The 67,141-nt window shown below is 36.7% G+C and overlaps 2 protein-coding genes across 3 annotated transcripts; one reads left to right on the top strand and one right to left on the bottom strand.

Annotated features, from left to right (window-relative positions):
- Positions 1-16,319: 16,319 nt before the first annotated feature.
- On the top strand, positions 16,320-47,513 carry LOC127438694 (RNA-binding protein FXR1-like). 2 transcript variants are annotated; one of them, XM_051694470.1, is made up of 17 exons: positions 16,320-16,399; positions 18,501-18,553; positions 18,642-18,735; positions 18,840-18,911; positions 18,999-19,147; positions 29,950-30,043; positions 30,135-30,251; positions 30,511-30,681; positions 34,786-34,864; positions 35,258-35,367; positions 35,451-35,537; positions 35,614-35,821; positions 37,010-37,225; positions 37,549-37,749; positions 39,608-39,685; positions 41,837-41,922; positions 47,316-47,513. In XM_051694470.1, exons 1-17 carry the CDS (start codon positions 16,349-16,351, stop codon positions 47,463-47,465), a joined length of 2,016 nt encoding a protein of 671 aa, XP_051550430.1. In that variant the 5' UTR covers positions 16,320-16,348; the 3' UTR covers positions 47,466-47,513. The 2 variants fall into 2 exon arrangements, with proteins under 2 accessions (XP_051550430.1, XP_051550431.1); XM_051694471.1 differs by lacking the exon at positions 39,608-39,685.
- Positions 47,514-49,612: 2,099 nt separating this feature from the next.
- LOC127438746 (mitochondrial import inner membrane translocase subunit TIM14-like) lies at positions 49,613-51,287 on the bottom strand. Its single transcript, XM_051694570.1, has 6 exons — positions 50,974-51,287; positions 50,346-50,397; positions 50,161-50,231; positions 50,003-50,082; positions 49,857-49,927; positions 49,613-49,772 (listed from the first exon to the last, which is right to left on the bottom strand). Exons 1-6 carry the CDS (start codon positions 50,974-50,976, stop codon positions 49,702-49,704), a joined length of 348 nt encoding a protein of 115 aa, XP_051550530.1. The 5' UTR covers positions 50,977-51,287; the 3' UTR covers positions 49,613-49,701.
- Between the last annotated feature and the right edge of the window lie 15,854 nt (positions 51,288-67,141).

Below are 67,141 nucleotides of genomic sequence, written 5' to 3'. Positions count from 1 at the left end.
TGTAATGGATTTGACCAAACTGAAAAATAGATTTTCCTAATTAACTTAGTTTGATTAGGATTACCTAAAATGAAATAACTTTTCTTTTTTTTTATGTTAGAACACATTTTGTAAGATTTAACTTTAATTAGAAGTACTGAATAATTGTGTTGAGCAAGAAATACAACCAGTAAGAAAAACTCATTTTTAATAATTTGGCTTTGCAAATGCACAGATTACTTTTAACATGCTACAACTGGGCTAGATTTCATATTTGTGGCCATGAATTCTTAAACCTTTACATGTATTGTGGCAAAATACTATTTCATCCAAGTACCCTCAAGAGCTTATGTTTGTGTCTTTATACAGTGGCCACATAAGAATTTGATAAAACAATGGGCATCTTCAAATAAACAGAGTACAATGGGGCTAAAAGCACCCCTAAGGAAATTTTGCTTTTCTTTATGGTCACAAAATGTATCAAGGTCAAAAAAATAATTTATATATATATATATATATATATATAGAATATATATTGAATATTTTTTTGCAACATAATTTGTGTGAAAAGAAATTAACAACAGAAGTTTGTTTTGATTAAAATTCAGTTTTAAAAAGGTGTTCTAGGGTGTTTAAAGTGATATCATGTAGATATAGGGGCAATAGTTTTAGGGCACAATTTGTCAACTAATGCGAATAATTTCAAGACAGCAAGATGCTTTTTTGAGTGATAAATTAAGTTCATACTTATTTAAAATAACTACTTCAGAAAACGTCAACCATTTCCTGCTAATTTCAAACACATTTGGCATTTTATTACATCTCAAGTATTCTATAAACAAACTAATCTCTATTATGATTGGATGAGTCAATGTGAGCCCACTTTGAACATTTTTCATATCAAATCTGTTCCTCCCACTTAAGAAAAACAATGTGTTTATAGGGGCCTTTAGCCCCTGCAACAGGGGGGCTTTTTACCCCAAATACTATCCTTTCACTTATTGAACAGTTTGTGGCGGTGGGGGCGTGGTTGAGTGTTCGTCCTGAGAGAAAGCAGTAAGGGTGCACACACCTGAGCGCTATAATATCTAACACATGTTTCTGATTTCAGTAAACACTGGGGAGAGCAATATAAGGAGGAACCATGCCAGCAAGAGGCAGAGAGAGAGACACACGAAGACGGTGTGTGAAAAGTGACTGCTGAAACGCAAATCGTTATAAGTTGGCTGAAAAGCTATTTTTGAGTTTTGTCTAAATAAAAAGACCCACCTTTTGAGTTAAAGACCCAAATTTCCCGTTTCCTCCATTTCCACCCAATGAACTCCTTCACACTGGTGCCGAAACCCAGGAAATTGGAGGAAAAACGCCGGCATGGAGTGCTCGCAGTTGGCAAAAGTCATCAATTCCCTCGCTAGTAAGCACCATGCACAACACTAGCATTGTTGCTAGTGGGAGAAAATAAAATCAATGGAGCCTTTTACCCTACGGAGCCTATAGCCCTGTTGTACCCTACTGTACTTTTTGTTAAATGTTTTGCTTGAAAAGTGTGCTTGTGCTATTTTTGTTTGGAAGCACTTGTGCTATTTATCAAATGAAATGCCACTTTATTTTATATCTTGTTATCTAATGCAGTGACATCTAATGCAGCTAAGACATACAGTGGGGTTCAAATGCCTGAGACCACTATTGACAGTGTTTCTATTTTGCATTCCTCTAATTTATTCAATTTCTTTCTTCACAAATTATACTATCAGTGTAACGATTTGTGAAAAGTTGCATTGCAAAATTAACATTCACTTTCTTAATAATTTCGTACTTAGTATTTGTTATGTCCTCCTTTTGCTTTAATGGCAACATGCACTTGAAGTGGCATGAACAAGACCTGGTGATCTTGTTATCCAGAGTGATTTGAGAACTCTTGTGTGAATTAATTGAAGCAAAGAAACCTGACTTTTTTCTTTTTGTTTTTTACAGCCCCAGAGTTAACAAGGTCAGTGGCACAAATTTTATAAGTGACCAAGAATTAGTGCAGAATCTTAAGTATTTCTATTTCATTCTACGTCAGAAGGTTTCTTTGCTTTGACTTTTAAAATTCTAATGGTTTCTGTATTTCCAAGTTTAAATCAGATTTTAAATCCCATGTTTTCAATGTGGACTCAGACTTTTGGACCCTGTAAAAACATTGTTGGTCCTGGAACAACATCCCTGGGAGACAAACATAGTCTCATGAAAACTCGTAATAAATTTGTATGAAATGGTGAGATCCCAAGATATTGTATGACTTGGCTCGTATTGGTTACACCAACCAATTACCAAACAATATTTCAAATCAGTACAATACAGGCATCAATTTATATCTAGCCTCCTATCCAACACTATTTTAAGAAAATAAATTTCAGTAAACTAATTTGGTTATTCATTCCATATTTATTTCTGCATACAAATGACTGATGTATGTCAATAACCTAATTCACTTCCATCATCTCTTTCCAAACCCCGATGTTTTCTTTCATCTGTGATAAACAAAAGTAATTTTCCTGGTTTGGTAAGGGGTTGCACTTTATGGCAAGGTTTACGTTTGGGTTAGGGGTTAAACTTAGGAAAAATTGTAATAACATTGTCCATTGTTTCATTTACCTTTCTCTATGGGAGGAAAAGTTGTACTTGTTCTATTATTACAACTTATCATGAGAACAGAAGTCTCAGCCCTGCCACTAACCATTAACCTACCCCTAAAATCAAAGAAATGTTAGGTTGCTAGGAATGTGCAGCCCTAACCCTAAACCTTTCTCCTATCCCTAAACTCAGATTGGTTGATGATTCTAGAGGCTCACCACCATTTCAGTGCTTTAGATCCAAGGGGCCCAGAGAAATATACAGTCATGGGGCACAGAATTCCTGGCTATGGCCCTGATGTTGAAGGATTCTGATATTTACTTATTTATTTATTGATGTACTGTACATAGAATGTAAGTATATAAAGGTGCATATACCAATACACCAGAATATGTGTGGCTCTAAAGGTCCTCTAGTCCTTGAGTAAGATGTAATAATGACTCTGGGCTTTAGGACAGACATGACTGCGTTTGATGAAATGGCAGATTTTCTGTTCAGGAATTACCCATCATCCCATTCTCCCACTCAGTGATGGGAAACTGGATGGCCCTTTCAGAAGAGAAATGTGGTTTGTATGAAGCTATTCTCTGGAGGGATAATCACACAGAGGAACATGCTGACTATGAAGAGATGTTCAATTCAAGCTGAAACAGGAGAAAAAGGCATCTTCTGCTTAAACTAAATGAAACACCCATTGAATTCATAGACCATGACTTCATGTTCACAGAGAAAATGAAAGTAAAGTCTTACCAGTGCGTTTCAGAATAATTACATTTGACATATTACATTTTTTTCTTCTTACTGGTCTGTTCATTTGTCCAGGAGGTTTATAAGATCTAAATAAGTTCTTACGTGGCTCGTGCATATCACGGCGGTTTCCTAGTGAAATGAACACTAGAGTCGCTTCAACAATGACTTTTATTCACTTTTACACAAATCACAAGTAAAATGTCAGATAATCAACACTTGCTATTTGCCGTGTTCCTCACACAATGCTATCTTATGATATCAAAACACTCTTTCTATAGTTTATGACTTGTAAGATACATTTTAATGTTTGCTTTATATAGCCAACTATATTTACAAGCTTGTTCTAATGTGATAAAACTGTGCGGTCGCTCAACTGATGGAGCATTGCACTTGTGATGCCAAGGATCAGGGTACGAGTCCCGAAGAGCATGCAAGTCTAAACGTGAGCTGAAAGTGTCAAAGAAGCACCACAAAATTATGTAGTTGCTTCAGCAGTTAGGTTTAGATTTAAGGTTTAGGGTAGGATGGTCGGTTTTGTTGATTTAAAATTCCATAGAGCATTAACCTTAAAAACCTCATCTGTTTTCATCTAACATTTGCTTTTGGGACACTATCGGTTAGGTTTATCGATAACCGATAGTGTTTTAAATAAACAAAACCAAGCTTCCAATCGTAAACCTTAAACCATTAACCTTAAAAACCTCATCTGTTTGGGAGAACATTTAACTCAACCATTTACTCAACATTTAACACAGTGGACATCTTACCTTGGAACTGCCGTAGTACATGTAACGAACAATGTAATGTCATTTTGCAAAAAAAATTTGCCTCGGTAAAGTAATTTTCATGAGTTCAGGCTGAATTAAAATAATTATAATAATAAAAAAAGGTTGATAGATTTGCGCTGCTAAATTACGGCAGAAATGCGTCATCACAGCCTTCTAAAAAGGGTCCATTCTATTTGCTAACACTAGTGCAGAAATTACATTTGTTTTGAACCTGGAACATTCCTTTTACTGTGTCAGGTACATCCAAGAGGTGACTCAATAATTATTTTAAATCAGATAATAAGGAAAAGTATGTGAAATCGCATACTCGCATGTCCTTGCCCTCCAGAATTTTTCTTGTTCAAATTTTCCACTAACTAGTTTTTCTTATCAGCAGAACACTATTTTGCACATTTCGAAAATAAATTCAGACGTTTTAGTTTAAACTTCTTTCCAATATAGTGTCCAGTCAAACTAAAGAAATATTACAGTAAGCAAATCCACTTTGGAAAAATCACAATGCAAATGGGCAGATATTGCGTTATTTGTGCGTGCAACATCTCCAAGCTTGTTGTTGGGCAATAATGGATGATGCAACACGATTGGAGTTTTTCCATTGCGCCATCCAACGCATTCAGAAGCATTTGAATATACAGATTTTGAAAAGTCTGTCAATTCCATTACACGTGCATGCAACCTAGAAAAGATTTAGGTTAATTTGGCAAACACAGAAGTCTCTGCTCCTACAACAGCGCTATAGAAATACACAGAAACGAGGAGAACTGGGAGGGGGGAGGACTGCTGACTCCAGTTGCCGGGATCCTGCCTCGGCTAAATCCAGTCGAAGAGATATGAAGACTTTCTAATTTGCTTCCCTCCTATTTCAATAATAGCTGTGCATAAGTAATTTATGAAAGACCAGCCAGCACGGGGCATGGGAAAATTAAACTCATTTTATCGTAAAGCAGGTGGATTTCTATTTATCATTAGCATGCATACAATTTTCACAATGTTATTTCTCATACTGATGGAATGTAACCAAATAATGTATGAAGGCTTTTTTTGGATTGTGCACAAGTGAATTTCAAAGATAAAAGTACCAGCCGCTTGCAATTTTCTGCCACTCCAACCTAATTCTGGAAGCTTCTTATTACAGCAGAGATTAATTTGCTCTACCTTAAAGTGACATTAGAATTGCAATCTGATGAAATGCAGGCCACCCTTTATATCATTAGTCGCACACACCCCTTTTACCATCTCAAAGATGGCTCGAATTTGAACCCTGCCATAGAATATCAGCCAGAAACATTCTCATTATGTTAAAACTGTACCATCTAGAAACTTGTTTTTATATCCAATGTGCATGTTGCAGTCTGTTATGATTGTGCAGAACATGTGTGGAATGGGGAAAATCATTAATTCGGAATATGAACTCTGGACATAAGCAGATTATAAGCATTTAGAATGGTTTGTTATCATAATATTCTGCGCAGCATATTGCAAACTTGTGTTGGCAAGTTTTAAACATGCCGTTGAAGATCATAGTTAATTCTGCTGGTTTATGGTAATTCTGTGCCTCTATCACACACAGCATCAGAAACACTAACAAGCTTAGCGTAAGCTTCTGCTGAAACCTTATGAGGTTTGAATTCCTGGAACGACGGCGGACTCTGGCGCAAAATCTCACTTCAGCAGAAACGGGACGATTTTGGCTCGAAAAAATTAGTGCTGCTGCATATATTTTTGCAAGAGAAGGTAGTCTGCACCCAGCCTGAAAAATGCTGTGTTTGTACATTTAGGGAAAGTCAACTATTTTCCACAGTAATCATTACTGAGCTGAGTTTTTGCATGAGTTATGGAACTATATTTGTTTATTCCAGCAAAAACTAGCAGATTGGTTTATTAAATCAATGTTGAAATAAAAAAAATGCAAATTAATGATGTGCATCAACTATATGAAAAAAACTAAACAATGACAAACTAGCATCACTATTACTGTTTTTTTTTTTAAACCCCTAACCCTATATTTTGGCTCATTTTTCCCATCGTTGTATGCACATTAAATATACCTTAAATCATGAAGCTTTTAAATGATCAGACGTACACCTGCTGATGATAAAACTTCCACAGACCTACACTGAAGGAGAGACTCAAAGTCATATCTAGAGATCAGAATATAATTGAGACAACCACCCAGAATTCCTTTGCAACTGCAAAGTAAGCCCTGGCAACCACTCAGAACACCTTAGACATCTCATAGTAACCCCTTAGCAACCACTCAGAACACCTTAGACATCACATAGCAACACCCTGGCAACCTCTCAGAATGCCTTATACATTGTATAGTAACCCCTACAAACCACCCAGAACACCGTAGACATCACATGGCAACACCCTAGCAACCCTCAAAACACTATAACATTGCTTAGTAACTCCCTAGAAACCACCCAGAACACCATAGATATCACATAGCAATGCCCTAGCAACTCGTTGAACATCTCAGCATTGCATAGTAACTCCCTAGCAACCAGCAGAACACCTTAGGCATCACCTAGCAACATCCTAGCAACCACTCAAAACACCTTAGACACCACATAGCAATGCCCTAGCAGTCACTCAAAACACAGTAGACACTGCACAGCAACACCCTAGAAACCATTTAGGACATTTTAGATGTCCCATAGCAACGCTCTAGCGACCCAACAGAACACTATAGTCCAGTGGCTCCCAACCCTGTTCCTGGAGGCCCCCCAATACTACACGTTTTGGATATCTCCCTAATCAAACACACCTGGTTCAACTCATCCACTCATTAGTGGAGAATCCAAGACCTGAATTGGGTGTGTCAGAAAGGAAGATATACAAAATATGCAGTGTTGGGGGGCCTCCAGGAACAGGGTTGGGAACCACTGCCATAGACATTGCATATTAACCCCCTAAAAACCACCCAGAACACCTTAGCAACGGCATGCACCTTAGTCTGTTTGTTTGAGTGGCCAATGGCATGAGTTGGGGTGGGACTAGCTGTTTTTTGACCAATGGTATACGGTGGTAAAACGGCGGTACTGACTGATGAAACTCCAAAAATTCCAAACTTCAAAATCATCTAAAAAACTGATAAAATATGCTGCAAACATAATTTCACAAACATTTCCTCCTCATTTCCCATGTGCAATAATTAAATACCAGAGAGAATAGTCTCTTGAAGCAGGTTACTTGGAAATTTCATTATTATTAACTCTCAGCATTTTCAAAATTATACATTTGGAGCTGTTACAGTGTATCCGCACAGAATGGGGGAAATATGGGGACAGTCACATCTCATTAAAAGAGATGAAATAGTGGAATTAGCATCAATCTAATTACAAGCCACACTATCTAATGTAAAAACATGCCTGTTTTTTTCCCTCTCATTCGTTTGGACTAGTAATTAGTTTTGGCCTCTAAAATGCCACCCTTTAATCATCCAAAGGCAGATGTGATTTGCAGTGCAATTTAATCTTGCTTTAATGAAGAACTAATGGATGCATTGCAAATTACTTTTTTGCCTGTACAGGAGGGAAAAAATTGATTTCCTGCTTTTGAAAAGATCAAGAGTATCTTTGATAATAGCCGGAGAGGGCCCGGCCGCTCCACTACATCGAGCCAACAAGCTCTTTTACTCCATGCACAATTCAATAGAAAGGAGGCCACAATTAGCAACTAAGCAGTGAAAATGCATCCTACACCAGAATTGCTCTCCCTGGCTCAAGCCCTCGGCTCCTGGAGCCTTGTTAGTGGCAGGGCTAAAGTGTCAGCTAGGAACAATGGCCCATGATAAATTACCCTTCCAAAAAAAAGATGTACAGCTAATTTTCAATTATAGCTAAAAATGCATTGCAGATTGAAGAGAAATTGAACATGTGCAGGGCACAAACTAATAGATATACTCACTCCTGTGTCATCCTCTCTGGATTTGTCTTATTATGAGAAAATTATAATTTTTCATTGAGAACGACTTTCTACAGGTGTTCTATTTGGGGCGCATTAAAAATATGAAAGAGACCGGGGCTAGTTGTCACACTTTTCACTCCAGTGAATATTTCTCATGGTAGGTTTATTTCTGAAAGTCAATCTCTGTACAGGCACATACATTAAAGTTTTGGCTACTAAAAAAGCTATTGAATATTTCCACCATTATTGCCCAAGAAAAAAAAAAGATACAGTCCATTGTACACATAACAGACTTTTCAGCTAATATTAACTGTAAAACAATCATGAAATCATAAAAAAACACAAATGTAAGAGGTAACATACAAAAATATCAAACCATTGTTTTAGCCAACGAAATTTGGGAAACATTTTACATTTACATTCCCTTATGCGGTACAAACTACATGAATAAAAAGGGTGACTTTCATGCAATATTTGCCATTTTATCTCACATGTTATAAATGCTTCATAACATTGTTCTGCATTACTGTAAAGTGGACACATATTTAGAAGTTATTAAGGAGCTGCCAACATTAGAAACCTGTGTATATGAAGTTCAGTTTGGTTTAATTGTCGTAAGGCTTTATTATGTGATATATGCTGTAAATGAACACGACGTGTGAATAAGTATATTTATTAAGCATTTATAACATGGAAGTATTGCATGAACGTTGCCCCTTTTTATTCATGTTGTTATAACTGCATATCACTGATTTTTATTGCTTTTGTAAATGACTACTTAGTCAAGAGGTAGCACTAACAAATATCAAACCATTGTTTGCAGAGCGTAAATTGTGTAACAATTCACATTACAGTTCCCTTTGTTAAGGGTTTATAAAGGAGTTAATTAATGACCAACAGTTAATTTACAAATGCATTGTAAATAATTAATAGGTTGTAATAACAACATGAATAAAAGGGTGACATATATGTAAAACTTTCCAATTAGTAAGTCATTTTACCTCACTTGTTATAAATGCTTAGTTACACCTATTAAACACCTATTAACCTATGATAATGTACCTTAGCGTAAAGTGGACACATACAAAGAATTTATTAAGGAGCTTCCAACATTAGAAACCTATGTACATAAAGTTCAGTATGGTTTATTTGTCATCAGGCATTATTATGTGATGTATGCTGTGAATGAGCATGAAGTGTGAATAAGTGTATTTATTAAGCATTTATAACATGGAAGTTAAAATGCTCACTATTTAGCAAGTATTGCATGAAAGTTGCCCTTTTTATTCATATTGTAATAACTGCATTTCAGTGATTTGTAATGCATTTGTAAATTACTTCTTAGCCATTAATGAACCCCTTTATAAATCCTTAACATCATAAATTCACGGCCTTATAAACATTTCCTACTCATTTCAATGTGTAATAATTCAGTACCAGGCAGAATAGTCACTTGTAGCAGGTTACCTGAAACATTCGCCATTATATCCAAAACAGTTGAGACAAATAATAATAATAATAATGTTTTGCCCAATGAAAATTGGGTAACACTTTACAGTAATGTTCCCTTCATTAAGGGTTTATAAAGGGGTTCATTAATGACTTATGACTACAATAATACATTTTAAGCAGTTATAACAACATGTATAAAAAAGGGTGATTTTTATGCAATACTTGCCAAATAGTGAGCCATTTTCACTCACATGTTATAAATTCTTTATAACACTTAGTAATCTATGATAATGTACCTTGGTGTAAAGTGGACATATTTGAAGAATTTAGTAAGTGGTTGCCGACATTAGAAGCTTGTACATAAATGTTCAGTATATATATATTAAAGGTTGTCAGGCTTATTTGACCTGCTATGAATAAACAAGAAGCATGAATATGTGCATTCAGTAAGCATTTATAACATGAATGTCACTGTTTAGCGAGTATTGCATTAAAAAATGCCCTATTTATTCATGTTGTTATAACTGCATATCATATATCATTATGGTGCATTTGTATATCACTTACTAATCATTAATGAACCCAATTATAAAGCCATAACAAAGGGAACATTCATGTGAATTGTTCCCAAAAAATAATAATTAAGAAATAGTTTAAATTTGTAACATTTAAAACATGTGTAACAGCTTGCCCCAAACTCGTACTTCATACTGAGATATAATCCTTGTGTCATCTTCCCTGTGTGACAACTAGCCCATGTCTCCCCTACCTATGTTTTAGAGTGTTATGGAGTGGAAAAATAAGATAAATCTAAATTGAGTTTATAAATTAATGATATGACATGGATCATTTTTGCACAACAGAGGATTTTCATTCAAAGAGAACATCTATAACAGTCTCCAGCAACCATTTAGGAGGAAACCATGTTGTATTTCAGCAGATAGGTAAATGCAATAAAAAATTTAAACTATGGAAGGGACTTCACAAATGAGCCCCTGAGTATCTCGGTGTGTACGTGTGCTTCCCTAAAAAATGAGCGAGGATGAAATCCTAATAGAAGTTGGGCTTAACTCCAGAAACAGCCAGTCTGTATATCTGATTACTCGGGGCGAGTAATTTCTTTTTTAAATAAGGGAAAAATTGGATAGGATGAATGAAATTTCCCTGTCATAGTGCAGTGATGGTACCACGGGAGATTATGTATTTTTATAATCATTTATCGGGGGTGGGGAGTGCTCGGGCTTAGCATAATGGAATTCGTAAACTGCTTTAAGTCTGAACATGGGCCTATACTATCAGTCAGACCATAAATGCTTATACGGCGGTGCGCTGGCAAACCCGGTCAAACATTTGCACCGGCACATGCTGGAGGTTATTTGCCAGCAGATTTTACACATGTGGGGTGAGGGTGATTGCGGGGGACCTTGCCCCAAATGTTTATTCCCAGAAACATGAGTTTTGCAGGTTTTAACTTCATACATTTTTTGTTAAATTACATTTGCTGAAGAAATTTTTCATCACAGTGCAGGCTGCCAAAACCAAGACACCCAGACATGAAGAGCATGTTAATGCATGTTAATGCTTAACGCAAGTCAAATCTGAACATGAGTCCATATTAGATGAGTGAATTTTAATAAATAGAACATGTAAAGTCTACTTGGATGTTATGTGACAGTGACTTTGCCTGTTTAAGTGGTGTTTATGTGAACAGACTACAAGTTATTCAAAATTATCGTTAATAATTAATGTTAACAAATTATGAATGAGCCATCATATATCTTGATATAGCCATCTTGGATTGCTGACACAAACACACACAAAAAACTAATTTAAAAGTGTGTAACAACAATTTTATAACTTGGAACACAACAAAATACATGTAAAAGGTACACATTAATACCAAAAATTATATTTATTGTCATATAATGGTATTAAAAGGCCACTATCTTGCTTTTAAATTGTTTGCTAATGAAAGGGAACAAAAACTGAAAGCAAACAAAGTTTTTGCACAACGTAACTGAAAACTGAAAACAGTTAATAATGATGTTTGTTATCAAAGTTCATATCCATATTTGTTTCATTCCTATAGGAATGAAACAAATATCATTATTAACTGAAACATTATGTTTAACTTAAAAATAATGTTTTCACTCTGGAACAATTGAAAGGAACTTACTGTAGTCATTGTTTTCAGTTACACTGTGCAAAAAAAAAACAAAAAAAAAGTGAAATAAAGAAGAAAAACCAAAAAACAAAACCAAAAAAACAAACAAAAGGCTTCTGACCATCATGTGCAATAGAGAAACATTTATTTTAAATGTTTATTTATTTTTATTTTTTTTATTATTATTTGTTTTTACAGTATGTTATTTTTGATGGCCAGTTGTTTATTTGAAATATTTTAATTATTTTTGAGGATACATTTTAAACATTATCATATGTTATTCCCATAAATCATCAATACTAAAATATTATCATCATCGTTATTTCATAAATATAATAATAAACAATTGTATAGCTCTGAACAAAAAAAATTGTGTATATATAAATATATACTGTAAAAAGTATATATTAACACATATAATACATAATACTATTAAAAGTATTGCTTTAAACCTTTTTGTTTTCATTTTGCTATTGAAAATAAGAACATGTTCTCTATTTAAAAGCAAAATATTAGTGTCTGATACCAGTGTATGATGAGAACATCCAAATGAAAATATTTGCATTTCAACACTAGATGTCAGTAGCAGAATTCCCCCATTTTTCCAAACATCTAGCTCTTGATTTGTGATTTCAATATATAAGTGAAAAAAAAGCATGCCTATCATCAACTCATCAAATCATTTGCTTTACTTAAAGTATTTTCTATTTTAGGAAGGTTTAATGGCAAAAACATTCCCATCTAGATGCACACAAGTTTGTTGGTTCCTTCTGTAAATTGAATCAGAGCCCATTACTTAAATTTCAGTATGATAAATTATTTTGGATATAAACTTTCATTGTCTTTCACAATGAGCTATAAAAACAACCTATATAACTCTGTGATGAGGAGGAGGGCGTGGCCGGGCCGTAAGGATGGACGCCTGGCGCTGAGTTACCCCAATCAGCCAGGTGAGGGATAAAGAGGAGCCAGAGACGCCAGTTCGAGAGAGAGATGCATGCAGCCGTTAAACGTGTGCATTCCGTGTGTTGGGCTGAAAAGCCAACGGAGTGAGAGAGCACACGGAGCTGTGTGTGTTTAGTTATGCTGAAAAGCAGTTTTATGTTGTGTCTAATTAAAAGTCTTCGTGATTGTTCACCCTGTTCCCGCTTCCTCTTTTATGATAAGCAAGAGACCTTTTTGCCACAGTGGTGCTGAAACCCGGGAGTTGGAGGAAGATGCGCCGTCAGAGAGCCCTCACCGCTGACGGAGATCATGACACCGAGGGAGTGCTCGACTCGGTCAGAAAAGAATGGCTGAGGGGTCCAGTGCCATCGCCCAGTGTCGCTGAGGACTGCTGTGCAGCTGGCTGAGGACCGACTGGCGGCATGGTCGGGAACCTGAGTTTTTTTTTTCTTTCCCTTTTCTCTTTTTCTTTTCTCTCTCTCTCTCTCTCTCTGGCTGAGAACCGACTGGCGGCATGGCCGGGAACTGGAGTTTTTTTTTTCTTTCCCTTTTCTCTTTTTCTTTTCTCTCTCTCTCTCTCTCTCTCTCTCTCTCGAACTGGCTTCTCCGGCTCCTCTTTATCCCTCTGCCGGCTGATTGAGGCAACTCAGTGGTAGGCGTCCGTCCTTACGGTCCAGCCATGTCCTTCTCCTCGTCACACTCTTAGATGCTGAAACGCTAGTATACACCTTCATGATGTCTCATCTTGATTACTGTAATGCTCTTTTTACTAACTTACCCATCAAAACCATTGCTAGGTTAAAGTATACCCAAAATTCTGCTGCTAGAGTTCTTACTCCAAATGGTCTGAAAACATCACTTCAACCTGTTAAATCTAAACTGATTACCCATCTCATCTTGCGTCCAATTCCAAATACTTCTGTTGACTTTTAAAGCACTTCATGGCCTTGCACTGCATATGTACTGTATGTGAACTACTCCTCCCTTACATTCCTATACATACACTCCGGTCCTCTGAGTCTAGACTGCTTTCTTTCCCCAGATTTCGACTCTTCTCTAAACTCTTCACCCAAACTTTGGAACTCACTTCCTGTCTCGATATTATTGTGTGTTTTCACCTTGGACTCTTATTTTGAAATGTATTGTTACCATCTTCATCTGGTCTGGTTTCCTGGTTCCCTTCCTCATTGTTTTCAGCTGTGCTATAATTTTCTGTTAAAGCATGATTTTCTGTAAAGCTGCGTTGAAACGATGTACATTGTTAAAAGCACTAAACAAATAAAAATGACTTGACTGTCTCGTTTATCCTATCAGGCCTTGTGTATATGTAGCCCTCATGTTTCTCTTGTTCCCTGTCAGTTCTTATCCGTGTAAAAGCTGTTATGGTTTATTTCTTACTCCTGTGTTTTCTGTTTTCTTTGATTTCCTTGTACATCATGAGTTTTTATTAAATACCTTGGAGATAGATTCACATATTTTGCCTCATCTTCTACAAGCCGTGACACTTCCACTCTACCTCTTCAACATCACTTCTATCTGCACCTTTAAATGGTATTTTCCTATTTCAAAAGCCTTATGGTATTGGTCCAGGGAGTCAGCATTTAAAATATACCAATAGAGAGTACTTTCACATAGAAAGAAAGAAAGAAAGAAAGAAGAGTGGATATATATATTTGTTGTCCAACCTATATGCTTTATTTACTGTTATGTAAAATTGATAAAGTAAACTGAACTTGAACTATAGGTTGCATTATAATTTCACATCCACTGTTGTCATTTCCAGTTTCATTTACTGTTGTTCACTGCCATTTACATAAACTTTTTGCACTACTTTGTAAAACTTTGTGTGGTGCCCCTATGCATTGCATATGTTACACCCACTTTTTGTGCCCCTTTTTAATGCTGTGTTGAGTGCATTCCATTCAAAGTCGGATGTGGGATAGGTATTCCACTGCCAGATGCTGAAGATGACGTGTAAGGAAACAAAAGTGCAATGCTCCCCTTAGCTTTAGTGTCACCAGAACGACTGTCACCAGAGATGTCTCCTAGCAACCCGGTTAAAAAATTATGCAACGCTAGCATTTGTGCTATAGGTGTACGCTTACCAAAAGAGAATACAATTTACCATGTTTTGTACACCTGTCTCTGCAAACGTTTGTTAAACAAACTTTAATATCATGCAACATAGAAACTTTGACTGATTGATGTATTTTATTTAATGAACATGAATCTTTATCATTATCATTAACTTTGTACATCTCCCTCAGTGCCGACGTGTTTGCGTGATGTCACGCACCTGCGTCTCTGCAAAATCTGAGTTAAGATTTCCACACGAGTTTCCAAGTTGGAAGTCTGACTTCAAGTGGCGTTCAAGTGCACTTTTCTTGGAAGAAAGTTGGAAATTCCAACTTTCCGAATTGAATGTAATGCAGCATAAGTGTGTACTGTAAGTTTGTAGAATTGACGAGTATTTCGAATTGATGATCAGAATGATGTTAGACAAAGTAGCATAAGACGACCAACATTAAGTATGTTTATGTATGTATAGAGTATTTTTTTAAGAAAGTGCAGTATTATAGTAAAGTATTTTTAGAATGTTATGTTATAGAGTATTAGGTTGTGTCCGGATATGCATCCTTCTCTATTACATACTGTAGTATGCCAAAAACAGTATGCCAATGGTGTAGGGGTGTCCGAATCCGAATATTAAGTGGCTCTTTTCAACTGTAAGTGCTATATACAGTATACAAAAAGTTTTTCCTTGTGGTTAAATTGTGCTTGTTTACCTAAACAAAGTAAATTATTTTTGCGCTTGTTGTTTTTATGCCATATATTCATGTCACATGAAGTGTGAAATATGTCCTGGAATGTTTTCATACCTAAAGAATACACTTTTTAACCAGCCGAGAAGCACGCTCTGACAGTACATGATTTCGGATGCAGCCTTAGTAAAAACTGTGTTTCATCCAAAAAATTTTCTTCTGCAGAACACAAATTAAGATTTTTAGAAGAATATTTCACCTCTGTACATCCATTCAATGCAAGTGAATGGTGACCAGATCTTTGAAGCTCAAAAAGAACATTAAGCAGCATAAAAATAACACATATGACTCAAGTGGTTTAATCCATATCTTCAGAAGAGATATGAAAGGTGTGGGTTAGAAACGGATCAATATTTAAGTCCTTTTTTTTACTGTCAATCGACACTTTCACTTTCACATTCTTCTTTTGTTTTTCTGATTCACATTCTTTGAACATATTGCCACCTACTGGTCAGGGAGCACAATTTATAGTAATAAAAAGGACCTAAATATTGATCTGTTTCTCATCTGCACCTATCATATCACTTCAGAAGTCATGGATTTAACCACTGGAGTCTTATGGATTACTTATAAGCTGACTTTGTCTTTTTTGGACCTTCAAAGTTCTGGTCACCATTCACTTACATTGTAAGGACCAACATAGCTTAAATGTTCTTCTAAATATCTCCATTCATGTTCTGCAGAAGAAAGAAAATCATACACATCTGGGATGCAATGAGGGTGAGTAAATGATGAGAGAATTTTCATTTTTGGGTGAACTATTCCTTTAAGGATGAAGAATGGAGTACCAGAGTAATGTTCTGTAAATATGTGTAGGTTAGCCTAATGTGCAAGTATGTATTATGCAGGAGTTGTTTAGGGTTCACTGTTCAGTCCTGTAGAGTTCTAGAAGTTCACCCAGCATCCCCCGCGCGCTTAACATGGAGGACCTTACGGTGGAGGTTCGTAGCTCCAATGGAGCTTATTACAAGGTAAATACAGCATTTGTACCTCGTTTGTTTTCATTTCACGAGTGTGTAATGTTTTTAAGACTCATACGATGTCAAAACATTCAAAGAAACGTTATAAAACGAAATGCTTCGTGTACTTTTAGCGCGTGGAAATAGTGCTCGGTTCAGTGTCTGTGTTAGCCGTTAGCCGGTTAGCAGCTGCGCGAGGATCATGTTTAAAGAAACATTTTTTTCCTTATAATGATGATTATTGTTTTTCTGTGATCTCAGTAACACAATGAGTTATGTGTGAAGGAAAACCCGTCTTTTAAATTGAGAATAGAGAACCTAATGTTTCATCTGCGAGCTGTCATTGAACACTCTCCAGTCAGATTATGTCATTCGTTACTGAACAATATAAACACAATCATAATATATACACGGATATAAGGCACTAATACATGTTTAAAGTCAGTAACTGAGCGTTGATGTGCATTATAAACCTGTCATCGCTAGTGTTCATGTGGTTTTGCTTTGTGATTACATTGAAGCACATATTAGCCTATTAACTATATTAATACATTTATTATGTAAGCAGTATAGTTAAATAAGTGAGATTAAGCTAATTATATATGTGCTTAGTTAAGCTAGAAAGCCTCCAGGAAGCTCATGTTCTTCATTTAAGGTGTGGTCAAAAATTCCTATCAGAAACAGCATGTTTTCTTAGATCAGATGTTGATTTAATAAGTGATTAGAATTTAGTTGGTACCAGATTAACTTTTAGTTAAATGGACTCACAGTAGACTATCTATCTATCTATCTATCTATCTATCTATCTATCTGTCTGTCTATTCTAAAGTATGTTTTTGTGTACTATTGTTTGTATAAGTGATACATCACTCTAAATGTTTCTGCCTGGAGAATATTTTTAACATGGGTTAAGGCCCAGTTAGAAAGTCTAATTGAAGTATTATTCCATCACAGTCTCATCCTGCAGTTATTCTGTTCATTCTTATCACGGCGCGTGTCAGCTGTTCACTGTCTGTCTGCAGCTGTCATCCTGCAACGACAGATATTTTAACACCAGTCTATTTTCAGATGAGGTTTAAGAGATACCAGCGCCCATTTTGGAGTCACTTACAATTCAGAGACGGTGCTTAACATCACTAGTTGTGTGCTGACTTGCTTGTTGAACTTTATTTTAAGTATTCAAGTATCAATTTAACCTCGATAAGATGAAAAAAAAAAAAATAAAAATGTTAATATCAGGCTTCTACAGGCTATCTCTTGACTATCATCTGACTACTGCTTTTAAAAATCTTTGAGTTTGGGGCAAATGAGCTGCATTTTTATTTATTCAGGTTGGACTTGAAGTATAAAATGCATCTATTGTAATCTATTGTATGTTCAAAGCCAACATGCCACTTCGAAAGGAAATGCTGCTAATCAGGTCAATGACGCATTTTTTTTTTTTTTTTTGCCCTGATCTTTTAAGTTTTTAAAAAATACATAAAAAATGCAGTGAAACAATTTTGTTTAAAAATATTATTCATAAAAAATAAAATAAAAACGTTTGTCCATTAAATCAAAGTCAGGTGGTCTGACAAAAAAAAAAACAACAACAAAAAAAACATATTTTGGATTTATTTATTTTTTAAGTTGAATTTAGTTCAGGTCAAATGGAGTAACCCAAACAAAACTTATTGATATTCATGACACAAAAAAATCCTGATATTTGTAAAAAAAAAAAAAAAAAAAAAAATATATATATATATATATATATATATATATATATATATATATATATATATAATTTTTACCTTGAAAAATATATTTGAAAATGTTTTTAAAAATTAATGATTAAGTTGTGTACACTCGCATGTATTCCAGGAGCAAGAAACATATTATATATACCTTTTACTTGATGGTTGACCACTTGACATTTGAGTCATTAACTCAATTTTGTTTGTTTTTTAGATAATACTATAAATGTTTTTTCAACAAACGTTTGATACTTAACTGGATAAAAATATTACATTTTTACAAACTTGATGCATATGTTTTAAACTGGATTTTTAAAATCTGGTTAACGTCATTGTCCTCACTTTTTTGGTTTTAATTTCAAACAATCTTATTGTTTTAGGGCTTTGTCAAAGATGTTCATGACGACTCTCTCTCCATTTCATTTGAAAATAAGTGAGTAGATGAAAATAGTTTGCAATCATATGACAGTAGTGCTTTTAAAAACAAGCAGAGATAAATGAGCATCATGGTTTTCTTTTAGCTGGCAACCTGAAAGACAAGTCCCCTTCAGTGATGTGCGGTTGCCACCTCCAGCTGATGGCAAAAAGGAAATCAGTGAAGGAGAAGAAGTGGAGGTGAGTAGATATGTATAGTATTAGTGCTTTACTGTCTCTCCTCACATCTACAACCTCCATAAAGCCACATTCAGTGACTCTAACAAGTGGCTTTCACTGTTCAGATATACTCCAGAGCAAATGAACAAGAGCCCTGCGGTTGGTGGCTTGCTAAAGTACGCATGATGAAAGGAGATGTAAGTGTGCTCACTCAGTACAGTTTCTGTTTCTTCTGAAGACCTTTAAGTTGAGCTCAAATTCACTTTCACTTTTGTTTCCTGTAGTTCTACGTGATCGAGTATGCTGCTTGTGACGCAACCTACAACGAAATAGTTACGTTTGAACGTCTCCGCCCCGTGAACCGTAGTAAAGCTGTGACACAGAGCACATTCTTTAAGTGCACTGTTCCTGTCCCCGAAGATCTCAGAGCGGCGTGAGTATTAACGTCTTTATGCATTAACTACACTAACAGTCAGACGTTTGGACTCATCTAGTCATTCTTTAACATTTTCGAATGATAGAAAAGTCAACAAACTATGAAATAATACAAAAGGAAGTATGGGAATTATACAGTGACCAAACATGTTAAACAAATCAAAACTAACTTACATTTGAGCTACATAATAGTCTGACTAATTTCACAAAGTGCATCCTTGGATGCTTTTTAAACAATATTTAAGGAGTTCCCATGTATACTGAGCACTTGTTGGCTGCTTTTCCTTCACTATCCACACCAACTCATCCATTAGAAGGTATAATGTATAGTTAATTTAGTGTACGGTAATATATTTTTAATATTATGTAATTATATATAATATATACAGTATATATTTATACTCTCTCTGTGTGTGTGTGTGTGTGTGTGTATGTGTGTGTGTGTGTGTGTGTGTGTATATATATATATATATACACACACACACACACACACACAGTATACACCGATCAGCCACAACATTAAAACTACCTGCCTAATATTGAGTAGGTCCCCCTTGTGCCTCAAAAACAGCGCCAACAATCACCACAATTGTACAGAGCGGTTATCTGAGTTACCGTAGACTTTGTCAGTTTGAACCAGTCTGGCCATTCTATGTTGACCTCTCTCATCAACAAGGCATTTCTGTCCACAGAACTGTCCCTCACTGGATGTTTTTTGTTTTTGGCACCATTCGGAGTAAATTCTAGAGACTGTTGTGCATTAAAATCCTGACCTGTATCTGAGTGATTTTATGCACGTTGCCACATGATTGGCTGATTAGATAATCACATGGATGATTGTTGGTACCAGATGGGCTGGTTTGAGTATTTCTGTAACTGCTGATCTCCTGGGATTTTCACACACAGCAGTCTCTAGAATTTACTCAGAATGGTGCCAAAAACAAAAAAACATCCAGTGAGGGGCAGTTCTGTGAATGGAAATGCCTTATTGATGAGAGAGGTCAACAGAGAATGGCCAGACTGGTTTGAACTGACAAAGTCTATGGTAACTCAGATAACCACTCTGTACAATTGAGGTGAGAAGAATATAATCTCAGAATGCTATTCTGAGATGCGAGTTGGCGCTGTCTTGGCGGCACAAGGGGGACCTACTCAATATTAGGCAGGTGGTTTTAGTGTTATGGCTGATCGGTGTATATACAGTGTATATATACAGTATATAATATTTTGTGTGTATATATATATATATATATATATATATATATATATATATATATTTATTATTGTATATTTAATAATTAATATGTAACAATAATATTATTTTTTATATATAAATTATAATTATAATTGTATTAAATATAAATATTAATTCATATAGTAATTGTAATAAAATACATATATTTAAAATATGTTATAGTTTTAATGTGTGTATAAGTGTCCACACCAACTCAACCTTAAAAAAAAAAAAAAAAAAAAAGGAAAGAAATTCATACATGGGTACAATTTCTATTTTTCTATTAAATTAATCAAACATTTAAGTGAAAGCCTTTAGATCAAAATGTTTTTTTAAGATTGTGAGAAACATAAATTCAGTCAAGTGTATCCAAACCTGTCATGAATGCGTGGGTCATATTTCACTCCAAAAACAAAAGACAAATATAAACAGTCAAAAATACATACAAATGCAATTCATAGCAAAACAGTTAATTGAATACACCTCTTCTGTGTTGAACATGCTTTCATTTTTCAAGTCAAGTCATTTTTATTTGTATAGCACTTTTCAAAACACACATCGTTTCAAAGCAGATTTACAGGAAATCATGCATTAACAAAACAAAACAAAAAAAGCTGCAATATCTATGAAGTCTTAGAGTGATCATTGTGTAGTTTGATTAAATAAGGTAGTAAATTGTGTATAAAAATTAAATAATAATTGTATTTAGAACCCCAGTGAGCAAGTTGAAGGTGACTGTGGTAAAGAACACAAAACTCCATAAGATGTTAATGGAGAAAAATAACCTTGGGAGAAACCAGGCTCACTGTGGGGGCCAGTTCCCCTCTGGTTAAACAACATGAATATAATGCCAATATTAGTTATTTATGTGCACTGCATGTCATGGTTAAAATTTGTAAATTAAGTAAGCGTTAAGTTCCAGTGTTTAAAAAAAGAAAATATTTTTTATGAACTTCAAGATTAATGACTAATATCTTTGAAGTCCATCATGGATTAACTGTAGAAGTTCATATAGATGCATTGTCCTTTGTTAGTTGGCTGATGAAGGCTTTTGTTGGCAATTAAATGATAGTCTGTGTATTCCATTTCAAGAGTGAAGTCCATCAGTAGACAAAGGTGATGCAGGCAGAGATCAATGAGGTGCATTGCAGTTCAACCGGCAGGTCATTTCGGTGAGGTTCGGTGGGGTCCATCCTAAGTCCAAGGTTCAGGCAGTGGCATATGAAATATCCGATGTCTTATAGTTGGAGTTGCCATCAGTTCATCCTCTGAAGTAAAAAAACTGAAGTGATGTCTGGCTAACACCGACTGTAGTTTGTCGCCATTACTCAGCGACACGTAGCAGTGGAGTCTGACACTAAGCAGGAACAGAGGTGGGTCTGGCCGGCTCTGGTAACCTCGGAATATGAATCGTCGGCATAACAGTGGAAACTTATTCCATGATTCCTGATAATATCTCCCAGGGGAAGCATGTATAAGGAGAAAAGCGAGGCCCTAAAACTGATTCCTGTGGCACTCCATACTTTTGTTTGATTTGACAATTCCTCATTTACACATACAAATTTGTAGCAGTCTGATAAATAGGACCTAAACCATGCTAATGCAAGTCCACATATGGACAAATGCCAACATAATTCTCCAGCGTATTCAAGAGAATGTCGTGATCTATTGTGTTGAAGGCAGCTCTAAGATGTAAAAGCACTAGAAGAGAAATGCAGCCGCGATCAGATGATAAGAGCAAGTCATTTGTAACGCTGATAAGTGCAGTCTCTACTGTGATGGGGCCTAAATCTTGACTGAAATTGTTCATACTATTTCTCTGTAGAAATTAACATAGTTGGGAGGACACTACCTTTTCTAGTATATTCTAGTATCATAGGACTTAATGACTACAGACCCGTCGCTCTGACGTCTGTGGTCATGAAATCATTTGAGAGACTGGTGTTGGCCAACCTGAAGGACATCACTGGACCCTTTCTAGATCCCCTTCAATTTGCTTATCGAGCAAACAGGTCTGTGGATGATGCAGTCAACATGGGATTGCATCATATCCTGCAACAACTGGACAGACCAGGGACAAATGCAAGGATCCCTTTTGTGGACTTCAGTTCGGCTTTCAACACCATCATCCCAGCTATCCTCTAAATTACACCAGCTCTCTGTTCCCATGTCTATCTGTCAGTGGATCACCAGCTTTCTGATGGACAGGCAGCAGCTTGTGAGACAGGGGAAATTCACTTCCAGCACATCAGTACAATCAGCACTGGTGCCCCCCCAGGGATGTGTGCTCTCCCCATTACTCTTTTCCCTGTATACCAATGACTGCACCACCAAGGACCCCTCTGTCAAGCTCCTGAAGTTTGCAGATGACACTACTGTCATCGGCCTCATCCAAGATGATGATGAGTCTGTATACAGAAGGGAGGTTGAATGGCTGACTCACTGGTGCAGTCAAAACAACCTGGAGCTGAACACACTCAAAACAGTGGAGATTATTGTGGACTTTGACCCCGCTCACCATTCTAAACAGCACTGTGGCAGCAGTGGAGTCACTCAGGTTCCTGGGCACCCTCCATCTCACAGGACCTGAAGTGGGAGACCGACATTGACTCCATTGTGAAAAAGGCCCTGCAGAGGTTGTACGTCCTTCACCAGCTGAGGAAGTTCAACCTGCCACATGCGCTGCTGATACAGTTCTACTCAGCAGTCATTGAGTCTGTCCTCTGCACTTCAGTATCTGTCTGGTTTGGTGCAGCTACGAAATCGGACATCAGAAGACTACAAAGGACAGTTTGGACTGCTGAGCGGATTATTTGTTGCCCCCTGCCCTCCCTTCAAGAACTGTACACTTCCAGAGTGAGGAAAAGGGCTGGAAAAATCACTCTAGACCCCACTCACCCAGCCCACTACCTTTTTGAACTGTTGCCTTCTGGACGGCGCTATAGAGCTCTGAGCAACAGAACCGTCAGGCACAGGAACAGTTTTTTCCCCTCAGGCTATCCATCTCATGAACAGTTAAAACTGCCCCTTTGAGCAATAATTAATGTGCAATACACAGCTTAGTCTATTTATATTTATCCAACATACCATACTTCTTCTGCCATACATTCCCTTGCATCTGTATATAACAGATTTATATAATATTATGTATTATATTATATATTATATTATATTATATATATTATATTATATAATAATGTACAGATTTTGCTGTTTTGGAAGGAAATTGGTACTTTAATTCACCAAAGTGGCATTCACCTGATCACAAAGTATAGTCAGGACATTACTGATGTAAAACAACAGCACCATCACTATTTGCAAAAAAGAAATAGCTGATGCCTTTGACGATGTCAAGACGATATTTGGCTCGTTTTCCTATGTATTAAATTATTATTATTAGGCTATTATTATCAAATTAATATGACAAATAATTTGCCCGTAGATACACAGACACGCGTTTGAAGAAACGCTTTATTATATTATTAAGAACAGATGACAGAAAAGCCGTCTATGCGCATGATACGGAGGCGTGCAGTCTCGTGGAACACGTGCATCTAAAAGGTTCTCACTCTTTGTTTCTGTCTTCTGGTCTGATGGTAAATGGAAAGGTGTGTGTGTGTATATATATATATATATATATATATATATATATATATATATATATATACATATATATATATATATATATATATCTATCATTAGAATTTTTTGTTAAAATAAATACAAAATAAAGTTCTAAGTTTGAAATCAAGGTGTCTTGCTTTAGTGTGTAGGCTTAACCCTAACCCTGCTTAATGAAAATTACCCCATAGCACCTAGCGTCCAACTAGCGCTAATACCGGTGTTCATCGTTTTGGTGGAGTTTTTTCTGCGACCAAAAGAACAAATAAAACTTGGTTGACCAAGACTCTTCTCATCGACTAACCTTTGGTCGACTATCAGGGGGCAGCCCTACTATATTTTCTATTTACATTTTTGTTTTCTATTTTTTTTATTATTTCTGTCGTGTTGCTGTATTGTTTGTGCACTGGAAGCTTCTGTCACCAAGACAAAGCTCTTGTATGTGTAAGCATACTTGGCAATAAAGCTCATTATGATTCTGATTTTCGACATAAATGGTAGATTTGAAATCAGTCTGTAATTAGCTAATTCTCCAAGGTCAAGCTGTGACTTCTTAATAAACGGTTTGATAACTGCCATTTGAAAGTTTCTTGGGACATGTCCTAAGGATAGTGAGGAGTTAATAATGTTAAGAAGAGGTTCTGAGATTATAGGGAAAATCTCTTTTAAGAGCTTAGTTGAAATTGGATCTAACATACATGTTGTGGCTTTTGATTTTTTGATAAGTTTTGTTAGCTCTTCATGACCTATGAAGTTGGTCGTGAGGAAAATGAGACACTGTTTTCTGAGATACTGTAACAGACGATTGCATAATTCCAATTTTATTTCTGATTATTTAAATTTTATCAGTAAAGAAATTCATGAAGTCATTACTATTGTGCTGCGGCGGAATATCTGGTTCAGTCGATGCTTTATTCCTAACCAATTTAGCTACAGTACTGAATAAACACCTAGGATTGTTGTGGTTATTTTCTATGAGTTTGCTCAGATATGCTGACCTGTCTGTAGCTATCACTATCCTTACATGCACCGCGAAATATATCTAATTTTGTATTCTTCCTCTTGCGCTCTATTTTCCGAGTGTGATCATTGTACCATGATGCGGGGCTTTTTTCTTTAATTTTCTTTAATCGAAGGAGGGCGACACTATCAAGAGTGCTAGAGAAAACTGTATTTACATTTTCTGTTATTTCATCAAGTTCTTCTAGATGTTTGGCTTACTGAGTATATGAGACAATTCTGGAAGATTATTAGTGAAGCTATCTTTAGTGGTCGAAAGAATAGTTCTACCTGAACGATAGCGTGGTGTAGATTGAGTAACATTAGCTGATCGCAGCATACAAGAGACGAGGTAATGATCTGAGATGTCATTGCTCTGTGGCAGAATTTCTATATTATCAATATCATTTCCATATGACAGAATTAAATCTAGCATATGATTATGGCAATGAGTTGGTCCTGTCACATTTTGTCTGACTCCAAGAGAGTTGAGAATATCGATAAATGCTAATCCAATGTGTCATTTTCATTATCTTTGTGAATGTTGAAGCCACCAACAATTAAAGATCTGTCCACAGTAACTACTAGATCTGATAGAAAATTTGCAAATTCACCAAGGAAATCAGAATACGGCCCGGGTGCTCTATATACTGTAGCAAGGGTAAAAGATGACAGAGTTTTTTATTTATATCTGACGGTGTCACTAAGCATTATTAGTTCAAAAGACTTAAATTTATATCCTGTCCTCTGAGTAACACAAATACTTCACTGTAAATTGCAGCAACACCTCCTCTTCAACCCTTCAGACGAGGCTCATGTTTATACCAATAACCTGGGGGAGAAGATTCATTTAAACTAATATATTCATCTGGTTTAAGCCAGGTTTCAATCAAACAGAGCACATCCAAACTATGAACTGTAATAATTTCATTTACAATTAGTGCTTTGGTAGAAAGAGATCTAATGTTTAAGAGCCCCACCTTCATATGATGTTTATCTTAAATGTTTTCATTTTTTTCAAGTTTGACCTTAATCACATTTTTTTCTAAATGATTTAGTGAAGGGTTTGTGTTTGGTAGTTCGGGGAACAGACACAGTCTCTGTGTGATATCTAGGTGATACAGTCTCTGTGTTGTTGTTTATGTGACCTGTTTGACGTCTCAAGGCAGATAGCAGGCGTTCGGTTTAGCCAGTTTGTCTGCTTCCTGACCTGGGCCCAGTTAGTCAAATACTATCACTATTAAGACTATGAGCCAAATTACTAGAGAGGAGAGCGGCACCTTCTCTGGAGGGATGGAGTCTGTCTCTCTTTAGCAGGTCAAGTCTACCCCAAAAACTCTTCCAATTGTCTATAAATCCTATGCTATTCTCCGGACAGTTTGTCATTTTGATATTTTTTCTGGGGCTTAAAGTTAAAGATGTCATGTGGTGTAACAGTCTGGAGACCAAAAAATCTAATTAAAAGCTGAAATTCTTGAAAAAAAGTTGACTTAGGCTAAGTAGTTTGGAATAATCTTTCTGAAAAGCAGTGAAACAAGTTTGTTTTAAAATATTATTAATATTTGGAAAATAAATAAATTGTCCATCAATTCAAAGTCAGGTGGTGAAAAAAATAAAAAAATAAAAAAGGGGCACAAAAACAAAAAATAAATAGAGAATAACCTTTTAGACCCTCAGACAGTATATTTAGCATAAAGAAGCCTATTTTTAGGACCTTTAAGATATTTTGCCATGTAACAATTTTCACCCCAATTCTCATTACCTTAGTGCAAAAAATTTTTACTTTTCATTACATCAGTGTAGCAGTATTTACTTGTACTGCATGGTAATATGTGTTAGACTGCCCTTAATTTTTGCTGATTTTAATAAAACCATATTTTCTTCAACTTTTCCCCATTTCATGTCAGGGTTTGATTTTCATCAAAACAGATTTCTACTTTTTTCATTTTGTTATATGAAGATCACTTTAAAAGCTTTTCACCAGGCCTTCAAATAAACATAAACCATATTAATGTTTATTGTTTGAAAATTATTTTTATAATTTTTTTTTTAAATGTATACTTTCCCGCAGTTGTTCCATCATTTCCGCCACACCAAACTATTGTTTTTTTTCCCCCAATTTTTTTTTATACTTGTTAACCAAATGGACAAAAGTGTCAGTAAAGAGAATGCTTGAGATGAAAAATGAGTGATGTTTAAAGAAAACAAAGAAAAATCAAGGGAAATATCACTTGGGTGTCATGATGCTGTATAATTTCTGCACAACTGAAAGGAATTGCAGAATTAAATGTTTTTCAAACAGCTTTCTGAAAACGCCCCCTGTCTTCTGTTGATCAAACAAATAGGTAGTCCCACCCCCAGTTATTGTTTCGGAATGGACTGGTCCCTAAAAACAAACAGGAATTTTTATAGCGCCACAGAGACAGTGTTTACAGCTTTCGAGAAAATGAACCTATGGTACAGTATTAGGTTCAAATGGCTTAAAGTTGTCTCTGCATATTAAAGCTAGGGTGTGTAATCCAGAGAGGCTAGCAGTTAGCAAGCTAGCTTTGAAAGCATAGAGCCCGTGTCTTTAAAGCCATGCCTCCTCTATCAAGCAATGTTAATTCTGCTTTTAGCACGATCCAGACGTTTCTTCGTTGTAGAAGTTTCTAAAACGGTCTTTCTTGTTTCCTTTTACTGGAACATAAGGTAGCTGCGGTTCGCCTTCCATTCTCGCGCTCGCTCTGCACAGCGTCAAGGAACCCGCGCTGATGACGTGTGATTGTCTGCACGAGCAAGTTGCGCGGCGGTATGCAAATATAGATTGACAGACAGGAAGGACATCCTATCATTACATTCGGACCGAATGCAATGATTGATTGGTCGATCATTTTTTAGTCTTGTCCCTTCCACAGAATATATATATATAAATTTATATATATATATACACTATATTGCCAAAAGTATTCGCTCACCCATCCAAATAATTGAATTCAGGTGTTCCAATCACTTCCATGGCCACAGGTGTATAAAATGAAGCACCTAGGCATGCAGACTGCTTCTACAAACATTTGTGAAAGAATGGGCGGCTCTCAGGAGCTCAGTGAATTCCAGCGTGGTACTTTGATAGGATGCCACCTGTGCAAGAAGTCCAGTCGTGAAATTTCCTCGCTACCAAATATTCCACAGTCAACTGTCAGTGGTATTATAACAAAGTGGAAGCAATTGGGAATGACAGCAACTCAGCCACGAAGTGGTAGGCCACATAAAATGACAGAGCGGGGTCAGCGGATGCTGAGGCGCATAGTGCGCAGAGGTCGCCAACTTTCTGCAGAGTCAATCGCTACAGACCTCCAGAGTTCATGTGGCCTTCAGATTAGCTCAAGAACAGTGCGTAGAGAGCTTCATGGAATGGGTTTCCATGGCCGAGCAGCTGCATCCAAGCCATACATCACCAAGTGCAATGCAAAGCGTCGGATGCAGTGGTGTAAAGCACGCCGCCACTGGACTCTAGAGCAGTGGAGACGCGTTTTCTGGAGTGATGAATCACGCTTCTCCATCTGGCAATCTGATGGACGAGTCTGGGTTTGGCGGTTGCCAGGAGAACAGTACTTGTCTGACTGCATTGTGCCAACTGTGAAGTTTGGTGGAGGGGGGATTATGGTGTGGGGTTGTTTTTCAGGAGCTGGGCTTGGCCCCTTAGTTCCAGTGAAAGGAACTCTGAATGCTTCAGCATACCAAGAGATTTTGGACAATTCCATGCTCCCAACTTTGTGGGAACAGTTTGGGGATGGCCCCTTCCTGTTCCAACATGACTGCGCACCAGTGCACAAAGCAAGGTCCATAAAGACATGGATGAGCGAGTTTGGTGTGGAAGAACTTGACTGGCCTGCACAGAGTCCTGACCTCAACCCGATAGAGCACCTTTGGGATAAATTAGAGCGAAGACTGCAAGCCAGGCCTTCTCGTCCAACATCAGTGTCTGACCTCACAAATGCGCTTCTGGAGGAATGGTCAAAAATTCCCATAAACACACTCCTAAACCTTGTGGAAAGCCTTCCCAGAAGAGTTGAAGCTGTTATAGCTGCAAAGGGTGGGCCGACGTCATATTAAACCCTATGGATTAAGAATGGGATGTCACTTAAGTTCATATGCGTCTAAAGGCAGATGAGCGAATACTTTTGGCAATATAGTGTGTATATATATAATATATATATAATTTTTTTTTTTTTTTTTTTTTACATTTAGACCACTTAAATTATTGATTGCTATCAGGATGTGAAGAGACTTCCAACCAGTATAACAAAAAAAATTTCTGGAAAAGATTACCCACCCTAGTTTTAAGCTGGGATAGAAGAAAGTAGTTTAACACAGACAAAGTTACACACTTCAGTTTTAATTGTGTGCACTTGGGATACATAAAATTGTAGATATAAAGTTAGCTTTTGCATGACAAAGGAGTATTTAAAAAAAAAAACTTATATCAGTATAATTTCCAGCACAGAATTCTGTTAAACACAAAACAGAATTTGAGATGTTCTGGAAATGACAAAAATTTAAATACTTTTACATACACTGTTGGATATTGTTAGTAGACAAATCAAACTAGTGAGTGTGAAAGATGTTTTAACGAGACTTTATTTTCTAGAAATCCATTGTGCTAAAAGTGTTTGAATTTGAACAAACACACACACACACACAAAAACTTTATTGCACAGTAGGAAAACACCATTTCAGTAAAGAGATCTCCTTTGAGAATGGTTAAAAAAAACCCCTCAAAAGTAAAAGGTTCTGACGCATTACAGTAATGAGAGTAATTTTTTTTTTTTTTTTTTTTTTTTTTTTGTGGTGAAATATGACCGAACATGTTTTTGTAAGATTCACTGATATGAGCATAAGTGCCAATGCTCTGATGCTCTTGGGAAAACAGTGAATTCATTTCTTCACACTGTTGCCCTTGTCAGATGTGAGAATGAACACGCCCACAAGGATTTCAAGAAGGCTGTCGGGGCCATTCGGATTGTTTACAGCCCGGAGCAAAGCCAACTGATTGTACTGGTAAGTGTTTGCCCTTCTTTACCTTACTTTTTGAAGTAGGTTTGTTGAAGATTAAAGCTTATTCTATTTTACGTTTCCTGAACACTGCTAGTCCATGAATGAAGCCACTATCAAGCGCGTCTCCCTGCTGAGCGACATGCATCTACGAAGCATCCGCACAAAACTCTTGCTCATGTCCAGGAACGAAGAGGCCACGAAACATCTCGAGGTTAAATGGCTCTCATAATCTTTCTCTGATAATTAAAGCATTCCAGTAGGAATTTAGTGCTACTTTTAGCCCTGGGTTATGAAGTCCTGCTTTTTTTGTGTGTACTATTCTTTCAAGAATGTAAACTTAAGGGTTTACAAATCTATAGTTGGAAATCTTGTAACCTGACAACCCAGAATTTGGTTAACCTTGCATTAAAAATCACCCTGGGCTATTAAGTTTGAAATGCCCAACTCAATATTAAAACCTGTATATTTAGAGTACAAAGCAGCTGGCCTCAGCGTTTCAAGAGGAGTTCACTGTGAGAGGAGACCTCATGGGTCTCGCCATCGGAAGCCACGGCAGTAACATCCAGCTGGCCAGGAAGGTGCCGGGAGTGACCGCCATCGAACTGGACGAGGAGACGGGAACCTTCAGGATTTACGGAGAGGTCCGTCAGCTTTCTATTCACATTTTTGTTCAACCCTACTATTGTCTTAAGAAACTGCACCCTCTTTTGTCTTTTGAGTCATTTTTGACCCATAATTGAAAACCATAAAACATTTATAAATTCTTAATTAGTGTTCAACAGCACTAAAGACCCCCCATAAAGAAAATCTGTTTTATTGTGGTCCCAAAGTGTAAAATGATATGTAAAAAATTTAATATAATGGGTCTGTTCCAAAAATTAGTGAGCTGTCTTCTATGGCAACATCCTACCTGAAATGGAGCCTCAGAAGAGATAGATTTGGCAACTCCTCGCATCATTCAAAAAGCGCTCCTCGCGCAGCACACAAGACTGGACTCACAACTGATTTTAGTACAGGTGACGGGAGAGGAACGATGCAATTCTCAGAGCATAAATATACCTAACATAGCACTCACACATTTTGTGTAAAATAGTCAGTTTTCTATCATATTAAACTTGTGGATTATACTCTCACCGAGCACTTTGAGAAACAATATGGTTCTAATAAAGTGCACGACGTGGTCTAATGCTGTTATAGCCCATCTGCCCCAAGGTTCGCTATTCTCCATTGACCTCTCTCATCAACAAGGCATTTCCGTCCACAGAACTGCCCCTGACTGGATGTTTTTTGTTTTTGGCATTATTCTGAGTAAATTCTAGAGACTTGTGTGTGAAAATCCCAGGAGATCAGCAGTTACAGAAATACTCAAACCAGCCCGCCTGGCTTCAACAATCACGCCACGGTCTAAATCACTGAGATCACATTTTTCCCCATTTTGATGGTTGATGTGAACATTAACTGAAGCTCCTGACCTGTATCTGAATGATTTTTTTGCATTGCACTGCTGCCACACGATTGGCTAATTAGATAATCGCATGAATAACTAGGTGTGGAGATGTTCCTAATAAAGTGCTCGGTCAGTGGAAGTATAATAAAAATTTATTTTGCTTACTCCATCTTGGATTTCATTTTCCCCGAGCTCATCATGGTGCGTTCTGGGATTGCCTGCTCAGGACACATTCAATGCTACCTTATATATTTGGCCAAAACGAGATATCTTACGGGCGCCGGAACGAGTTTTGAAGTGGGGGACAGCTAACTGGGCTGGTTGTGATGTCATCACAACAACATTCTGCAGTCAATATGGCCAATTTATTAAGTAAGGAATAATTGACGATGGACCATTTAACTGTTTAAAAATAATGCATGCCCGAGGTGGTAATGCGGTCACGACTAGCAACAGGCTTGCGCTGCTTTACTGGAGGACTTACTGGAGTAACAAGTTAGTGCGTTTGTGTGTGAGTTTGTGTTTGAGTGATCGAAACTGAGAAAATGAGATCTCGCTTCTGGGATTACCTTTTTTTTTGTTGCAGCTATCGTCAGAAGTAACATCGCTTCAAAATCGCCAAGATGCGTGTCGCCATATTCCAGTTGAAAACCGTAATAACCTTTTTCATCCCCACCGAGATGCAGGAGTGCGCTGATATGATGGCTCTGTTTTTCTCTCACGAGTATGTTTGGGCCTTAAGTGTGTGCGCGTTACGCCTATAATGTCTGTGTGGCCACGTGTGAGAGAGGGGGAGCGGGAGGGTTTTTCCACACAGATATTTCAGATAATATAGAAACTGTTGTATTGATCAAGTGTATCTAGCTTTGTTACATGTCAAGCCTTCGTTGCTAATTCGAAAACGTCAGTCTAGAACTAGCAGCGGAGGATGTGCTGCTTTTCAGCATTGGAGTAAAAAGGTACTGCATGCGCGTGCGTGCGTGTGTGTGAGCATGTGTAAGTGCGGTGGAGACAAGGGAGCTTGAGGGATCTTTTTAACTGAAATTGAAATAAATGTAGGATATTTTAGACGTTGTTTTGACATTCTTAACCGATTTACTTTAACCAGTGGCTTTGAAATAACTGTGATATGGAACAGTTATGCAGTCAAGATCTGGAACTACTTTATAGCCGTGCGTTTACTTGAAAAATAATTGCACACCTCAGAACATCCGTCAACCAATCAGAATCAAGCATTCAACAGACCCGTGGTATAAAATAATAATAAATATGAATATGGCCAATTTATACCAGACCAGCTTCCAACATTGTCAAATCACGGTGACTGACTAGTTATTTATCAGCATATACAGTTCAAATGCTGACGTAATCTTACTAAAGAGATTCAAATCTGTTTCCACACCACCAGCACAGAGAGAGACAGTCATTGCACAGTTCATGCATTCGTTTAATGAGGCAACTTTTTATTGGTTCAACTGTGTGTTCTTGTGTATGGGTCCCTCTTTTTTATGTCTGTTAAATCATTTGACAGTCGTTTTATTGTTTGGATCTGCATTCAACAACGTTACACAAGCACAAAATGTGCTGTGTTTTAAACCTTTTTTAAAAAGGCATATTGCATTAGACATTGTGTGACTTGAAGAGGTAAGGGTTAAAGTTATTTCCTCATGCCCAGTAATAGGATGCAAAGCAATACTGTTCATTATCCTAATTTGTCTAATTCTGACTTTAAAACTGATCTTCGATATCAGTCTTGTCTTACTGTGAATTAAGTCAAATTTTCCTCTTTAAAGAAGAATAACATAAAACCCACACAGGGTTTTAAACATTATTTTACTTGATAAGCTTGATAACATTGTGAGAACAGTATATGGGTATTCTACAACTGTCATATAATGCAAGTTATAACTACTTGCATAAACATCTGGACTTGTGTATACCGGAACATCTCTTTATGGTTCAACACGCATCTAAACAAACAACATAGAATGGCAATGACAGCTAGCCAGCACGGCCTCATCTACTTTCTTTAATTTCTTTCTTTTTTAATTCAGGTTCCCGGGCTTTTGTAGATCAGTGGATGGATCGATCAGACATCTGCATTTTTTCACATTTTGCACAAGTTTATCAAGTAAAATAATGGGTTTAAATCCCGTTTTGTTTTTTCTGTTTTTTTTCCCACTTTTTTCACCTTACAGTCTAGTTGATCCCACAAAAGCTCAATGGGGTTAAGATCCATAACACTCTTTTCCAATTATCTATTGTCCAATGTCTGTGTTTCTTTGCCCACTCTAACCTTTTCTTTTTGTTTTTCTGTTTCAAAAGTGGCTTTTTCTTTGCAATTCTTCCCATAAGGCCTGCACCCCTGAGTCTTCTCTTTACTGTTGTACATGAAACTGGTGTTGAGCGGGTAGAATTCAATGAAGCTGTCAGCTGAGGACATGTGAAGCATCTATTTCTCAAACTAGAGACTCTGATGTACTTATCCTCTTGTTTAGTTGTACATCTGGTCTTCCACATCTCTTTCTGTCCTTGTTAGAGCCAGTTGTCCTTTGTCTTTGAAGACTGTAGTGTACACTTTTGTATGAAATCTTCAGTTTTTTGGCAATTTCAAGCATTGTATAGCCTTCATTCCTCAAAACAATGATTGACTGACGAGTTTCATGAGAAAGCTGTTTCTTTTTTGCCATTTTTGTCCTAATATTGACCTTAAGACATGCCAGTCTATTGCATACTGTGGCAACTCAAAAACAAACACAAAGACAATGTTAAGCTTCATTTAACAAACCAAATAGCTTTCAACTGTTTGATAAAATGGCAAGTGATTTTCTAGTACCAAAATAGCAATTTAGCATGATTACTCAAGGATAAGGTGTTGGAGTGATGGCTGTTGGAAATGGGGCCAGTCTAGATTTGATCAAAAATGACTTTTTTCAAATAGTGATGGTGCTGTTTTTTTACATCAGTAATGTCCTGATTATACTTTGTGATCAGGTGAATGCCTTTGGTGAATTAAAGTACCAATTTCCTTCCGAAACAGCAAAATCCAAACTTTATTTCAAACTTTTGGCCGGCAGTGTATACCCAAAAAAATAATTTTCTTTTTTATTTTGTTTGTTTTGATGGTCTTGATGATGTGACAACATTTGGTTCCAGTACCAAAAACTATGTGGTATTTATAGCATTTTCTGTACATGTCCCAGGTCAAAAATGACCCTAAGACAATTGGAGGGTTAATCAAACAGGTTATTTATGATAATAAAATGGATAAGATGCATTCTTAAACATTACATTACAGACTGTTGAGGCAGTACAGAAAGCAAGGAATTATCTGGAGTTTCTTGAAGATTCTGTTCAGATTCCTCGCAATCTTGTTGGTATGTCAATTTTTTTTATCCTCTTAGAAACAGTTAGTGTAACCCTGAAGAATTTTAAAATGTAATTTTGTTTGAATTAAGCTTAAAGTCAACATGAAATGACATGCACAACTAATTTTACTTCTGTAATGTGACATTTGTTTGAGTGAAAACACTTAGGGCGGGACTTGATTTTATTCATCTGGAATTAATTAAATAGTGACCGGTGGTTGAAAAATAAGAGGACTTGCAAGGAAAAAAACATTTTCTTTGGAATGACGCACACCAATCTATTGTTCACAATAACACCAAGAATGTGCATTAATATTTAAATGAATTTAGATTTTATGTTAACTTTAACATACAAAATTTTGTGATTATCAAATACTTTTTCTACAAATCTTCTCTTTGTAGGGAAGGTTATTGGCAAAAATGGTAAGGTTATCCAGGAAATTGTCGACAAATCTGGTGTGGTACGAGTGCGAATCGAAGGTGACAATGACAACAAACTCCCCCGACAAGAGGTAAGTCACCTGAAAGTACCACAAAAAAGCCAGCCAGAACAAATTACAGACCAACAGTGATACATCAACTAATTTCTTGATAGGGAATGGTGCCGTTTACATTTGTTGGAACGAAGGAGAGTATTGGCAATGTACAAGTCCTACTGGAATACCATATTGCTTACCTAAACGTAAGTATTGGAAACTGTTGTTGTGAAAGGCCAGTGATGTGTTTGAGAAACTCAAGCACTTGTTTGTGTTGCGCAGGAGGTGGAACAGCTGCGAATGGAGCGGTTACAGATTGACGAGCAGCTACGGCAGATCGGGATGGGTTACAGGCCAGCCCCGAACCGACCCGCCGACAAGGACAAGGGCTACCCCACTGACGAGACCGCAACAAACACCCTCCATATCAATCGTTCGTACAGCGGCAGGGGTCGTGGCCGCCGGGGTCCTGGATACACCTCTGGCTATGGTAGGGCTTTGATTTCGTAATCTGCACAAATTAAAGAGGTAATACACCATTTATTGGGGGAATCTCATACAAGCTGTCAACAAAATCATACTTCACCCCAAAAACATAAGAAACAAGAAATTGTATTTTGCTTAAGAGAAAATTAAGCATGTTTTCAGGGCACATTTTTTACATTGTGACATAAGTTTCATCACAGTGAAGGACAGCACTGTTTCATCCCACTTTTGGAGTGTTTGGTGTTTAATTTTTCTTATATACAACACTGCTAACTTTGCACATGAAAAATAGTCACAAAATGCAACCATTTTGTTGCAATCTGAAGCAATTGTTGTTGTTAAAATACTTTTCTGCTATCTCAGCTTAACTTAAGCTGATTTTAATGAAAAATTGTTGTATTCATTTTTCTTCTTGTAGTACAGTAAAAACTGCTGTATTACAATAATGGAAATCAGCATTGAGAAAAATGGGAATTACAAAAAATATGACATATTTTTTTTCTGCATTGTGCTAGTGAATTTAGGATGAAAGGTGCTTAATTGTCCTGGAAATTTTACAATATAAATAATTTTAAATGGTCCTGAAAATGGAGCGCAACAGTCCGGTTCTGGAAGTACAAATCCCATTTTTTTCTCTATAGGCAAATAGATTTTTAGTGATAATTTATGAACCTTTAAAGACAGACCTATCATGAGCTCAGAGGTTGTTAATTGATTGTAGGAGCTTCTGTTGAACTGCCTTCAGTCAGTGTTATTTCTTCTTTTTTTTTAACTCATGAAAATGATCCACTAGTCAGATAATTGCGGCAAACAAAGTGCGCCAAAAGAGCTCTGCAGTGACCACCCACTCCCATGACACACTGTCTCCCTACACTCAAACTACTTGTTTATTTGTATATATCTGAATATTTTGCAATAAAATAAAAATTTATTGTTTCTATACTTATAATCAACCACTTAAAATTAATATTTTTTAATTTTTTTATTTTATTACGTCATTCGCTACAGATTTTTGTTTCATGTTGTGATTCACATGGCTTACAACTACACAAAATATATATTTTTTAAATCACTATGAAAGAAATTAATGGGAAAAATACTTTGGGAACTGTATGGTGGAGGTAATTATGACAGTTTCAGAAGGCTGGCTGGTGTTTGGGTTAGTAAAGTAACTCTCTCATGTGGTCCACAGGCACGAACTCGGAGCACTCGTACGCCTCTGAGACTGACACTGAGCACAAGGACGAGCTGAGTGACTGGTCTCTCGCAGGAGAGGAGCCAGAGCGTGCCCCCAGACAGCAGAGAGACAGCAGGAGGAGACCGGGAGAGGGGAGGGGGAGAGGACGTGGAGGTCCTGGGGGCCGAGGACGTGGCTCAGGACGAGGAGCGTCTAACTCTATTAGCTCAGGTACACTGGGACATGCCCCAAACAAGTCGAGACAAAGACTTGTTCATACTTTGGGTTAAAGATCTGAGCAAACTCCTAAAAGAAACTAGCCATCCCCCCCTCCTCGTTTGACCCCAGCCATGCTAGAGGCTAGAATATCGTAGAAAATTGGGGATGTTTTTATTTTTTGAGAACCACATACAGTAGTTACATTTTAAAAACCACCTAGAAAACCAACCAGATAGCAATTGCCTGACATCGTGGTGGCGAGTCACACCAGTTAAATTTACAGAAACTGAGGTATCTAGTTATTGTGTAATTTTAACAAATGTGTGTCGTTTCAGTTCTGAAAGATCCCGATGGAAACCCATACAGTCTGTTAGGCAACACTGAGACAGATCAGACTGCAGATACAGACGCCAGCGAGTCTCAGATGAACACCATCCGCCGCAGACGCTCTCGCCGCCGCCGCACCGATGAAGACTCTACAGTTATGGACGGCATGAGCGAGTCTGACAACACCTCGCTCAGTGAGAACGGGCTCGGTAAGCATAAGAATATTTGCTTCTTACACCCTGTCTACACTGGACATGACCGATGATGCAGTGCGATATGCCACAACGTCTTAAGGCTGTCCAGACTAGAAACGTCGCAGTGACATTTTAAGATAATGCCACTACACGGACCAATCAGATGTGAGCTCAAGGCTAGATTTGAGCAACCGTTAAATGGTTGAATAAGCTATATTCTACATTATTTTCAGCGGAAATCCATTTGTTTTTAAATAAACTTCTTATTTATTAATATAATGTTATTATTGCTACAACTGTCTTTGTTATGTGAGGGGTTTTTTTCATTTGATTTTCATGACTATTGGTTTTGTGAAAGTATCCCAAACATCTAAAAACTGCAAAACACACAGCAAGCACAGTGTAGCCTGATTCCTGAAAGAATGACTCTTCTGAGCCGGTTGTTTTGAATCAACTGCATGCAACATTCAGCACTAGCAGTTTAGTTTGATTCCAGAACAAATGACTCTTCTGAGCCGATTCTTTTGAATCAACTGCACGCAACATACATCACTAGCAGTGTAGTTTGATTTCAGAACAAATGACTTTTCTGAGCCTGTTGTTTTGAATTTACAGCTCGAAACACAAAGCGTGACTAGTGTAGTTCGGATCCTGAACTATTGACTCTTATGAGCCGCTTCTTTTGAATCCACAGGGTGAAAAATACAGTTCGACCAGTGTACTCCGATTCCCAAATGAATGGATCTTATTCGCTTTTATATCAACAGCGCAAAACATACAGCGTTACCAGTGTAGTCTGATTCTCAAACAAATGACTCTTATGAGTCAGTTCTTTTGAATTACAGCATGAAACATACAATGCGACCCTTGTAGTCCGATTCCTGAACAAATGACTCTCATGAGCCAGTTCTGTTAAATCAACAGCGTGAAACAGTTCAATCAGTATAATCTGATTCCTGAACAAATTACTCTTATGAACCGGTTCTTTTGAATTACTGCGTGAAACACACAGTGTGATCAGTGTAATCTGATTCCTGAACAAATGACTCTAATGAGCCAGTTCTTTTGAATCACAGTGTGAGAAACAGTGCAACCTTGTGTAATCTGATTCCTGAACAAATGACTCTCATGAGCCAGTTCTTTTGAATCTAAAACGCGAAACGCAGTATGACCTGTGTAGTCCGTTTCTCGAACAAATTTCTCGTATGAGTCAGTTCTTTAGAATCACAGCACGAAACATACAACGCGACGTGTAGTCCGATTCTCGAACAAATGACTCTTACGAGTCAGTTCTTTTGAATCTACAGAGTGAAATCTACAGTGCAGCCAGTGTAGCCTGATTTCCAAAGAAATGACTTTTATTCTTCCTCAAAAGTAGTAAAAGAATGAATGAAATCATTAAGAATCTGGAATCATTCAGAGGAATCGGAACCATTAATATTCCTTACGATATCTCTCTAATGCTATGGTTAGAAAGAAAAGATGATTTAAATTAAACATCACGGCAAGCATTTATTTAACTGTCAGAATTTATTTCAAAATAACTAATAAAATTCATGGCAAAAAAATATTTGGCAAGTAATATAATTGTATTTCAGACATGCCTAGAGTTGCCCGTCAACAGAAGCATGACGCAACACAACGGACGCCTCCAGTGTAGACTGCTTCTTTGATTACAACAGAGGCGATTTCGTGTAGACGTCGTGACACTTGCTTCCAGTTTAGACAGGGTGTAACATTGATCAGTCAAATCTCATAAACTGCCACCATTTCTGCATATTTGTGTATCAACAATCTCACAAACATTCCTATCAAGGCTTTTCCTAAAATGCCGATCAATGTTTAAGGTCAGGTTTAAACCGATCTTTTGTAGATGATGCTGAAGCTAAACAACAGCGCCGCAATCGTAGTCGCCGCCGCCGTTTCCACCCTCCTGTGGAGAGGCAGCCAGGTAACCAGTATGAATTAACATGGGTTTGTGTTTAAGAGAGTGTTAATCCAAGCTGCATGGCATTGTATGCCTGTAATGACCAGTGGAACATTAAATTAAACGTTACACGAGCCCAATCATTGAACGCGTCAGCCACTAGCAAACTGAACTTGTTTTTGTTGCATTATCTCTGGTGTTTGTACTAGAGTGTGAAATTGTATTTCTTTATTTTTCTAGAATGTTGTTCTAAAAATTAATACACTAATTCTAATTAGTTATGCAATTAATCTAAAATAAAGGTTTTGTATTTGATTTGCATGGTTTATGTACAGTTGAAGTCAGAAGTTTACATACACTTAGGTTGAAGTCATTAAAACTCATTTTTTAACCACTCCACAGATTTAATATTGGCAAACTATAGTTTTGACAAGTTGTTTAGGACATCTACTTTGTGCATGACACAAGTAATTTTTCCAACAACTGTTTACAGACAGATTGTTTCACTTTTAATTGACTATATCACAATTCCAGTGGGTCAGAAGTTTACATACACTAAGTTAACTGCGCCTTTAAGCAGCTTGGAAAATTCCAGAAAAGTCAAGCCTTTAGGCAATTAGCTTCTGATTGGCTAATTGGAGTCAATTGGAGGTGTACCTGTGGATGTATTTTAAGGCTCAGTGCCTCTTTGCTTGACATCATGTGAAAATCAAAAGAAATCAGCCAAGACCTCAGAAAAATAAATTGTGGGCCTCCACAAGTCTGGTTCATCCTTGGAAGCAATTTCTAAATGCCTGAAGGTACCACGTTCATCTGTACAAACAACAGCACGCAAGTATAAACCATGGGACCATGCAACCATCATACTGCTCAGGAATGAGACGCATTCTGTCTCCTAGAGATGAACGTAGTTTGGAGCGAAAAGCGCAAATCAATCCCAGAACAACAGCAAAGGACCTTGTGAAGATGCTGGAGGAAACAGGTAGACACGTATCTATATCCACAGTAAAATGAATCCTATATCAACATAACCTGAAAGGCTGCTCAGCAAGGAAGAAGTCACTGCTCCAAAACCGCCATAAAAAAGCCAGACTACAGTTTGCAGGTGCACATGGGGACAAAGATCTTACTTTTTGGAGAAATGTTCTCTGGTCTGATGAAACAAAAATTGAACTTTTTGTCCATAATGACCATCGTTATGTTTGGAGGAAAAAGGGTGAGGCTTGCAAGCTGAAGAACACCATTCTAACCGTGAAGCATGGGGGTGGCAGCATCATGTTGTGGGGATGCTTTGCTGCAGGAGGGACTGGTGCACTTCACAAAATAGATGGCATCATGAGGAAGGAAAATTATGTGGATAAATTAAAGCAACATCCCAAGACTTCAGCCAGGAAGTTAAAGCTCAGTCACAAATGGGTCTTCCAAATGGACAGTGACCCCAAGCATACCTCCAAAGTTGTGGCAAAATGGCTTAAGGACAACAAAGTCAAGGTATTGGAGTGGCCATCACAAAGCCCTGACCTCAATCCAATAGAAAATTTGTGGGCAGAACTGAAAAAGCATGTGCGAGCAAGGAGGCCTACAAATCTGACTCAGTTACACCAGTTCTGTCTGGAGGAATGGGCCAAAATTCCAGCAACTTATTGTGAGAAGCTTGTAGAAGGCTACCCAAAACATTTGACCAAAGTTAAACAATTTAAAGGAAATGCTGCCAAATACTAACAAACTGTATGTAAACTTCTGACCCACTGGGAATGTGATGAAAGAAATAAAAGCTGAAATAAATCATTCTCTCTACTAATATTCTGACATTTCACATTCTTAAAATAGTGATCCTAACTGACCTAAACAGGGAATTTTTTTGATGATTAAATGTTGAAAAACTGAGTTAAAATGTATTTGGATAAGGTGTTCTGACTTCAACTGTAAATGCATGAATGTCTCTTACCTAAAAGGAATGGTTCAGAATCAAAAATGAAAGTACTTTCATAATTTTGTTCCAAACATGTTTGACATTTTTTGTCCATGGAACACACAAGATGTTATAAAGCCATACAGGTTTGTAATGACATGAGTTTAAGTAAATTATGACAGAACTTCCATTTTTGATTTTGAACTAGTCCTTTAAGATTCATAAAGATCTTTTGCAAATGAAATCATTGACGTCTTTTACAGTTACCGTGGCTGACTACATATCACGTGCTGAATCTCAGAGCAGACAGAGAACCCCGAGAGATCTGAGGAAGAACAAAAAGGAGATGGTAACTCCAAAATTTCTTCATATATTTTTATATTTCCTTTGCTTTCTGTGTTTAGTTTTAAAAAGAACTTCTGAATTGGTTTAAAGTAGACCCTATTTAATGCACCTACCTGGTCTTACTGTGCACAGTTTATCAGTGCATGTCGGGGTTGTGCAGAATTCAGAATTTCAGAATTAACTTTCAGTCCATGAGTTGGAATTTGAATTGAATTGGCCACGCCCCACAGGAAGTTAAAATGGAATTTGAATTGGAATGATAGGAAGTGGAATTTACTGAATTGCAATTAAAAGAAATTCAACAACGTCACCCTACACAATTTAATTGGTGACAATTATTTATTTTTTTGCCTATTTATTCCCTAACAGGTAATTACATTTTTTAACCTATAGACGTTATATCTATAGGTTAATGTACAGCAAAAATAAAATCTTTTCATGGCTATGTGAATTTTTATTTTATTTTTTAAGAGAGATAAATGTTACATTTATCTCTCTAAAAAAAACAAATAATAATTCACACAGCCATGAAAAGATTTTGTTTTTGCTGTACAGCACCAGAAGTGGTCATAAAATAATAATAATAATTTCATAAAAATAGATTCAAAATTAAATTTTCCAGCATTCCTGTAAATAGTGTTTTTACACCATGGTCTGTAAAATGAAAATGTATTGAAGTGAGAAAAAAAAAAGAAAAAAAAAGAGATCTATAGATAACATTTTAAACATTACTTTTTATTGTTGATTATTAATACTGTAAAATGTGATGTGTTTGTAGAACTGAAAGATATTAAGTTTGCATTACTTTAAGTTGAATTAATCTAGTTAGTTTTAAGTCAGTTAACTGAAGAATGTCAACCTGCCATGACTTTTACATATTAGCTGTGCATATAACGTATTAATTTTACACATTTAACAATTACGTATTTAAAATAACTTTTATGAAGAGTTCTTAAACTCTGTCAACTAAGACCTATGACAGTTGCTTCCCTCATTTGTTTTTTTTACTTTTTTATTTACTCATCACATAAACACTATGATGTGTGTGCTGTATATACAGTAGCATGCACTAGAGATGTGCGGAACGACTGATTTCACTGACGTTTAAACAATTTTTATTCGACTAGTCGACTAGTCTAAAAAGAAACCAACCTTCAGAAAACAGTAAAAAAAAAAAAAAAAAAAAAAAAGTGTTTTTGACCCATCTAAAATACTTAATACTTGCATGGTTTTTCCATTGTTGTTGTTGATTTTGTTGTCATGGTAGGTAACTTGTTGTTTTGTGATGTCAGGATGAGTTTGTTTCTCTAATAAAATGATCAATTTGTTGACTGTTACCCTTGTCGTGATTCATGTATCAAGTGTGGAGGTCAGTGCATGCTAGGGATGTGCGAGACTAGTCGACTAAACTGTTCTGATGCTTATTAGCATCGGACTAGAATGCTTATTCTAGTCCAAACCCAAAGCTAAATTCCAATGAAAAGAGGCATTTATATGCGACATGCTCGCCTTGCATTATGATCATTGTACATTAAATATAGAACATGACACATTCACTGAATCAACGTTAGCGAATATTTAACAGGCATATTTATTGAAAACAGTTGAATGAATAGTGCAGGATCAATAGATCAACCCAGCCCGTTCTAAACAGTATTCACCCAAGTAAAAGTTACTTAACATATTAAAATGGTCAGGACATTGTTGAAAATAATTAAGTTAAGCCAAATCTACAAGAGAAAAACAAAAAGTAGCCATAGGATAGAATAAAATAGGCCTGTGATGTAGCCTACAATAAACCTAATGTATTCTAAACATGACGTGCACACAGAATAAAAGAGAGTTTAACCCGTTAAGCAGTCATTTTCTAGGCTACTTACACAATAGCATACATTTTTTGATGAGCAAAATTAAGACGTCGACATGGTCCAGTGAAAGGTGGTACCTGACTTACCCGAGGCGGCTTTCCTGCTCTTGAAAAAGCCCGCTCGGCTGGAAAATAACTTACAAGTGCACAGATTTAAAGAAGAATGTGAAAACATCTGACTTTCAAACCAACGTTTCGTAAATCTGCTTCCTGCACCACCACCGAAGTGATTTCGTAGCTACTTTGCTGAGTTTTCTTGTCTAGTGAGAGGACATTTTCCTGCGCGTGCCGCGAGAGAGAGGGAAGAAGCACGCGCAGCCTGAGGTGAAATTAAACTTTGTATCTGCTGCAGATATCCTCTTTTTTTAAAATAATATTTGTATTATTAATTCTATTTAAAATATGTAACATTAAGATGACAGTAATGTAAGCACGGCCTCTGTAAAAATATAAAGCCAAATGTAAATGTGTACAAATGTTGAACAGTTTAATGAGGAAAAATATTAACAGACTAGTAATTCCAGTGTCGACTAGCAGCATCAGAACCGTTTAGTTGACTAGTCTCGCACATCCCTAGCATGCATTGACCTCGATTTGATACATGAATCACGACAAGGGTAACAGTCAACAAATTGATCATTTATTAGAGAAACAAACTCATCCTGACATCACAAAACAAGTTACCTACTATATATATATATAAATGGAAAAATACGTAAAAATACGACTTATGGAAGCATAAAATATTGCGACAGTAGTACATGTCTCGGATCATGAATGACCCTTCACACTTTTCGTAATTAAGCAATATATGTATCTATATATATATATATATATATATATATATATATATATATTTTTTTTGTTTTGTTTTTTTTTTTGCGATTTTTAGCAATTAATTTTTTTGCACAACTATTCATATGAGAAAGATTGAGTAATACTGAAGAGGTGAGGGTGTAAAAAAAAAAAGAAAAAATTGAGTAAAGGGTGTGGAATGAGGTCTTGGGTCACTAAAGAATTGAGGTATGCATTTAAGGGTTAAAGGTATACTGTAGGGTCAACTCACGGAATTATTATTTGTATTTTTTTGCTGGTGAAAGATGAACATAAATGATGAAAGCCAAATTATTAAATGCCATGGATCAATATTTACTGAGTTATCCATTATGTTTCGCTTATAATTTTGGTGCAAAACTAGAGATAAAATATAGCTGCAAGCAGCGATACCGGGGTCAAGCCAATTATCGGCACCATGAGCAGCAAAAGAAGCTTTGTGACATGTTTTTGGTTAGAGTCCGATGAACAGTGTATGAGTTAGAAAAAGTAAACTTTCAATCATAAAAAAAACCCCAGATATATTTTAAAATTAACTAAAAATAGCTTGTTCTTAGAATTTTTGTCCAGAATGTGGCGCTGTTCTGAAACTGCTCAGATAGTATCTGGGCATGAAGGTTATGCAGGAAAGCGTTCAAGAGTTATAAGCCAAAATAGCCATTTTTCTAACTCCTGACCAGTGGGGGGTAGTGCGCCAAAATGCTGCAGGTAACCTCAGGGCCTAATGGTGATGACACGTACCAAGTTTCATCCCAATCCTTCAAAGCGTTGCAGAGATACAGCCTCAAGTTAAATTTTGCACGTTCTTCGTCGAATTCGTTGAAGTGCCATTTGAAAACGGTATGGTTTATCAAAATTTTATGGTTTATGCCAATTTTCGTGCAAATCAGACAAACAGTCTAGGAGGAGTTCAAAAAAGTATTTTTTCAAAACAGTTAAAAATGGCGGACAGGAAGTTTGCTCGGTCATGATTGGTATAACTGGTATCATTGTTCTCGGCATGAACCACGGAATCTATCAAGACCAGTCTCATGACAGTAGGCAAAAACAGTCAATAGCTATTAGCATTTTTAGAAATAGCATTATAATTTTTGACCACAAGGTGGTGCTGTCCCAAAACGTTTTGAGTCCCTTTGGAGCATGGTGCCAAAGACACATACCGAGTTTCGTAACAATATGCCAAGTCGTTTGTAAAATACAGCGTTTTATGACTAAATTCAAAGTAGCCGACGTCCAAAATGGCCAACATAGGAATTTTTTATAATTCCTAAAATTTTATAATTCATATTGCTGGACTCGTTATACCCCACTGAATCTAATGAGACCAATTTGATGATTGTATGACAAACTGTTCAGAAGTTATAAGCAAAAATTTTCTTTTTTTCATATCTCGTGACCACTAGGTGGCACTGTTCCGAAACTGAGCAGGCACCCTCGAGTCATGGTGCCTATGACAAATAATAAGTTTGGTATGAATACACTAAAACGTTACGGAGATACACCCTCACATCCATTTTGGCATGCTCTTTGTCGAATTCGTTGAAGCGCTATTCGAAAACGGTATGGTTTATCAAAATTCTGTGAATAACTTTTTGTCCTGAGTGCCTTTTTGTGCAAATCGGACAAACGGCCTAGGACGAGTTCGAAAAAGTAGGTTTTTCAGAAAATTAAAAATGGCGGAAAAATTTTCATGATGGAAAATGATGTCATAGGCTGCATCTGCATCTTGAGCCAAGGAATCAGAGGAAAAATTTCGTTTCTAGGATTCACGGTTCAAAAGTTATTAACATAAACATGAGTGCAAATGTGGGCAGTTGGTGGTGCTACAGGGTTTGAGGTAGAGATGCCAAATTTGCTGTGGTAACAGATCAGACTGTCTGCCAAATTTCATAACTTTCCCACAAGCGGTTTTATGGGCTGCCATAGACTCGAGCGGAAGAAGAATAATAATAAGAAAACTAACGAAAACAATAGGGGTCTTTCGCCCCTTCGGGGCTTGACCCATAAAAATAAATAAATAACCTTAGAAAGGTGGCAGCATTATGATTTTGTTTTTTTTTTTCTCACAGAGATAGGTAGGTCTGGTAGTAAAATCAGTTTCACACATTTCATTAAATTTATGTACATTTCAAGACTCAACAGTATTTGTACTTCAGACCTTTGTTTTGTTGGATGAGAAAACAAAAATATAACTAACTCATACCATGTGACCCACATTTTTTCAACCATTAAAATTTCACAATTTACAGATGTAGCCACATTGAGAGCCCCATTCTCTGGGTTTTTAAACATAAAGGGCCTTAAAAAATTATATATAAAAAGGAAAGATTTATATATATATATATATATATAACTATTAAGATATCTAATAGTTCTGGAGTTATAGGCAACTTTTTTCCAGTTTTTGGACTCACTCCATAGTTAGTTATAGATGTACCTATCTCTCTGTAAAAAAATGAAATGATTACATTACACTGCCACCCCACTAACCCCAGTTAGTGAATACTGTTATAGTGAAACTGCATCCAGTAATCATGAATAACTTGAATAGACATGGAGATTCATTGGTCAGAAGGTTTAGGAACCTTGTATTTAAATTAAATCTTAGCTGTGTGAAGTTACAGTGTAAAGATCTTTGGTTTTATGCCTTATTTGCATAGCTGTTTTCACTCTGAACTGTTTTCTTCAATCCTCAGGGTCAAGTGGAGTTCATATCGGAGCAGAGCCCCACTGAAGCGGTGAGCAACGGCCCCAGCACCAAAGCAGACGATCTGAACGATACTTCAAGAACTTCCGCCGAGAAGGTGCCCAAAGCCAAGCAAGCCGTCGTCAACGGAGTCTCATAATCAGTTCGGTGTATTTCTTGAGAACCCATAACCTTTACAATTTTACAATAGTGCTTGTACAAGCTTGCCAAAGATAGACAGACGGACTTCCACATTCTCAATTGCACTTTTCAGTTCCTTCACACTGGAACAGATGGGAGAATTACGATGAAAAAAAGAAATTATGAGACAAAAAAAAAAAAAAAAAAAATTAAGTCACATCTAAATATGTTCTTGATCTGATGTTGTGCCTTCAGAGCATAGTTTCAACATTTATGTTGGCTGGCTGTAGACGAAACAAGACAACTTGTTTGAAATGGCGATTAACTGAAAAACTCCCAGACATCCTTAGCTGCTTTTTTTAACATTTTAATATGCAACCACTTCTTCACGTTGGGAAGGGGTTATGGGGGGAAAGGATGTTTTGCACTGAGTAGTCAGTTCTTGACCTTTAGAAATAATATTAGTCTGGAAACTGGTCTGCTAACTCTGTCCATTTTAAATGCTGTACTGTATGTCACATTTCCTGTTAGAACCTGAGCGATTGATTTGGGTTTTCATCCTTTGCCTGTTGGGTTGTATTGGTGGTAAAAGACTGTTTTCTCAAAAGGAACCTCTTTATTTTTTTTTTTTTTTTTTTTGGTTTATTTATTTTTAAAATGTACAGTATTTAAAAGTTAGCTCGCAGTTGTTTTTAACACTAAACTGCCTGAACTTATTTGCACGCAGGTGACAAATTTGGACTACTGAAAGATCAATTTCCAGATTTTCTGTTCTGTAAATTACATTTTGTTTGTCCTTTTTTTTTTTTTTTTTAAGATCATTCGGGTTGTTTGATGTGCAATATGTTTTGTATGCAGGTAGTTCATAAATAAACATTTGATCTTCCAGCCAAACTTTTAAAGTTGGTCTTCCGACTGTTTTAAAATCACTGTTCCAGGGTTCCCACAATCAGGACATTTTAAAATGGGGATTTCCAGGTCTGGAAAAGTCTTGGAAATGAGGTTAATCTGAAAGTCTTGGATGTTTCTAGTGAATACATTTTCAAGTTATGCTATGCTCTAAAAATTTCATTGGCTAGAATTTGCTTTGTAAGTATGTGATCTCTTGAAATTATTTTTATAATGTTATGTACACATTTTTAAAATAATATCTGTATGAACCATTTAAAATATGAATTCAAATGTTCATAAACGTCTGCACCTAACCATATATCCACTGATATTCATTTATTTTAATGTTTGTTAAAAAAAAAAAAAAAAAACTCTTCACCCAAAAAATGTTTCTTCCATTGCTTGACTTTTCTTAAATGCATGTGTCTTGTAGCATTATTTTTTTTCTTGTTTGTTTAGACAGGCAAGGATTTGAATGAACAGTAGGTATTCGGAATAAGGCGTTTACATGACCTAATTATGTTTAATGTCTTATTCGGGTTTCTAGAAATCCAAGTTTTGGCTTAAATAGATAGTTCACTCAAAGCTGAAAATCTCTCATCATTTACTCACCCTCATGCCATCCCAGATGTGTATGAATTTCTTCAGCAGAAAATAAATGAAGATTTCTAGAAGAATATTTCAGCTCTGTTGGTCCATACAATGGAAGTGAATGGTGATCAGACCTTTAAAGCTTCAAAAATCACATAAAGGAAACATAAAAGTAATCCATATGACTCCAGTCTTTAAATCCATATCTTCAGAAGTGTTTTGATAGGTGTGGGTGAGAAACAGATCAATATTTAAATCCTTTTTTACTGTCGGTATCGCCAAAAAAACAAAAGAAGAATTAGAAAGTGAAAGTGTAGATTTATTGCAAAAAAAAAAAAAGGACTTGGACATTGATCTGTTTCTCACCCACATCTATATAGTTTCAGAAGACATGGGTTTAACCACCAGAGTCTTGTGGATTACTTTTATGCTGCCTTTAAATGCTTTTTGGAGCTTCAAAGTTCTGGTCACCATTCACTTGCATTGAATGGACGTACAGAGCTGAAAAATAATTCTAAAAATCTTCATTTGTGTTCTGCAGAAGAAAGAAAGTCACACACGAGGGTGAGTAAATGATGAGAGAATTTTCGGATTTGGGTGAAATATCCTCTTAATCTGGTTCAGATTTTATATGATTTTTGATGTTCAAAGTGTGAACGCAGACATTTTCATACAAAAAGATCAGATCAAGACGAGAACATTTTTTTTAATGACCATGCAAGAATTCAAGTGTATCAGACAGGGCTCGTTCAAACATTTCATGAAGAGATGATTTATTTCTTCAGCTGTGCATCAAGTAAATCTTTAGCCTCGTTTATTTTTGTTGCCAGATATGGTGATCCACCTGCCAAAACACAAAACAGCACAGAGGGTTTTTAGATCGAATATTTGAGTCAAGCGACAATATGATTGTGAGAGAAAGTCTCACCTCGATCAGGATGGTTTAAAATCATCAGTTTTCTGTGTGCTTCTCTGATCTTGTTTTTGTTAGCGGTAGGACTAGTGGAAGAGAGTAAAAGCCTTCAAGAAATAGTTCACAACATACTGTACATTCTTAACTGTAATATTGAGTACCTGACTCCAAGAATAAGGGAAGCTTCTCTTCTGGTCATCTTTGGTTCAAAACCACCTCTATAGTATCCACTACCAAAGGCCTGTCGCACAGAAGACATAAAGCTATTTGCATAATTTAATTGAGACTATCGGTAACAGTATGTGAAAATATAACTTGCCGATTTGGAAGCTTCCAGAGCTTGTTTCACTTGCGGCTCCATATGCTTCATGGCTTGCATTGCATAGCGACCTGCAACAATGGGCCATTAGAGAGGAACACAAACGCAATCAGGCTTTCTAAATGATCACATGGAAATGTGAATTTCTTAAAATGGAAGTTTATCATGATTTGCTGGAATCTAACCTGCAAATCCTGCTGCTGCCAGGGTAATACCCACAGCCACCATGGTACTAGCCTAAAATACACCATAAAACAATAACCCTTGATTGTGCACTTTGCATTATTCAATGCAATCACCCATCAGAAATGTCAATCATAAAACATTCCTTATATACAGACTATTTTTCACACAGCATTGATTACATATTTCTTTCACAGAATTGCATTGAAAATACATGACAAAATACTTGGCAGTTATCCGGGGATTATTTATCAGAATATATGCTCATGATATTGTATAGCTCATGATATAAATTGTGTACATTATAGTACCAGTTATGGTTTTCCAAACAGCAAAAGTTTCACTTGTAACTTGTTTTAATGTTTTACAGTGTGAAAATGATGACAAATACTGTCAGTAGAGATCAATAAGTATACAAAAGTTTAAAACGGGCTTAAACGTGTCATTTTAATAACTACTGTGTATAAACATGAGAGTTTGCGCATGCAGTCAGTAACAGCATTGAATGTCAGTCTGTGTTAGCAACATGCTAATGCTAGCTCTGTTTTTCTTCTAGATGACTTATTTAACACATAAATAATACACAGTAACGCGACAGACTGAGTTAAATTGGAAGGAAAAGTCACGTACCATGTTTCCTCTGCTATGATCCTGTGCTTTGATCACCTGTTACCATAACTTTAATCATTTCTGACTGCTGAATGTCAGGCTCATGTGTTGTTGCTATGGGGACTTCTGAACTTCAGACGGTCAAGCGACCTGCCGCAAAGTGAGCCCGCTTGTCGAAACACCTGGACTGCCAACTATCGTAAAACAAGTGTTGAAATACGACAGTTACAAGAGAATATTTAGCAGAGATGGATCACTTCTATTTAAATGAACGTGAGAAAGTGGAACGCTTCAACCAAGAAGCTTTAGCGCCCAACGGTCAACGGATGTAGAAAGGAAGTCCCGCCTTACAGGTAAAGGAGCCAATCACCTTTTAGATACAAACATTACCTGTCAATCAACTTTAGGATGCGCATGCGCATTATCTACACAAGGTGGGTAAATTGCGTTTTTTTAGCGTAATATGAGGTAAAGAATTACAATTTATGGTTCCGGTATTGTCAGATTTTATTGCTGATTTGAAATATGTTCTTTGATCATAATCTTGGCCAACCGTTTTTGAGATTTTGGTCTTTCTCCATTCAAATGGATAGGACCTGCACTGTCATGACTGGAATAGTCTCCCGAGAGTGTTCCAAAGATAGACCCAGTCGACGTTTTATTATTATTATTATTATTATTATTATTATTATTATTATTATTATTATTATTATTATTATTATTATTTATTTATTTATTTATTTATTTTTTTTGCAGTTACCTACTTACAGACGCGAACAAATTAAGGTAAACATGACTGTGGGTTTTGTGGGACCAGTCGAAACAATTTTTCTGGTAATTAACATTATGCCAGAAATGCTGTCAATTGAGTTTAACTTGTATTGAACCCGGAATATGTTACTTTTAGACTTAAAATCCAATTACTCTAAACTATTTTAAACATTTGCCACATTAGTACTTAACATGTTTCAACGTTCTGAGCTTGTAAGCAGGGCCATTAATTTCACAGCAGCTGAATAATAATAAATAAAACAACAACAACAACAACAACAACAATTTAAAGCTACACTATGTAAATAATATATATATATATATATATATATATATATATATATATATATATATATATATATATATATATATATATATATTATTATTATTATTATTATTATTATTATTATTATTATTTATAACAAAATGTTATTAATGAGAGAGTGCAACAAAAATCCATCTTCCAAACCATGTCTTCACTTTACCCAAATACACTTTGATAAACCTATAATAATGATTTATATTTTAGAGCTGTCAGGACGGATTTTGTGGGAAATTGCATTCATGCGCCATTAGCCCATGCGTGTTGACGTCATATCCATACACAGAGAAAATAAGCTCTGGCTACAGTAGCGCGTGTGTGGGAGTAGCGTGAACCTGAACATTTGTTGTCACAACGAACAAGAAAAATTTACCATGGATCGTTCAAAACGGCAAACCTCCAGGGTTGTAAAAACAAAGAAACCCCGAACAGAGCAGAGTCTACAAGCAAAAAGGAAAGCGACAGAGTCCGTAATAAAACCCAAATTAACATCGGCTTGGCTTTTCAGAGGTGGCGACAACTCCGAGATCTGAAAGGATTTAAAAGCAACCCAGAGATGGCTTTTTTCTTACTCAACAGGTAAGATATTTATTGATATGGTTTATGTATAATTGCGTAATCACACACACACACACACATACACAAAGTGAAATACAATAATTATACTGTAATTGGTGCAGAATTTTTCACTTGCTAGCACACGTGTTTTTCTTTATAACAGCAATAATTTATATAAATAAATCCCTTAGTCCTAGGCTTGCCCAGGACATGTGAGTCTTGAAATGATGTTGACCACTGGTTGGTAACAATGACAGTCTATAAATTAGTTACTACCATGGTCTATTTGTCCAGAATATCCTGCAGTTATAAAAACGTTACAACTTTTGACTTTATCAGACTAGCAATCTTTATGTCTAATGTTAATGAATGTTGCCTAACTTTTGTAACGTCATTTATTTCAAAACATCAATGTTTCCAATATGTCAAAACGACAGCATAAGATATGGCACTTACAGTACCTGCTCAGATGACATGTTTTCCGATATCCTTCTTTTCCTTTCTTTCGTTATTTATTTGTCCATGTGCTCTGATAAGATGTCCTGTATTCATGTATACACCGGTGTCTTGAAGTTTGAACCACATTCGTCCACAGAGGAGCAGAGCCGAAGCACAACCAAAACAATGTTCTTCCGCAAGACGCATGCAGTTTTATTTTTTAACCGCTAGAGAGCCAAAAGTTACATAGTGTAGCTTTAAGATTAGTGCCCTAGCATCCTAACTGCACATTTAAACTTATAAGGTTTATATATCAATAAGCAACTTTTGAACAGCTAAGGTATCATGAATTATGTCATGATGGTCTCTATAAGAAAAACAAAAATCACTAATTTGCAAAACAAACTAATTATCTGATGAAAAGGACAATTTAGTTGCTGGCCCATTTTTGCAAACCCTGATTTGCTGAAATAGGCCATTATGTTTCAGCTAACGTGGGCCACTTTATCCAGACTTCTATGAGATTTTGATTGTTCCCTTCTGACTGCTCAAATAATGTTGAAAGAATCCAAATTTAAGTTTGAATGTGCTGTTCCAGTATTGTATGAATGTGGTATCCATAAATAAGCTCAAATGCACAACCACCTCGAAAAACTCTCCAACACACACGATGAGCTTCACACAGAATGGTATCAATAAGTTGAGTGAATTTTAGTTAGGGAAGTTGCCTTTTAAAGCTATATGTTATATATTGTTCTTTTTCTAACACTTAGGGGTGGTTCTAGGGTCAGTGGATATTCAGGGCTTATCCCAGATCCCTTTGGATATGTATGGGGCCGTCCATGAATGAAAATCGAAATATATACACACTGACCCTAGAACTGCCCCTGAAATCGCGAGTGCTCATCTTGCATGCGCGCACACTGCCTGGAAAGCCAACTAGACAGTGTGTGGGAACTGAATTGAGTTGGTATTATCAATACTGTGTAGACAGGCTGGTATCATTAGTTTATATATATATATATATATATATATATATACACACACTGGCGGCCAAAAGTTTGGAATAATGTACAGATTTTGCTCTTATGTAAAGAAATCGATACTTTTATTCACCAAAGTGGCATTCAACTGATCACAAAGTATAGTCAGGACATTAATAACATGAAAAATTACTATTACAAATTGAAAAAAAATTTCAAACTTAAACTACTTCAAAGAGTTCTCATCAAAAAATCCTCCGCGTGCAGCAATGACAGCTTTGCAGATCCTTGACATTCTAGCTGTCAGTTTGTCCAGATACTCAGGTGACATTTCACCCCACACTTCCTGTAGCACTTGACATAGATGTGGCTGTCTTGTTGGGCACTTCTCACACACCTTACAGTCTAGCTGATCCCACAAATGCTCAATGGGGTTAAGATCCATAACACTCTTTTCCAATTATCTATTGTCCAATGTCTGTGTTTCTTTGCCCACTCTAACCTTTTCTTTTTGTTTTTCTGTTTCAAAAGTGGCTTTTTCTTTGCAGTTCTTCCTATAAGACCTGCACCCCTGAGTCTTCTCTTTACTGTTGTACATGAAACTGGTGTTGAGCAGGTAGAATTCAATGAAGCTGTCAGCTGAGGACATGTGAGGTGTCTATTTCTCAAACTAGAGACTCTGATGTACTTATCCTCTTGTTTAGTTGTACATCTGGTCTTCCACATCTCTTCTGTCCTTGTTAGAGCTAGTTGTCCTTTGACTTTGAAGACTGTAGTGTACACCTTTGTATGAAATCTTCAGTTTTTTGGCAATTTCAAGCAATGTATAGCCTTCATTCCTCAAAACAATGATTGACTGATGAGTTTCTAGAGAAAGCTGTTTCTTTCGTGGGGGACACATCCCCTGCAATCTTTAAAAAGGTGATTTTGTCCCCTGCACTATTTCAATCTAAACACATATCAAGTCCAAATGGTGGATTTGTATACAGTATTCTTTGCGTTTTGATACTTTGGGCTAATTGAGCAACCATCCAGCCAATCACAGGTGAGTTTCATGAACCAAAACAACTCTTACGTTATAGGCCATCAGTCAGACAATTTCATCAAAACGGCTTTGTTCATTTCTACAAAGTTGCTTTATTTACATGGATAAATAAATGCTTATTTATCCATGTTTTTATCAGCATTGATGTTAATGTAAATTAATAATTTAGAGATGAGAAACACAAAAATGAGAGTTATTTATCGGCATATCATTCTTGTTTGGCAGCATTACGTGAAATGCACTACAGAAAAAAACAAAAACAAAGGACAATCCTCCTTTTAAACACACATTGTAAGTGGAGTTTATATCAGCGCATGAGTCTTCATTAAGCTATGCTTTTTACATTATGTTTGTGAGATAAAGGTTTGATCAGTTCTTTTTGCCAATTTAAGCAGATTACTGATCTGTGTTAAATATGTAAAGATATTTTTAATATCAGCTCCTGTTTTTTTACCTCTGTGTTGGTGTGCAGTTGGCAAACTGTAGGAAAAAGATAGATCTGCTGTGTTCTTGGAACACATGCATTTTACTGAAGTGAATAGATACGTAGACACGCTTTTTATACAAGAAAACATACAGACGTTATTGAAACTCCTATTATAAGACTATTATTGCTTTGTCCTTATAATGCTTAAAACTAATGCTCTACTAAAGTCTTTTTGTAGGTCTGTAGACATACAAATTTTAAAGGATTAAAATTTTTGGTGAACACTCGAGCCACTTGGGTAAATTTAAATCCCACAATGCTCAAGCACAGAGTAAAAGAAATAAAATTGTGCACATGCACAGTTGTCATTATTGTAATTTATTAAATAATTTATTCAGGACCAGCCTGTGCTCAGTCTTTTATTGTAATGTGTGAAACAGAAGCAAGTGCTCCACAAAATGAACAAGATTTTTTTTTTCAATTAATTTACAATACTTGAGTATTTAAAATACTACAAATATAAGTATATAATACTTATATATCAATATAATACCTACATCATACTTGTATATTAATATATGCTGTAATATATTAATACTGCACTGTAAGTGTTGGGTCTGTGCGAGCCACCTACTGACAGCTGTGTCCCCTCCCACTTTTAAAATGACTGCTACGCCCCTGGTGGAAGCGGATTGAGGCGGGTGTTAAAAGGGGCGGAAATGGGCCCCTCCCTTAGACCTAACCATGCTCTTGAGACCTTTGATTTTTGGAACAGACTAAACATCAGCTCTGCAATAAATGTGAAAGCAACACTTTGACACAGTATAATATTAGATACAACTTTTCTTTTTAATGACTTAATTAATTACTAAAAAATAGAACTTTTTTTTTTTTTTTTTTTAATGACATTGCACAATTTATCACTCCATAATACTACCAGTGTTGGGCAAGTTACTAAAAAGTAATTAACTACAAATTATTAATTACTTTTCTAAATTTTAATCAGATTAGTTTACTGATTACTTCACATTACTAATGACTTCAGTTTTACTCAACAAATTCAAAATAACGTCTGTATTTCCTGATTTGTTTTGACACACACAAGTCATACACTCATTAGGGGGCGTACACCCTTCATCTGTCACAGAAATGCGAAGAGATGTACATATGAACATTATTCATGATTTAAGTTCGACATAAATCATTCTATTTTAGAAATGTTTAACCCAAGTATTGTACTTACCAGTAATTAACTTAATTGAAAGTCAGTAACTGTAATCTAATTACTACAATTGTAAATGCAATGCATTGCACTGCCTTTTTGACTATAAAGTAATTATATTACAGTAACTTTCTTTTTTTTTTTTTTCAGATCACACCCAACAGGAAATGCAAAATTAAAAAGCTTAACTAAGTCAAGACATGTTTTCTATTAACTATGAGTTAGATAATATGTAACTATAGTTATAATGCATTAGAACTAGTTACAGGAATTTATTTTATGATTTCACCTTAAATTGCTCTAAGAACTGATCAACTTTGCCACAAGTTTTGCTCAGGCCCAGTTCAGTTGAAACACAAGAAAACAGAGGGTTTTTCCCATTGGGATGAATTTCACTGCTGCGACACAATGAACAGTTGAAGGTCCTAATTAATGCCCCCATCATTTGCATAATTACACTGTTTTGTTTTTTCACAGGCAAGAGCAATATAGAAATTGTAAATTGTAGTGGACGGGGCTGCAGTCACCAAAAGTCAGGTTTAATGACAAAAGCGTCCCCTGCAAAGCTGCTGGCACCCTGTCTGCGGTTTCAATAGGATTTCAAAAGCCAACAGTGTGCAAAAAATGGAGAGTGATGCCCCCAAATCATATGGAATTACAGTGCCGGGTGCATGCGCTGCATTTCCACACAAAAAGCCCAGAGGAAGCAGCTATTTCTGTTGGTTTTATTAAACCAACCAAGCAATTTAATTCTTTTGTTCAGGAGAGTTCTACTTCATTGATTAACAAAAGCAGGGATATAATTTTTTCAGCCTTTCTGAAAAGCCTGAAATGTCAAGCCTTTTAAAGCAGATTATTCTGCCTGTGTGCTGTGAATGCAGCCCGAGTAACCTTTTGTCTACAATTAAATATTCCAGCATAAATATAAAAGAAAATCAGAGATGGGGAAGATTGACTCACAAGAGATTGGCGAGGTAGATCCTCACACTGATAGTGCAAACAGCTTGCTTCTAATTAAATATGCCACCGAGTCTCAAAGCATTTGCTTTTCTGCCGCAGAGAGGGGAAGCTGCCGAGAATGTGGGGAAGAAATATATCACGCCATCTCTCTGGCCGCACACTTCATTTGGGCATCTTGAGGTATTTGGGGATTTTGTTGTTGTTGCTGGTTTGGATAATTATTTGCTTTAATATCAAAGGGTATGCCTTCCGGGAGCTGCTTGAACAGGGCTGTAATAGAAAAGTTCTGGGCTTGTTTATGATGCACACTTTGATAATTGGCCATGACAGTGTGACATCAGGGACACAAGATGTTTTTGCTCTTTGCTGGGTAGTTTGTTCACTACTTTGGGGAATTTAAAGAAATGCATTTTGCTTTGGGGAATATCTTTAATAGGTTGGTTTCATAAATGTTTACTTTTGGAAGTTTTGGTGATTGATTGGAACAACTCACAGACAGTTATTGTCTGAATTGCTTTGACAGAGTGATCATATCAAGTTTTAAGTAAAGTGATGATTATATTTTTACTTATGTTGTTTTGTATGATGTGTAGTTGCTACTTTAAAGCTGAAACTGGAACAACAGGTGCATAATTAGGACTGTTCATATGTTAACATAATTATACAATAAGGTGATTTAGTGAGAGATTATATTATCCATTTTAAATATGTTTTTAAGATTTTGTTAGTATGAAATATTGAATTATTAATGTGATGCCATGTTTAACATTCATAATCAAGTTTTTCTTCAGTTTAAATGTTACAACAATTGATTTCACTGCAGGAGTTACATGACTGAATTATTAATTGCATTATTAGGCTGTTGTATTGTTCTCAAAATATAAACATTTCAGCACAAGAATGTTGCTTTTAAATATTTTTTTAAACTACAGCAAGAACTAAAGAGCAGCAACATACTAGAGTTGAATAGGTTACAAACCTTTGATTGAAAAAAATATGTTGAGGAAATGTTACTGTTCACTCATGACAATATCTGTATGGGAGATCCTGTTTGAGAATGCAGTTTGACTTTCATTCATGTAGAAATACTGGTTGCATCTTAGAAATGTAGGTTGTAAATATAATAAACAGTTATGACATTTTTACTTATTATAACAATAGTATAATAAATCTTCAAAGATCTTGATATTTTCATATATATATATTGGTCAAAGTCACGTACCATGGGATCATAATTATACCCACCAACCAGGTGTAACCCAAACTAGGTCAGTACTTTTAAAATTAGAAGTGTCTAGTCTGATTTTTACTGTATGAATATGGCCTGCGTAAGAAAGTGTGTATTATAGATTGAAATATCTCTCTTTAGACAGATGTGCAGGTCACAAGGAACTCTCAGATAGTTCAATCTCACATTATGCTGAATTGAACAGAAATTAGACTGCCGCGTGTGCAAAAAAGGAAACAAGAAATATTCGAATCAAATTGGCAGATTGATCCGCAGCAGTGTAATGTGCTTCAGTAATCCCTTTATCAAATACAACGATTAAGTGCTTTTATTGGAGGCTGGCAGAAAAGAAAAAATTACTTGACGGAATATGTAAATATATTTTAGGTAGGCCTATCACTGGTTTAGTTTTGTATTAGAAGTGCAGCACCTTTTTTTAACAAATAACAATTGAAAATAAGAATTTCAAATAACTAATAACTTTGGCACTTATATTTTAAATAATTATTTGATTTATAGATGTATGTATTTTTCATGAAGGGTTCTCTTCAAAAGTAGTGTTTCAGCACAAAACAGTTTTTAGAACTGGTACATCATGTACCTTAATACTCTGATGCATAAGATACATTATATTTCTTTGTGCTTTTGTGTTAAGCAAACTTCATCAGAGAAGGACTTAGCAAGACTTAGTAAGATAGCCAGTATGCCATTATATCACAGCATTTATCGAATAATTGAACATTTGGACATACAGTACTTGCATTACACCTCAAAACGCTCCCTTAAACTGTAAGATTTATGGCCATGTTGTCATCAATATACAATCATTTCTATTGGGGCAAACTTTTGTAAAGAAATGTATGTATGTCATTTTCAAAATCTGTTCATCTCACACATCCCAAATTGTTTTTTGGCACCCCTAGCTAGCAAAAAGTCAACTTAAATGTGAAGTGTATAATTTTTTGGTTGTTAAAATATTTTCTTCTATCCCATCTTAATTTTACAAAGATATGTATAAGTACGCCATCTGTAGTTTTATTATCCCCAAAAGTGTAAACACTGCGGCCAAAAACATTGCTCAGTTTGAGCATCCAGACCAGTCCCATGCAGCTCAACCAATGCCGTGAGTTTGGGTTGGTGTGTTTGTGTTTAAGTGTTCGGGAAACCTGGTTATAAAACAGACATTATTTTTGCAATTCTATTTTTGCACCATAATGCATAAATCAAAGAGTCATAAATCAAAGATGAATTATATCTGACCATTATCATGAGGTGAAAATGAGGATCCACTTTGCCAGTGTCACACATTCCCCATCTGTAAGTTCCTTCAGAAAACAGTATGTGGCGCACTAAAGCGTGATTAGAATTTTACAAAGGAAAAAATCACATTTGGATTACTTTTCAAAACTGGGACAGATCATGGACAATGCCCCATGCCCCTCCAGATCTTTGGTTTGTGTTTACTGAAAGATTTGAAAGCATTGCTGAAACTGCTCCTTTAAGCAGACTTATCTCACTTTGAATTCAGCTATAGTAGGTTGAAAGTCCTTCAGCTAAAATCAGCCTGTGCTTACTGACATTCACACCACTGCCCCCAGTGGCTGACGCTGGAAGTGTTGTTGAACATATGGGCACATGTGAGCTCCAGTTTCTGAGTGAATTGTCCACAGAGGGGCGCTAAAAGCGAGTTGTTTTAAGTTGTTAAACCCAAACCCTAATCGTCATGGAGTTTAAATGTAATCTTAGAGGGGAAAATGGAACATCTGAATCACGCTCGTCACTGATTATGCAAATGCGATTACTTCCTGGTTTTAATGCAGAACCAGAACCCAGGTCTCCGAGGCTGCCGATGCAACGCACTTCCAGTTGCGCCACAGGAAAAGACTTTAAACTGATCCACTTTGCTGTGTGTCAAAATGATTACTAATTACTACTTTCAATTTGACACAGTCTCCAAAAAATGTGGCGCTCATCTGATCTCACTGTGAAAGCGGCGACAGTAAGTCAAAAGTTCTTCAGCTGAAATCAGTGCTAGATGTGTAATGGTTTATCGTGGCATGATACACCATGGTTCAAAAATGTGATCGTGAACTTAACTGAACCGAACCGTGAGTTCAGTGTTGTGAACCAAAACAAATCGTTACAAGTCTGTGCTTACCGAAATTTGAACCACTGCCCCCAGTGGCCAAAGCTTAAAGTGTTGTTGGGCAGATTGGAGCTCCAGTTCCCAGGTGAAATGTCCACAGGGTGGCGTCAAAAGCCTGTTGTTCTTTTAGTTGTAAATGATGTAATACATTCAACAGTAATGCATATGAGGAATTTCATATTTTCAACTCCACACTCCTAACCCAAACCCCAACACTTAACCTAACAATCAATGGAGTAAAAATGTAATCTAGGAATGTTGCTCACCATTGTTAATGTGAACGCAGTTACTTCCTGATTCCCATAGAACCAGAACTGATGTTTCTGAGGCTGCTTTCGCAATGTGCTATCATTCGTTCCACAGGAAAAGGTAAACAAATTTAAGTTGATGCAAAGATGTCTGATGGAAGATGGCACTTGGCAGTAATTCGGCAGAATGGAGTCCATGTCAGGGTACTCAAACATTCAGTCGCTACTTGTCAAGTTCACGTGTGATCACGTTGCTGTCAAACACTCTGTCAGAAAGTGTCGGCAACCCAAAGCGATCCCAGATTTGCACTTGAAAATGTATAGCTGACAACAGAAAAGCTGTCCCTCAAAATGACAAGTTAGCGCCCTGTATGATTTGAAATGACTCCAAATCTGAATTTCTGGCACCGACATTTGACCTTTACCAATTCAGCATATCAAAAGCTCATGCAAATGGAGACGAAGGCAAAAGTCTGTAATTACAGGAATTAAATTTGCCGCATCTGTTCTGCTCAGCGTTTGCCACCTAGGCTGCCTGTAAGCGAGCGGCTCTCAGGTGGCCCATTGAATCAGTCATTCATTCAAATGTCTCGCACAGGAAGTGTTATGTGGACGTCTCTCTCTCTTTCTCTCTCTCTCTCACTCTCACTCTCTCTCTCTGACAGATAACCAGCACTCTCTCTCTTTTCTCTCTGGCCTGCTATATGTTTTGTCTTCAAGTGACTACAAGCAACAAATATTCTCATATTGTTGATGTTGGGGAAGCTATTTTGAAACTGCAGCTTGCCAAACTGCAAGCTACTCGTAAAATAAATTAGTTCAACTTAGTTCAAAATAGTTACTATTATGGATGTGCAAATCTACAAATTCTCAAAATCAACTAGTTGTTTGTTTGCCTGAAATAGTAGTCGACTAGTTGGTCTAAACGGGATAGTTCACCTAAAGTATTTTGTTGCACTATACCACTCGTTGGAAAAAGTAGCTTGCTAAAAGGAAAACTGCATTGTTTTGATAATAGTGTAGCTATTGTCATGGTAGTGAAATATGTATTTAAGTAGAGTTGCCTCTTTTAGTTACACCCCAACACTGCATGTTGTCTTAACAACTATTTTGATCATTGATTAATCTGTCAGTTATTATTATTATTATCATTATTATTATTTCAATTAACTGTTTGTTTGATGTCAGGACAGGCTGTTTTGCAAAATGAAAATAGTCACATTACTTTGAATTTATAATAGATAAAGATAGTTACAGTATATCACCAGTGTTGGGTTTAATCTTATTACAAAGTAATAAATTACTGTAATCTAATGACCTTTTAGTACAAAAGTAGTGTAACACATTGCATTTCAAATTCTTGTAATTTAGTTAAGTACTTTTAAATACTTTACTTGGGTTGCACGTATTTCTAAAATCACAAAAGTTGCTGTCCGCACACTGAATGACAATCAGACTGAAAATATTTGTATTTTATTTTAAACTTGCGTAGTGAAAAAATCAGATACAGGACACATATTTCTAAAATAATATTATTTATGTAGAATACTTATAAAACATGAATTATGTTAATACTGTATGTACATCCATTTGCATTTCTGTGACAGCTGAAAGACGTGTGCCACCTAACGAGTCATTGTCAAAGTAGACTTTGAGCATGCAAATTTATTCAGCATTATTTAAACTTTTCTTTGAAAAGTGCTGTAGAAAGTACAGTAAGTAATTAGTAATGTGATTACTTTTTCAATTAAGCAATCAGTAAATTTGTTAATGTGATTACAAGTTTAGATAAGTAATTAGTCATTTGTAATCAATTACTTTTTCAATATAAAAATAATTTTGAAATTATATTCTGAAACTTGAACATAAAAGATACACATGCGCTCTATTGTTCAAATAAAGATTACATAGGATCTCATGTTTTATTTTCACAGTGCCAAAGAGGAGGCCGCTGCCACACACTCCAAACACCCCCTTCACCCCCCAGCCCTCCGACATGGGTGCCAATAGGGATCTTGCCTAGGGCGGCAGAATTGTCTGAAACGGCCCTGTCCACTTCTATTTTTTAAACTCAGTGCAGTAATGAGAAACTATGATTGCAGTAATGATAAAATATTTGTTTCTCTTTATTTCAACTTCTAATTTTCTCTTTAGTTCTAATGTTAATGCATTATTAATTATTTATGTATTATAGGTTATAAAAAGAGAGATGATTAAGGTTATGCAAATTTGGTTGATGTGTTTCGTTAATGAGATAATTATTTTTTTTTTTTTTAAACAGATTTGATAAGATGATTTTTTTCTCTTTTTTTAAGAAGCTCTACTAAATGATAACATGTAAAATTCAAATCAATTTGAGTTATTTTTCGAAATACTCTGCTTCTCAAATTTTTGGCCAGGGTTTTTTGTGTTGCGGAATGCTCTAGAAAATGTTTTAAAAAATGTGAACAAATGTAAAATTATGCCTTCATTATACTGTTTACATTGATTTCAGACTTACCTTTTTATGTTCCAATTGTCAACAACTGTTAAATTGTATATATATATATATAAAAAAAAAAATCGAGTCCGATTTGAATTAAATCAGTATTTAGATCTCTCTAGATCTAATTCACTGGTTGCATGAAAAACGATTGTAACAGTTCATGGATGGGTGAGGGACCGGCTGAACAGTAAACATAAAGTGTTAATGTCAAACTTAACTTAAAACAAACATAAACAAACACAGACACATGCAACGTGGCCACATGCGTCTCTCTCGAACTTGCGCCTCCAGCTCCCATTTATCTCGCTCTCGCCATGTACCCTCACAGCCTGGCCATGCCCTCCTCCTCGTCACACTCCTCCCTTTCCCGATTCAGGACGGGGTGCCACCGGTCTGACTAACTCCCCCCCATCTCTGGAGGGGAGATGCTGCCCTTCCGGCCGTTCCGTCAGCCGGTGGTCCACCCCTCCTCCTGTGAACCTGGGGGAGAGACGAGAGGAGGCGTGGGGAGAGGGATAGGGTGAGCGGAGACACAGAGAGATAGAGGAGAGAGAGAGAAGAACTTGCTCACCAGCTCCTGGACGCGCTGTCGCCTGGTCCTCAACCGCTCCTCCGCCCTCTGGTAGACGCCAGCTCGCTCCCCCACCGGCGGATGGCAGCAAGTCCTCTGGCCCCTGGCGGACGGAACCGCTCCTCCCCTTCTTCGGTGGACGGCAGTGGTTCATCCGGCTCTCAGCGGCCAGCAGTGACCCCTCCGTCCCCAGGTAGACGGCAGCGGCTTCTCCCCTGGCGGATGGCAGCGGCAAGGACTCTGCAACAGCACATCCCTCCTCCCTTGCGGGTTTCAGCATCACTGTAACAGTTCAAGGATGGGAAAGGAGGAAGAGGGAAATGGCTGAACAGTAAACATAAAGTTTTAATGTCAAACTTAAAACAAACATAAACAAACACAGACACACATGCAACGCATCCGCGTGTCTCTGTCTTGAACTGGCGTCTCCGGCTCCCCTTTATCTTGCTCTCCCGCTGATCAGCTGATTCAGCACCCTCACGGCCCGGCCACGCCCTCCTCCTCATCACAATGATCAAACAATTAACAATTCTTGATGTTCTGAAACAGCTTTTTAGTTACATTAATCAACCAATGCAGATCTCTCCTCTTATTCATGTTCCTGTAGCTCAACTCCTGTAGCAACGGCAAGTTCAATGGCAAGGTCATGAGTTCGAGTCCCAGGGTACACACAAAAGTGATTAAATACATTTATTTAATACACTGTAAGTAAATTCGGATAAAATCATCTGCCAAATGCAGATATGGTGAAGTTGAAGTCCACTGCAGAAGTTCTTGTTATTGGTGATGTGTTTTGGCATTCTTGTAGCCACCGGCCTTTCAGTAAAGCTCGAACGTACAACCATCTTCTGTTCAAGCTGAAAGCACCTCGATACAAGCGCAGAATAATGCAGCTTAGTGCTCTGTTTGTTCCCTCTTCTTTTTCTGCCTGCAACAGCCTGTAATTATCTACAGCTGAAAACAAGTGCACTCTGAAATGCCCATTGGGCCATAGAAACGGAATTATAGCCTGTGTTGCTTTCCTTTCTCCAAGGAAAGAATGCTTCTTTTTGTTCAGGAGAATGTGTTTAGTTTAGTTTGAACTATTTTGGCAAGGAGGGGGCTTGCGGCAGGCCAGCGGCGCACAGACATCTTTGTTAAATGTCTTGATGATGGAAAATCGATCAGGCTTGAATCAGAGATTCAATATGTGATCCCCCTCCGCCTATTGTCTAGGTGAATTGCACATGGTGAAGGGCCGCAGGCAGGTTGCTATTAATATGACAGCCTACTCCATATCCAGCTATAATTTCTAATGAAAAAGCTAATCTCCATTATTTTGATCCAGGCGGGCGATAGTGAAGAAGAACAGGAGGGTTGAGGGAGAAAAAGGCTTTTCTTTTTCGCTTTTCCGCTCGAGGAATGGCAAACCGATCATTTTTGTCAAGTTCTTTTTTCGGAGCCGACCGAAATGCTGGTGGATTGCCACAGTTTAAAAAGACACCCAGATAAAGCCATTCAAGGCTCTGAATGCGGACGCCATCTGTTTTTTTTTTCTTTCTATTTCCTCTTTTTTCTTCTCCTTTTTCAATCCTTGTAATCAAATTTGAGAAAAATCAAATGGAAGGGGGAGTTTCAATGAAAGTACCTTTTGTTGGGCTGAAACGAGCAAGTAATTTACAAACTGCCCTTCTTTTGTGTGGGAGGCTAAAAGGAGAAAAGAAATCAGTAGCTTTTAAAGCTAGGCCTCGCTGCAACTCTGCAGATAATGAAAGCCGTCTGTGTTGTGGACTAGAGAGCATTTCAAAGGCAGGCCTGACTGAGGGTTACACCGCTAAAAAACCTGCCGTGTGTTTGTTTTGTGAAGAGAGAAGATCCAGTCTTCAACACGGTATGGACTCGGTGAAGAAGGATGCACGTTTTCTCCTGGAAACGAGGGAGGAGAAAACATTGTTAAACATCTGGGAATCTAAGAGGTCTTTATTCTAGCCCCCTTCAGAATCCTTATTGGAAATGTTGAAGTAGGAAGCTACTTTTTTCCTGCCACTTTACAGTGGAATGTTGCCGGAAGGTGAGTGTGTTGGGATTTCTTCTCTTTACAATTCTCGTCCGTGTCTTGGCTGTGTCAATATGTCAATGTTTTTGTTTTTTTATTACTTTTTTTTAAAAAATAAGATAAGCTGTGATTTATGGTTGGATACAAGAGTGTACTGTATCGCTGTAGAGGGCAGAGCGGGTAACTTCCTTCTTCAAGGGCTGTAAAAGGCGATGCAAATTACAGCTCAATGTGTTGATAATTTGGGTGAAATTAGCATAATTATGAGTTATTACTCTTAGCGATCAGCTTGGATGTCTTCTTTGGCAAAATTGGCCACAAAAATGTTCAGTAATTAGGTTTAAAAAGATGCAAAGTTACTTTGGGTTGTGAATCCTGTTGAATTTTTAAACAGGACTATTGAGTTTTGTTTAGCTTTTTGGTTTTGAAGAATCACCCCATAACTTTGAATTCTAATTGAAGTTTTTTGTTGCAATGAGTAATTAATTTTGGAAGTAGCGACTGACAGGGTTATTTTATTTAGCGTACAATGCAAATGTGTTTACTTTAAATGGCACTGAATAATTCCTGATGCATATGCACTCACCTTTTCATCGGGCAAAGTTTTCACTTATACTGTACATATACTTTATTCTAATTAGGCAAGTTTCAAAGGAGCAGTTTCACTCCTGCGCCTCCATTAACAATAGACAAACTTACAATATTGAAATGAGCTGTGCTTTGACTCTGTATATTGAAATGTCAAAATTT

This window comes from Myxocyprinus asiaticus, chromosome 50 (genome assembly GCF_019703515.2).
Source record: "Myxocyprinus asiaticus isolate MX2 ecotype Aquarium Trade chromosome 50, UBuf_Myxa_2, whole genome shotgun sequence".
Classification (NCBI taxonomy): Eukaryota; Metazoa; Chordata; class Actinopteri; order Cypriniformes; family Catostomidae; genus Myxocyprinus; species Myxocyprinus asiaticus.
Note: the sequence above shows the minus strand (reverse complement) of the source record. Positions and strands in the feature narration are given on the sequence as shown.

Bases quoted from the DNA above. Each gene is read 5' to 3' on its own strand.
- LOC127438694 (XM_051694470.1), top strand. From the start codon at position 16,349: ATGGAGGACCTTACGGTGGAGGTTCGTAGCTCCAATGGAGCTTATTAC. The intron at 30,044-30,134 runs GTAAGTGTTTGC...GAACACTGCTAG, and splicing joins AAAGCCAACTGATTGTACTG to TCCATGAATGAAGCCACTAT. The intron at 35,538-35,613 runs GTAAGTATTGGA...TGTGTTGCGCAG, and splicing joins ACCATATTGCTTACCTAAAC to GAGGTGGAACAGCTGCGAAT.
- LOC127438746 (XM_051694570.1), bottom strand. The intron at 50,232-50,345 runs GTTAGATTCCAG...CCATTGTTGCAG, and splicing joins GGCAGCAGCAGGATTTGCAG to GTCGCTATGCAATGCAAGCC. The intron at 50,083-50,160 runs GCAAGTTATATT...TCTGTGCGACAG, and splicing joins CTCTGGAAGCTTCCAAATCG to GCCTTTGGTAGTGGATACTA.